General features: G+C 44.5%; 2 protein-coding genes across 4 annotated transcripts; one reads left to right on the top strand and one right to left on the bottom strand.

The window, feature by feature from the left end:
• Positions 1-926: 926 nt before the first annotated feature.
• On the bottom strand, positions 927-25529 carry sntg1 (syntrophin, gamma 1; the record flags this gene model as incomplete). Of its 3 annotated transcripts, none has more annotated exons than XM_083653892.1 (17): positions 927-1565; positions 1696-1844; positions 3976-4072; positions 4232-4384; positions 5644-5715; positions 6328-6444; positions 7766-7804; positions 14672-14801; positions 17673-17803; positions 19252-19334; positions 20712-20814; positions 21164-21205; positions 21589-21632; positions 21730-21787; positions 22014-22070; positions 23181-23315; positions 25503-25529. In XM_083653892.1, 17 exons carry the CDS (start codon positions 25527-25529, stop codon positions 1383-1385), a joined length of 1620 nt encoding a protein of 539 aa, XP_083510018.1. In that variant the 3' UTR covers positions 927-1382. The 3 variants fall into 3 exon arrangements, with proteins under 3 accessions (XP_083510018.1, XP_083510019.1, XP_083510020.1); XM_083653893.1 differs by having other exon boundaries at positions 1696-1806; positions 3980-4072; XM_083653894.1 differs by lacking the exon at positions 1696-1844 and having other exon boundaries at positions 3980-4072.
• A 15266-nt stretch (positions 25530-40795) lies between these two features.
• snai2 (snail family zinc finger 2) lies at positions 40796-43101 on the top strand. The gene is made up of 3 exons (XM_083653581.1): positions 40796-40993; positions 41262-41789; positions 42259-43101. The coding sequence occupies exons 1-3, from the start codon at positions 40915-40917 to the stop codon at positions 42438-42440; spliced, it is 789 nt and encodes a 262-aa protein (XP_083509707.1). The 5' UTR covers positions 40796-40914; the 3' UTR covers positions 42441-43101.
• Positions 43102-60948: the final 17847 nt, after the last annotated feature.

The raw sequence follows: 60948 nt of genomic DNA, 5'->3' as shown, positions 1-60948 counted from the left end.
ACTTCAAAGGGGCATCTCGAACCTTTGGAGGCTATGATGCTACACATTTCTGTTTTCTTTGCAGTGTGGTTCCTCACTGTCATGTGGACATGCCAATGTTTGTTTTTTTACCCTATTTCACTATTTACAAGCTTAATTCAAAACAATAAATATATTAAGGAAAAAAAATACACCATAGCTCATTTTATTCTTCCTAATTGGTCCATAGAGTAAATGACGATGAGAGCAAGAGGATATGAGCCATCTATTGTCTGGTGCACATCAAATTAACATATGCCATAATCCCAACAAGTAAGCCCTCAAGTAAACAAGTAATCGCCATAATCCAGTTCTTTTGAGTGCATTTGAATGTCAGTGTTTATTTACATAATCAATATTTTGGAAGGTAATGATAAGAAAAATGACAGAAAGTGTTTTTTTTCTTCCTAATCATGTTTAGAGCATGTAAGATTATGGGGGACCTGATTAAACACACCTTTCTCATCAAAGTGTCACTCTTCACCCATACCAATAACCACTACATTGACACACAGCATCTGGCCTATTATATTCAATGACACAGCATGAGGTTACTCCTTATACCCGCATAGGCGCATACACAGCTCAACCATTCATTCATCCACTATGGCTGCCAGCAAACTTCTAATTAATGTTGGGCAGAATGAAAGGAAATGTTGTTGCATTCCAAAATGAGATTGTTAGAGATTGATGTTGCCATTTAGCCTTGAAAGTGGAGCTGAATTATGTCTCATTGACAAATAATTTGTGACTCTTAATTGAAGGATAGGCTATGTGTAGGAAAGTTTTCACCTCGGCTACAGAAACATGTAAAGACAAAGACAAAGCGTGATCATACTTGCATTTGCAATATCATCAACATTAATATTCACTTAAATCTTTATGTGGAAAGAAATGGTGTCCAGAAATATTCTTTTCTTAGGGAGGTTCAAGTGACATACTGACTGATAAGGGGGGACTCTGTTTTGAGGACTCCCCCGAAGCTTTGTGATGTGTTGGTTATAAGGACGTCTCTGAGGATCATTAGAAGGAGAAATTTGATTAAAAAAAATAGAATCACACACACTTTGTGTCCGTGGGTACTGGAACATTTCAGTTGGCTACAAAGTTATTCAAAGTACAGTTTGAGGTTTACGTCCACATACTCCGGAAATCCCAGGAATAATGTCGTTAATGTGAAAATATCAAATCGTACTTCTCCAGAAGAGGTCTTCTGATGAAAACAGTTCCACTGCTGTATACAGTACAGTCGTCCTTCAGAATTTCAACTCACGTTTCACTCCAGTTCTCCTGTCCGCGATTTTAGGCCACGGTCGTGACTAAGTACAGTGTCTAGGAAGGGGGTCAGGAGGGAGCAGTACCTGTCAAGTGGCATATTTGAGTTTTGATGTCTGTGAATTACATGAGATACTGGTCAGAGACGGGATCCCAGTGGTCGACGCGCTGCCCTGGCTCTCCACAAACATCGGGTCCAGGCAAGCAACTTTGGCAGCAAAGAAAGCATGGATGCAATGGAGCACGGCGAAGAGATTCGAGAACTCCAGCTCCTGCAACAGCAAATCAATATTGATGTCGTAAGTAAGTAATTCAGTTACCTTAACCTTGTTGTTTTGAGAACCATGTTGACTAGCATTTTCCTTGGACCTACAGCATGATACATCTCTGTAAGTTGGTTACCTTGGCTTCAATAGCTTTCGAGTCTTGGTTTTGGAATAAAAATTTGATCTTGGATTTCCCGTCATCAGATGATCCTTTCAGTTGGGAGAACTTGTATCTCCATAGTACTCCCTGTGTTGCAGAGGGGTAGACATGAGGATGATTAGATCAGGGGTTCTCAACTTTATGTAACTTACTGTAAGGCCCACTTCTGGCCCAAATAAATGAGAGTGAAGCCTAGTTAAGCCGGACCCAGACTGCTGTCCACTGTTGTGCAAGTTCACACTTCCAGGTGTGAATGTGTGTGTGTGTGTGTGTGTGTGTGTGTGTGTGTGTGTGTGAATGTATGTGTGTGTGTGTGTGTGTGTGTGTGTGTGTGTGTGTGTGAGAGTGTGAGCAGGGTGCTCCTGAACAAGCGTAAAACATTTAGACCACAGCGCTTTTTCCCCCTCGCTCCCCCCCAAACACCACCCATATGCCCCTAGTCTCTAACCCTACCCACCCCTGGAATCCCAGCTCTCCATCACCTTCCTATCGCTAATACCAGCTTTAACTTACAAATATTTTCAAAGGCAAAGACCTTTCTCATTCAGATATCTTGAGGTGTGGTCAAGGGACCCCTTTGAAAATGGCCATGCCAATTTCTTCCCCTCGCCAAATTGAGCCTTGTTGGTACCAATCGATTCCTTAGGTAGTTTCATATGGTATAAGAAGCATCACGCTAGCTTTAAGCCCGCCCCGCCACAGCCTGCCAAATACTAGCCTGGCTCCAGACCTTCGAAGCCACGCCCACTCCACAGTTGTGGATTTGGCTGTTCTAGAAGAGGAAATTAGTTTACGAGTTGACAATTCAGTCTGAATATCAGGCTACTGAAATACAGTCATATTTAGCCGCTTTTTGTGTGTGTGTCAAATCCATGGCGGGCCAAAACAAATGGGAGGTGGGCCAAACTCGGTCCGCGGGCCCCAAATTGGTCAGCCATGGATTTCTCTTTCAGACTTTGAAACAACTGAATATACTGCATATCTTTCCATATTTCACTGTAATTCATGAATTTCCACTCTACAACCCTATGAATAATCCATGTTAAAATGCAGATTGTGCAAACGAGAAATGCAGATCAAGCACATACAGCTTTGCGAGACATAAACCTGTTCTATTCTATATATCTCTATATCTCAGCATCACTACTACTGCAATAATGACTGTGACACCACTCCCATTAAAGCTGCCATAATATGTCATAAATAAGACATTTGAATTGTCTTGAAGCAGAACAGCCATTCATTATAGGTTACGAGAGAGTTTTGCCACCGCTTTGCATTCACACAAAAATATTCTCCTCGACTCTCCGTTAGAGATGGGGTAATATCCCCATATCCTTCACGTCAATCACACTCACACAGCAGAGGCACTTCATATCGCGTCTGTGTGTTTGCAGGCTTCAGATGGAGCAGGGCGAGGGGGGTTGGGGGGATGCGCTTGTGCCTGTTTTGAAGTCTAACATTGTATTTGAAACTTGCCAATACAGTAGCAGCTTTACATTATCGAGTAAATGCAAGCATGTCTATTGTTTGTGATTGCAGTTTACATACAGTATATGGATTGTGTGTGTTTTTTGACTCATCTCTGTAATACACTGGCAGCATTGTCACACAGTCCATGGGGGACATTGTGGCTTCCTATTACTGGAATTAGGGGCAACATCCCAGAGAACAATATGACAGTGCTTCATCACATAATGTGTACCAGTGGAGTCGTCTGGATGGCTCTTAGACTTAGAGGAAGCCAGAAATGGACTGCAGGCAGGAGGGAGCGGTTTGAGCTGGAGGGAACCAGCCGTCAAAACAAATGTGCTCATACTTCCCATAAATGCACACAGTGCAGAAGAATAGGTTGGTACCAAAAAATAAAATAAAAATAAAATGCATGATTAGTTTAATCAGATTAGGTACAAGACTGTTTTCATGGTAGGAACGCGTTATCCCTTGAAAACAATGAGAATAACTCCCAAAGACTGTCTTGCTTACTGCTACGATTTATTAATATGACATTTCGGTCTGTCTGACCTTCATCTAGTTAGTATATGGGCAGCATCACAACATTTCCATATACACTCATTGGAGCTGCCTCCATCAACCAATCATCCAATCAGAGGGCCGCAATGTTTTTATGGATATGTTTTCCACCGACGCACCTGTCACACAGTCAGGTGTGCAGAGATTTTTTTTTTCATGAACTTCCTCTCTGAAAGGATCCATATTTTCCATATTTTGATTGACAATAAACAAGTGCTCCACTCACCTTTGAGGCAGCATCAAAGCACACAAATCCCGTGTTGAAGTCAATGGTAATTCCCATAAGGTGGCTCTCCATAATACAGGCATATGTTTTACACTGTAGGGTCGGAAAACAAGATGTTACCCCACCAGAGGAACATGGACAGAAGGCCTCTTACGCTCTACTGAACATGTCACATGAGCAAAATCAATCTCCGCACTAAAACCACCGGGCTGGAACCGCATGTCAGATTAAAAGCCTCCACAAGGTACCGACCTGTATCCTCTCCACCTCCAGGAAAGTGGCCATCTGAAAAGCCTTTTCCCAGGTCAGCAGCTCGCAGTCCAGCTCCACGCCGAAGAATATGTCCTCCCCGATCTCCGTCTGGACGCTGAAGCAGTGCTTCCTCTTGTCCAGAAGGTCATTATCCTGAGATAGTAACATAGTAAGGCTGCCATTGCTGATCAAGCACAGATGAGCAGACCCACTCAGAGATAAGGCAAAGTGACAGCAATGCAGTTTGTTACGCTCAGAGTTCAGAAGAAGCCTGCAGGCTTAGGGATGCACAATATGGGCACGTAGCGGCGTCTGGGTAGTGTGGAGGTCAAAGCATTCATTCACCTTCCATCACGGAGACCTGAAAAACATGAGCGGTACTTCCAGATGTTCCTACAGACACAATTGGCCATGTCTGCCGGTGGCAAACTGGTGGGATATGAGTCTAGTGCCTGCTCTGGTCGATCGGGGCGCCTGTTCGGGGGGGTGGGAGGGGAACTGGGGCGAATAGCGTGATCCTCCCGCGCGCTACGTCCTGCCGGTGAAACCCCTCACTGTCAGGTGAAAAGAAGCGGCTGGCGACTGCACATGTATCGGAGGAAGCGTGTGCTAGTCTACAACTCTCCCCAGATCGACAGAGGGGGTTGTGCCACGACCGGGACAGCAGGGGGAATTGGCCGAGTACAATTGGGGAGAAAATGCGAGGAAAACCGAGAAAAGTAAATAAACAAGCGCGAATTTGCAATATCTGCAACTCCATTGTGATGTCATCATCCACTCCATTGTGATGTCATCCACATCAATGCTATTGATTTTGTGAATCAACCAACATTTCTGCCAATGCGCACATATATCGGTGTCGGCAATTGGCCAAAAGAGTTGGAAAATATCAGCATATCGGATATCAGCAAAAAAAATCAAATTATTGTGCATCCCTACAGCAGACTAAAGCGTCAACATTTCAACACACTTATTTGTATACTTGTATTATGCTCAACACTTGTATGAACATAATGCATATACTGTATGCAGAACCAGACAATCTTTTTTACTCTAGCTATACTGTGGCTTTGAATCCAAATGGCACAGTATAAAAGGCACGGCTCTCTAAGGTCAACTTGTATCTGATTTACAGTCTGAATCTATATGAATGAAATTTGCCATAAGGGGACTTTGGGATAATAAATTGCAGTGAAATTCACTTTGCACAATCAAATTCAAAATGACCTAGAACTTGCAAAGAATGTAGAATACAATCTTCTCTGCAGGATTGGAGAGGAATGCATAAAGATGTGAGCTCTTCAAATTCGGTTTCTATTTGACAGTATATCATTCTCTAAAGACACCCAGACAGAGTTTCTCCCCTTAATAAATTTAAAAATATGCCTCAAGCAAAAAAGGGCTGGCCTTACCTTTAAAACCTTGGACATTATCTCATACACTGTAAAACTTTTCTCTGCTCTGGTCCAGTCCCATGTTGTCACCTGAAAAATGTTGGTGTGTGATTGAATACATTTGGTAAATATAATATAATAATACTATAATATATAAGATCATATATTGCTGAATAGCTTTGTTTTGTTACTACAAAGGAAATAAAGCAGCAGAGCTGGTACTGGCCTGAAACTATTTGGGCTTTTGGAAATATTATTTTTCAAACAAATAATTATTGATGAATGGTTGTTGAATTGCCTTAACTTTCATCCCCACACTGTAGCCAAAGCAACGTCTCATATTTCTATATCCACATTCAAGCTTTAAGTTGCACAGACAATCTCACTTGCCAATCAATCATTCCCCATCTCTAATTCAGGAACATTGATAGCTTAACCCTCTTGTCACAATCACTTCAACGGCTGGCAAAATGTAAACAGATTTAATGATCACCATCAATCAAGAGACAGATCAATGCAGCACAAATGGTTTTGTCTGAACCGCATCCATTCGCTAGCTGGAAAACATTTTGTCCATCAACAATATGGGAACACCAGTTGTGGGAGAAAACCCCTGCGGGGCCGGGCAGCAGTATCAATTCAAACAGAACTTTTGTGATTAAAAGTTGGTGTGAAACCAATAAAGATCAAATGAAAACCTACGGGAGGCGCCGAGAACTTGAAGAGAGAAGAACCCCTCAAAGCGAGGAACTTTGGTGAATACATTCGGTCCTGAACGGAGTCCTGCTCCTTCTCCTCGACCCAGCCCATGTAGATAATCTGTCAAATGGGGAAAAAAGAACGATGGGAACATAAGAGAGATGTGGCATGTAATAAGAAGGAGGTAAGAAGGTAGAAAGTTTATGTGTCCATAACTAATATTCCAGGCATCAATCATGTCACACAATCGCTACTTGTTACAGTCAGGGCGATCGCCTCGCGAGCAAAGCCTTTGCTTACTTCCCTTTGTGGACATTTTGATGGATGACAAAGCCGCTGAGTGAGAGATTCAGGGCAAGCAGTCAGTTCTAATGCAGTTTAATTGCTCACATGAAATGTCAAGAGAATTCACACCCTTGTCATGCAGCAGAAAGCAGCGGTTGAATTCATTTAAAAAAAACACCAAATTGGCGCTCCGTGTCTCGACTGTGGGATGATTTTGCCAGTTAACAATGCAGTTAACGGACTGAAGGTGCTTAAGTTGCTCTCTGATGATTTCTCAGCGGGTGGACTTCCATGATGCAAACAGTCTCCCGCTTTTGCAATAGGTGCAAGTAGAGGTGTGCCATATCCTATTGTCATCGATATATCTTTACAGTTCATATATATAATAATATTGTGGTAATTGGCAATATTCCAACTTGTTGACGTAATGACGTCACACCGTTAGGCTGCATAACCGTGTGATATATTTGCAGGCATATTTGAATATTTGAAGGCAACCTGTTACATTTATGCCGACATATAAAACGATAACACTTATTTTGTTGGAGTTGTATGTTCTTGAAATTAATAATAAAATATTTTTCAGCATTTTGTCATATTGCCAAGATTATCGTTATCACAGAAATACCCTAACATTTTGTGATAGTATTTTAGGGCCATATCGACCGACTCTAGTTGCAAGATGCAGTCCTTTTCTTTGACTGATTGACACCGTTAGTAGACTGACGTTTCATGGCATCTCAAAGTGGCGTCCGGCGACCCCCCCAGGGGTCCTTGAGGGCATTCCGGGGGGTCCCCAGCAAAATTTATTTTCACCATAATTCCATCCCTAAGTTACACAATATGACTACAGAATGTACAGTGTGACTATTTTGGTCATGGGTTTCATGCACTTTCTGTAATAAAACATCTAAAAGCTCAAATCTTATCAGATGGGGGACCCTGGGACAAAAGCCTATCAAATGGGGGGTCCGTGGTCTAAGTTGTGTCAGTGTAGGGGTCCTTGAAGTAAAAAAAAAAAAAAGTGTGAGAAGCACTGTTTTAGGGAATGCACTCATGGAAGACAGCGCAGCTTTTACACAAGCAGCATCCAACTGAAAATGAAAAAGCAAAAGAAGCAGCAGGAGCTCAGGTATTTGCTGAAACAACAACGTACCTGCTGGTTAACTGGAAAATTTCGATTTATCTTCTTCACCTGTTAAATGTAACAAGAAACATCAATAACACATTAAAATATAGCCCAGTGACAAATAGGCACAAATTACTGGCGCAGTTTAGTCGTGGGGACCCATTAGGGACACACAATCAGGCCGACGATGCTTCTAAGGACAAATAAACGACGCGACACTGCCCATCCAACAAGTCCGCGTTCCCCCACAGTGCTGAAGGAATACTGCTAAAACCACTTCATTTATTCAATGTATGCAAATGACAAAACGGGATAGAGTCATTTCCACAAGGACCTGAGGCTCCTTCCTAAAAAAAGAAAAAATCCATTTCTCTCTGTGGTAATAAACGCAAGGAAACTACTGAGGGAGCAGCCAGGCTTTAAATTAAAACATTCTGCTCTGATCACAGAGGTATCAGTCCCACCTAATCCACACCACACAATCAATATAACTCCAGAGGTATCAGTCCCACCTAATCCACACCACACAATCAATATAACTCCAGAGGTATCAGTCCGTCCTAATCCACACCACAACATCAATGGAACTCTCTTTCTAAGGGAACAGCACACCAAATGAGTTCCTGTCCTCCTATAGAAGCAAGAACCATTCACGGCGCCTTATTTTCAAATGTGACTGTGGGCCTCGGGAGGAAACAAGATGCTTTTCAGTGGGGTGCCTGAAAACGAAATAGACTGACTACTGGCAGGATATGAGGCGGATCGGGAGAATCACTGCACAGATGAGAGCGCATTTGTACAGTTTCAGCTATAGGTTGTTGTGAGCAGTCACACTGAGTTCAAGTCTGGCTGGTGTGACTGGCTGTCTACCACATATATATATATATACTATATATATATATATACCATATATATATATATATATATTCGCCCTTGTATGTATATATATATATACATATATATATACATATATATATATATATATATAATTTGCCTGTGTTCCTGTTTAAAGCTGCAATAAGTGAACTTTTCTGACCACTAGAGGGTGGCGGAAACTGCAACACATTTGTAAATAAAGCACAGCAAAGCCACTGCACGACAGAGGCCTGCTATGGACAAACACTACAAAGCACCGTGCCATAAATGCTAATAGCTAAGCTAAGGGTACAGAGAAGGCTCGCCGGTTACCAGTCTCACACAATGACAATTGAAGAGGTCGGTAGTAAGTTTATTAGTTACCTCCCCAACAGAGTTGGCCAGGCCAACGGAGATGACCGGTTATGTTTTCGACCCCGTTTGTCTGTAGGATATATCAAACAGTTATGAATGGATTGACACAAAACTTGCACAAAACCACTCGCCAAAAGGGGGCGTAGCAATGGGCGTGCCTAATCACAACAAGGCGGCTAACTTCCAAACGGATTCACGTAACACCATGAAACTGTAGAACGCTTAGTCATGGGCCAAGGACGAACTGATTAACTTTCCATGCCTACTAGCCAAAAGGGGGTGTGGCAATGGCCGTGTCCAATCACAAAAATGTGCCTAACTTCCACGGATTAACGGATTCAACCAACACCACAAAACATTGTGAAAAGGTTGGTCATGGGCCAAGGAGAATTGATGAACTTTCCACGCCCACTGGCTGAACGGTAATGGCAATCTAATGTAGGTAATGGCTGTGGCCAATCACAAACTTACTCATTTGGATTCCTAACAGCACAAAACATTGTAGAAACGCTGGTGGATTTGCCAACAAGCTTTAGAAAAGAGGTGAAAACAGCAACACAGCCGGCTGCTTTGTGGATATTGGTTTATATCAGGGGTCACAAAGGCCGTGCTGGTAGATCACGTGCCATTCATAACAATATTTTTTCCCCCGCCACATTTTGTCCGTCCTCCCAAGGTCCCAAGTCTGACACTTGATTGACATACAGATCGATCAGTCTGCTGCTGTTGAGAGCTGTGTTACATTAGGTTACCATGACGACAACTAATACCGCTTTGCATCCTGGGGCCATAAACCGTGGGGGGGGGGGGGGGGGGGGGAAGGCTGAAAAAGCAGTCAGGAGTCATTCATTCAATGCACCAACGTAGTGAAAGAATGACATTATAATGAGCGCGGGGCGGGGCCAAGTAAGAAGCCGAAAACTTTGTTTGTTTGATCTGCCATCGTTATCCTGAAGAAAGGAAATGTGGAGAGGCACTTTCGTAGTCTTCACTGTTAACATGAACACTGTTACCAATGAAAGAACACACTCGGGGTGAGGACATTTTTCAGACGTTCAAAGAAATTGACTGACAAAACGCATCTCCCAATGTCTAAGTGTTAATCACCACCGATGCTGTGCCTGCAATAGTTTCATTGCCAAATGCAACGAGGACGACGCATTTCCCCGACTTCCTTAACTATCACTGAATAATAATAATGTAGGAACCCTAACAACCATAAAACAGCCTGAGATCTATTTCAAATGTATTGTCCTGTGGAGGCGGCTCCATGCAGTAGTGTAAGCTACATTCTTTAAATGTATTTTCAGCATTTATTTTTTGTTTTTTTGGGCTGGTCATTTTAAAAGTAGGCAAAAGAGTGTGGGCACCCCTGGTTTATATCATTACATCACAATGAAATCTCCACATAGTACACATTCGTTTCAGGATTGATAAATTTATGAGGTCTGATATCGCTTATTGCAGGTCTAATAGATAAGATATTCATTGATGTTTCAACCATTTAAGAAGGCAGATTACCTGCAGTACTTTACGAAATATATCCTTTTCTTTAGAAATCGAGGGGCCCTATCTTGGTGCAGGCGCTATCCCCTATTTGCTCTTGCGCACCTGTTTGCGTGCCTCAACGCCTGCTTTATGCTATCGTCCCTGCAGAGACGATAACAGTCCGTCATGCGCAAGTGTGCAGGTGTTATGCCGAGTTTCGCACCCCTGCCTGGCTGCTGCTAAACGCATCCCCACCTCATGGGAGCATATTCTTAATGATTTATACAGAAACGTAACTGTTTAAAAATGATATAATTGTCTGGGTAGATGTGACCTCCCTGTTTTTTAAGTTAAAACAGCCCCGAAATATGGTGGGGATGCAATTCTCGGCGGGGGTGCTGAATTGTTCACGGCACTTGCCGCACACGCAAATTGGAGGCGTGCCAGGTCATCTGTGTCCCCAAAATGCCAGCGCAAATGGGATTTGGGCGGTCTTGAGCACCAGAATTATTCACAGGTGTGGCCAGGCAATGCCTGGGCATTACATCAATCAAACCAATCAGATTCCTGTCTCGAAATCGCTGTAATACAGTTTGCGTGAGGCATGCAATATGCTGTAATTCCCTCCATGCGTAATTTGGATAGGCCTTTCTCACAATAACATCACATCATATACCTGTTAAAAACATCTGTGATTTGATGCAATTCGGGTTCTTTTGTTGACTGGAAATAACGTGTTTGCAGCAGGGAAACGGGAAGGGGGGGGGGACAAAAGAGAATATGGGAGGATTTAGAGTGGACTCAATTAAAACTCTGTGAAACAGTGAGCTGCCAAGGACAGAGAGAGATGGAGAGCTTGTCAACAGATCGTCTGTGGTGCCAACGACCCTCCGGGCTATGGGATAGGTGAAGGTGCATTGCAAGTAGGAGGATACAATGTCCAAGTTTCCTCAATTAATTTGCCATTAACCCCTCTTTGCAATGTGAATTATAGTTGATTGCCTCACTGAATAATCTGCTGGTTACCCAATTTTAGCAGCAGAATTTGATGTCGTCCGTGCGTATTGACTTATCCAAAAGGAATTCCTCTGCACTGCTCTGCGCAGCGCGGAGATTATGGTGCGCTCAAGCACAGCGGGGTATTTTTGCTTAAGAGGTGCTTTTCAAAGCTCTTAGTGCAAAGTAATTGCGCGCATGGTGACGAGAGGAGAATGCCATCTGTCCCCACATTTTGCACGGAAACGCCTGGTTTGGCATGTGGCAGGCCTACCCCATGCATGTCCATTACAATTATAGCAAGCATGCGCTTGTGCACGCCCCCAATTTGCATTGTGCGTGGCGTTAAACGAGCACAAAACAAGTGCAAACGGAAAATTACCGCTTTTGCTACGATAGGGCCCCAGATATCATAATTCCATCTAGATCTCAAGGTCGGTCACACACGTCTATAACATCTGAATTGTTCAGTCGTCCGTGTTCTGTTTAGTATGTCCCTTACTTTGCCACTCGAATTAGCCATGGCTCCATTACCCAGTGGAGACTCTCTCTCACACAGCCATCTCCCATGGCCGGATTATAATTGCAACTCCCTGTTTCTAACTGACTCTCTCTCACACACACACACACACACACACACACACACACACACACACACACACACACACACACACACACACACACACACACACACACACACACACACACACACACACACACACACACACACACACACACACACACACACACACACACACACACACACAGCCATCTCCCATGGACGGATTATAATTACAACTCCCTGTTTCTAACTGACTCTCTCTCACACACAGCCATCTCCCATGGCCGGATTATAATTACAACTCCCTGTTTCTAACTGACTCTCTCTCACACACAGCCATCTCCCATGGCCGGATTATAATTACAACTCCCTGTTTCTAACTGACTCTCTCTCACACAGCCATCTCACATGGCCGGATTATAATTACAACCCCATGTTTCTAACTGACTCTCTCACACACAGCCATCTCCCATGGCCGGATTATAATTACAACTCCCTGTTTCTAACTGACTCTCTCTCACACAGCCATCTCACATGGCCGGATTATAATTACAACTCCCTGTTTCTAACTGACTCTCTCTCACACAGCCATCTCCCATGGCCGGATTATAATTACAACTCCCTGTTTCTAACTGACTCTCTCTCACACAGCCATCTCCCATGGCCGGATTATAATTACAACTCCCTGTTTCTAACTGACTCTCTCTCACACACAGCCATCTCCCATGGCCGGATTATAATTACAACTCCCTGTTTCTAACTGACTCTCTCACACACAGCCATCTCCCATGGCCGGATTATAATTACAACTCCCTGTTTCTAACTGACTCTCTCACACACAGCCATCTCCCATGGCCGGATTATAATTACAACCCCATGTTTCTAACTGACTCTCTCTCTCACAGCCATCTCACATGGCCGGATTATAATTACAACTCCCTGTTTCTAACTGACTCTCTCACACACAGCCATCTCCCATGGCCGGATTATAATTACAACCCCATGTTTCTAACTGACTCTCTCTCTCACAGCCATCTCCCATGGCCGGATTATAATTGCAACTCCATGTTTCTAACTGACTCTCTCGCTCACAGCCATCTCACATGGCCGGATTATAATTACAACTCCCTGTTTCTAACTGACTCTCTCACACACAGCCATCTCCCATGGCCGGATTATAATTACAACCCCATGTTTCTAACTGACTCTCTCGCTCACAGCCATCTCCCATGGCCGGATTATAATTGCAACTCCATGTTTCTAACTGCTGTCTCCCATGGCCGGATTATAATTACAACTCCCTGTTTCTAACTGACACACTCACACACAGCCATCTCACATGGCCGGATTATAATTACAACTCCCTGTTTCTAACTGACTCTCTCACACACAGCCATCTCCCATGGCCGGATTATAATTACAACCCCATGTTTCTAACTGACTCTCTCGCTCACAGCCATCTCCCATGGCCGGATTATAATTGCAACTCCATGTTTCTAACTGCTGTCTCCCATGGCCGGATTATAATTACAACTCCCTGTTTCTAACTGACACACTCACACACAGCCATCTCACATGGCCGGATTATAATTACAACTCCCTGTTTCTAACTGACTCTCTCACACACAGCCATCTCCCATGGCCGGATTATAATTACAACCCCATGTTTCTAACTGACTCTCTCGCTCACAGCCATCTCCCATGGCCGGATTATAATTGCAACTCCATGTTTCTAACTGCTGTCTCCCATGGCCGGATTATAATTACAACTCCCTGTTTCTAACTGACACACTCACACACAGCCATCTCACATGGCCGGATTATAATTACAACTCCCTGTTTCTAACTGACACACTCACACACAGCCATCTCACATGGCCGGATTATAATTGCAACTCCCTGTTTCTAACTGCTGGTGGCCCTGCACCATATTCATGTCATATATGTGTATATATGTCATGAGTACGGAGGGTGGCAACAGAATTAGCTTTCTTAAAACGATATCTATATCTTATAGTGACATAAAGGTAGTATAGGAAAGGAAAGCAACACCCCCACACACGGCAATAAATATGGCCAAATGTGCCGATTTTCTCGAGTATCCTATGAGCCACTAAACAGCCGTTTGTAAGCAATCTTTGCATTTGGGCCCCACGTTGTGCACCACCACGTTGTGCACCACCACGTTGTGCACCACCCTGTGCACCACCCATCTGGAAACAAGAACAACCTGTGCTCCAGAAACTCTGGTAATTCACCAAGAGAAAATGAATGTACAATTTCTACCATGCACTCTCTCTCTCTCTCTCTCTCTCTCTCTCTCTCTCTCTCTCTCTTTGTTTGCCTGCTGCCTCTTGGCATCATCATTATATAATATATTAAGATGAATTATAGATAATACAAGTGTATGGGCTTAGCTTGAGGGAGTAAAATGTAGTCCAGCTCAAGTGCGAACACTGCTATTGCAAATGCAAGCCCAGGCTCTTTAGAAGTGTGTGAAAAGACCTTCATTTGCATGGGCTTAAAGTCGTGACATTTGCAATGGTATAGCTAGACGATGCGTACATTGAAATTCTATCCGAGCTCATTAGTTCACACGTGCGTCTACAAGCAGCAGGAGACCTAAGAGGTCAGGTGTTCCTCTGGCTCATACTTACATTGTGCTTGGTGAGGCCGGAGATGTTGTTCACTATTGCTTGAAGCCAGTCCAAGCAGTCTTCAGCGGTGAGGCATTGAATGACCCCGCTGCAAACCCCGTCCACAGCTATGACTTGAAACGCATTTTTCCTAAAAGAATCAGGACGAATCAAACGATTAGGAAAAGTGTTTCAAAAAGGTAATCCACAAGTCAGTCTCTCTCTCTCTCTCTCTCTCTCTCTCTCTCTCTCGCTCTCTCTCTCTCGGTGACATCTTATAGTGCCAAGTGGTATTTTCTTCACCCGTCACTCAAACAGTGTGTCCAGTTCTGTGACGTCTTTATACTTATATATAAGTATATTGATTATATAATTATAACAGTTGCGTGACGTCTTTATAATTGGATTTTCTCTTTTCTGAAGTCGGGAGTTTCTTTGTCTGTTCGGCCACGGTGGCTATCGCTTCTCATGCATGCTAACTGCCCACTTCTTCTTCGATTTCATCCAAACAAAGCCCCGTTGCGAGTGCTGATAATACATAATAATGAGTATTTCTCCCAGCCGTTGTGGTAAAATGTGTATACCTTAAGGAAATGAATAAATAAATAAAAAGACAAGTCGACTAACGTATAGCCTGACGACTTTCTTTACACAATCAATGGCCTCTCGTGCTTTGAGATAATGAGATCACAAACAAGTGTGAGCTCCGTTCATTGTGAGACTAGTTGGCAGGTTACTTGGTACGCTAGGGTCATCCTTTATAATTCAGTGAAATGTTTTTAACAGCTTTGTACTGCTGTTTGAAAAACCAGCAATAGGTTAACAATGTATACATCACAAAGAAACACATTTTAACGGTGCAAACCCACTGGAAACGGAAGCGACAGGGAAGCGAGGCAAAGCGTCTGGAAGAGCAGGCAGTTTCATCTCGGCGCCTTTGTTAACAGATTAGGCCCGGTCACACCGGCCGCGGCGCGGGCGGCTCCCTGGCCTGCAGCAGCGATAGTTTCCACGTCTGGTCTATTTTTGATGCGAGTTGCGAGCGATTGTGTGCTGCCAGGCAGGAAGTCAGTACAAGTTGTGACCGGCGCGGAGCAAAACACTGCGCTTCTGGTGTGAATAGCCAGGCTCCTCTTGCGCGAGCTGAATTTACACACGGCACTGCTTCCGTTTCCAGTGTGTTTGCGCCATTAGGAGAAAAACACCTTTTGGTATAACACCAAGACACAGTTACTGTACATGACACCGGGTTGAAGAAAGTAGCCCGCATGACACAGGAGAGCCTGCTCGCATGCAAAAGAAGAAGAAGAAAAAAAGTGGGAATATATATTTCCATAGTGCCCAACAAAAATGGTATAGGTATTGATTGCATTGCGGAATGTAAATAAATATGCTTGATTTTTCACATCTCACTCTTGTGCATGTCAGTATGTGGGCTTCCAATTATCATTTGCTTGTCCTACCTGACTTATAGTTTTGGTAAGCCTTTGTAAGATTTCAGTTTTGTTCTCTTGGGTGACACCTATGGGATGAGTGGTAATTGCAGGTGAGATCCAAACAGTGTTGCATAATGTGACATTAGTCATTTTGTTCGGCCATAGTAACCACCCGTAATGCTAGCAGAGACAGGAGAAAAGTAGCTTGTTATCCTACTTCACACAAGAGTTGTCGGGAACCTACAGTAACCTACTAGGTGAGTCTATTGTGTTAGCTCCGCCCACCCTGTGTCACCACAGACACCAAGTTCATAAATGCTGCAATACTGAAAATGCAAAGGCCATAGCTCAATCACCATTGTATTAACTCACTATCAGATAGATAGTGACTTAACAGACATTTACTTACATGAAAATGTATCACTTTAAGAGCGCAAACACTTCCAGTTGACTTGTGACACTCACTCACTCACCCACTCATTCACTCACACACACTTACTTAATTCAATCAATCAATCAAATCAATCAATCACAGACACTGTATTAGTGGACCCATGGGAGTTGGACCTCCCCCTGGTCTGGAACACAGTGGTCTCCAAAGCCTCCTGCTTTATTTACTAGGCATCGATTCCCAAGCTGGCCCGCTGCACGGGCTCGCTAGGCCTCGCCCGCCCTGCAGCTCGCCGAGCTGGTCCTGCAGCTCGGGGCCGTGCGGCCTCGCCCGCAGCTCGGGGCCGTGCGGCCTCGCCCGCAGCTCGGCTGCTGCGTGGCCTCGCCTGCTCTACTGGCATGTGCAGTGCACAATTGCCAACTTTGCATCACTAATGACATCACTCACTGATGACATCACAATGATGTCACAATGTCTATGACATCATCAGTGATGTCACAATTTCTCGAGTATTCACCTTATCATTTGCCCATATCAGAACGCTTCTGCATTACGTCATTTTGTAATCGTTCCGTTTTAGGCCCGGAAGTAGATTACGCCTACCTTAATCATTTTTAGACTTGCCAAAAAGCTGTTTTCAAGCAAAAAATCTGTTATAAAGTTTTAGTATTTTTTCAGATGAGAACGTAACATTCCAAATATGTGACCAGTTTATCAGAATAACGCCTATTTGGAAATATTTAACGAGCAGCGAGGACTGAGAGCGCTGGCTGTGTGATGGGTCGGACTAGCTAGTATCTGTCAACCTCTGCTGTACTGGCAGTGAGAAAACACTGTCGACGTGCTTTTGTAACTAATGTTAAATGCCGACTGGGTACAGCCATCGGCTCCTTGCAGCAGTAACGCTATGAGAGCATGTAACTGAAGTTGGCCGCAGTGTAGCTGCTGAATGTTGCCAAACTTCATTTATAGTTTACAGTTTACAATGCAACCGGCCGGCTGGCCAACGCTGAACCGGAGGAACAAATACAATTGCGTCTAACACGGAAGAGAAAAAGAGGGCGTGGCAAAAGGTGAATATATATTTCGCTCTTATGACATCACTGATGATGTCACAATGCCTATGACATACATCAACTCTGCCCAGACAATGGTTTTGAGAAAGCCGAGGCGTCCACCCCCCCGGCCGGCTCACCTGCACACGTCAGAGCCCGGGACGTGCTGCGACAGGTGCGAGTGGAGCAGAGGTATCAGACGCAGGTCCACCCATCTCTTCTCCCAGCGGAGGCCCGGGGACGCGGGCCACGACGAGCACGACAGCGTGTCCTGGAGGAGAGCAGAGAGGCAGTTTAGCAGACGAGCTCATCTGACATGTCGGGAGCTGAGTCCTGTTGCTGCAGGTGCACCGGCAGGCAGGCAGAGACGCTGATTCACCCTCCTCAAAGATAAAGATAGATTGAGCATCCTCGGCTATCAGCGCGCGCTGGCAGTCGCATACTGTAGAGACAACATCCTGCCTGGCGTCACTCGGGGATGCTGCTGCATATTTACAGCCAGGACAGTTATAGAGTCAGTCAGTGGAGAGCAGCCTGAAGGCTTTTACACACCAAGAGCGATGCCAATAAACAGCACCAAATTTGCGAGGCGGATTGTGACCCGGCCGACGGTCGGTCTGTGCACACCAGCGCGACGATGTTCGCTTGTATTCGCGTCGCTGGTCGCTTGGTGCTGCAGCTTGATTGGCTGTCTTTCGGTCTGTCTGTTTTGAATTGGTCGATTTCAAATTGGCCCCTCGTCTCGTCGCTGTTGTCCTCCGCCAGGTATCCCAGCATGCTGAGAGACAGCAGCACGTGCCCCCCGGGCAAGACGAGAGTGTGACCCACACGTCCGTTCTCCGAGGGTGGGGTGAATCTCTCCCAGGCTCCGCTGGTACAAAAATGCAATTTTTCTCAGCTTTCTGGAGACAGACGGGCGTTTTCGGTGAAAACTACCTCATTTAAGTGTCGGTTAACTAAAGAACGGATGAAGGTAGAAACAAACCTTTTTCCCTATAAAAGTAGAGGCACTCTTCTGTCTTTTGAGATATTTGGTGTTTACATAGTCATAGAAGAAAATATTCTGTGGGTCTTGGAAGATTAGTGAAAATGGTCAGAAACCCCTAGCGAGGAAAGTGTTAAAAGCCTGTAGGTTATTTTCTAACTTGAATTGAGTTTCTCTCTTGTGTTTCTGTGTTTGTACTTGAGAGATCTGCTATTTTACTGTTTCCTCCTGATCGCTTTCAGTCGTATATCGGAGCCATTCCCTGCTGTTGCTTCATATCAAAAGGCAAGCTTTCCATTGACACTCTTTATTGTGAAGAACTTACAGATACAGCTGCGACTTCAGAGAGAAAGAATTCTTGATGCTTTGGCAATATTGTTTCTGATGCATTCAGACCAATAAAGCAATTTGAATTTAAGGGAGAGAGAGAGAGAGAGAGAGAGAGAGAGAGAGAAGAAGAGACGAAACAGTGAATCATACAAAGCAGAGGCTCTGTGTATGTACAGTGTATGTGTGTGTGTGTGTGTGTGTGTGTGTGCATACGTCTACGTGATTGGTCAGTGTGACATCGGGTTGCATTCCTCGAAAGTAGGATCGCCCTGAACTTTCTTGCCGTACGATTCGCCGTCTACCCCCATTGACAATGAATGGAGCGCAGGGGGGACGGGGGGTTCAATGCCGAGGGACGTAGCGTGTGTGAATCCAGCCTAATGCATGGAGCACAGAGAGCCTACCGTGTTGTTGGGATGGTAGTTCAAGTGCAGGCCGCTATCACACAGAGGAGAGGACGTCCCACTGCTCTGATCACTGGGAATGCCTGAAAGCAGGGACACACAAAAAGCTACATCTCCAATAAAACATCAGAACCCCAGCGCATCTTCTCCCTCAATCTATTCCACGACGAGTAATTGTGATGAATTACAGTTATCAACCAAACTGTGTTACTCTGATCTGCTACATTGTATTTCTCTATTTGAATGCAGTTGACTGTAGTTGGCCTATATGCAAAGGCTTTTATGTCTAATGAGGAGCTGATGACCTCACAGGCAAGTCTAATCAATTGCAGCACAATGCAGCATGTCTGTTTTGTCCGGTTTAGTCTCCGTTTCCAGATAGTGCCTTTTGTGAAGCTGAATATAGATGTCTGTTTCTCTCAGTGTGGCTGTGCAGGGTGCAGTTTATGGTCACCACGACAACCAAACTTTGATAGCTAATAATAGACATTATAAAAACGCTGTGTTTATTCTTATTATGAATTATTTGTCACAGCAATAATGATGAATGACACAGGTCTTAAGGTCATCAAGTCCTTGGTAAGAGTTTATTTGGATAGTCCGCCTACACACAGAGTCTACATACAGTTGCCTGGGTCCAGACCTTGGAATCCGCCCACTCAGCTGAGTTGAGTGTAACGAGTTGACAGTTCAGTCTGATATCAGGCTAAGTCTACTTTGTAACATTTCAATAGCTTATTAGTTGACGTTCAACAAATCAGATGTTTCACTTTTGTCTGTAGATGTGTAACAGATTATCTATAGAGTATTATATTGTATGAAATACCTACATATTCCTAAATTTAGTTGCTCCAGGTGAGGAGAATCAGGTGCGTTGGGCGCCCGGGTAGTGCAGCCAACACTAGGGTCACAGGTGTGAGCCCCCGTGTTACCTCTGGCTTGGCCGGGCGTCCATACAGGCACAATTGGCCGTGTCTGCGGGTGGGAAGCCGGATTAAGGGTGTGTGTCCTGGTCGTTGAACTAGTCGTACATCCTCTGGTCAGTCGAGGCGCCTGTTCAAGGGGGAGGAGAACTTGGGGAATAGCGCGATCCTGCCACGCGCTACGTCCTGCCGGTGAAACCCCTCGCTGTCAGGTGAAAAGATACGGCTGGTGACTGACTGCACATGTATCGGAGGAAGCATGTGCTAGTCTATGGCTCTCCCCAGATCGTCAGAGGGGGTGGAGCCACGACCGGGACAGCAGGGAGAATTGGCCAAGTACAATTGGGAAGAGAAACAGGGGACACATGCGAAGAAAAAAAAGTTTAACATCTACAGTCAAAAGCGAAACAGTTGAATTGTTGAATCTCAACTAATAAGCTGTTGAAATGTTACAAAGTAGACTCTCTGTAGGCGGACTGTCCAAATAAAGTGTTACCAACTCCTTTAACACTGGAGTCAGTGCCGGTGGTTTCTTACATGTGCAATCCTCGGAGAGGGGCAATTTAAGAAAGGCTGGAGTCTTCTTTAGGAAAGAAACAGTAAGTGTCACTTCTTCACCAGCATTTCTCAAAACCTGGACCTGGAATCGAAAAACATATTTGCAGTTTAAAACGGCAAGAATCTGTGCTGATTGTTTGCTGTGATGTATTGGATGAGACATGGTGTGCCAGTTCCTAGCTAAGAATGGAAACCCCAGATAAGGGATTTACAGAGAATTAGAGTTAGCTCCTTACACATTGACAGAGACTTGGAGTTATGGTCCTTACACATTTTCTGTTGTTGGAACGGTTTCATTTATAAATGTAATAAAAACAGAAAATATTGGTTTCACATGTCCAAAAGATAGGAATCGGAAAGCGAGTCAAGATAAGCTGTTGGGAGAGCTCTTGCAGCCTAAGTAAAATATGAGATATCAGATGACAGCTTACCACTTCCTCGTGGCGATAGCTTCTCACATTTATTCCATTTATCTAGAAACAACAGTAATGGGGTTACTCAGAATAATAGCGTTGGCATGGCATCATAGTGTTAGATCCTCAGAATGATAATTAATGAGGCAAGCACAATAGCTGTTATGTTATCTGCACTAAAACAACAACTGTTTCTCTGTCTAACGCTAGCTTGTAAATGTTTCAGACTGCAGCGGTGCACTGCACGGCTGAGTGAGATGAGGAGTTTTTTCTGCAAGACGTATGCAACAAATAAAGGACTCGACAGTTACCTATAGAGTTAGTTTTAGCAATACAATTCTGCTGATTTATGTTGCTGGAAATATTACCTATCACATGTCAGAGGATGATGAGATGTGCAAACAAGCAGTGAAGCGACTTTTTGGTATTTTTAATCGGTTTACCTGAAGGATGCCATCGCCAATGAAAAGCAGCCCAGAGAGTTCAGCTGGCGAGAGAAAATCAATTTGGTAAAAGGGAAAAAACACACAAAGGCGTAGAAGGGGAAAGAAAAGCCTTTTATAAAAAAAAAGATGTGAGTCTACCTTTTTGCTCTTTTGATATTTTTGATATCACCACGGGGATTTTATGCTCCGCTCCACCCTGGGAGAGAAATGAAATTGAGGTAGAAACAAGAAATCACAAACACAGAGAGAAAGAATGATACTGGAGCACAGGTCTATTTTCACTGAATCTCCCCCCAAGCTATTGCTATTATTGCAGTTGGACAGACCCAAAAAGGAGCAAAGAATCAATAATCTTATAGGTGACTGTGAACTTAACGAGAAAAGTCATGACGAGCAGACTAATCAGTGGGGATCTAAATTACCTTGATGCTCAGGCCAAACCCTCCGATCGTCTGCCGTCTGATCGTTACAGTTCTCTCCTGTAAGAGGGTCAGGTAGAAGAACAAAGGAGGTTCAGGTACAGTAGAAGAACAAAAGAGCTTCAGGTAGAAGAACAAAGCAATGAGCTCAAGGTAACGCTCAAACTAAGGGCATTTTGTCGAACATATTCAACTTGAAATGAGCTGTGTTTTCTGCACACCGTCTTTGAGGAAGATTTCCAAAATAACGTCTTCTCTCAATAGCACTACTATCACAAATATTCCAATTACCCGTGACTCTTCCAACAAGCAAATTTGACCTTAGTTGTACACAGAAATGTGATCAATGAAAGGTGACACACCCTTTGTTTCTGTAAGCACATTTGAAAAGAATCATTACAGAGCCGTCTATGTTGCTGATAACAGCTATTCATCAACACTATCAAGCACTAAATGGTAACAAAGCATCACCGCAGACTATTCTTCTCATCCGCCAGTCGCCAGACAAAAAGCACTTTCAAAGGAAGACGACATTTTGCCCATGTTTTAAATAACCAGCAGTGGCGAGTAAAAGCAGGTTAAACATGGTCTCTGAAATTGATATTTTTTTTGGTGTGCCCAGAATGTACAAGGACATAATCCCGTGCTAAGGTTGTATGAGCATGTCTTCGGCCTTTACGTTAATTGCCAATTCTGTTTGAGCGGACACGAGGGGCCACCGTCGCCACTTGTCTTTGGAGACGCCCCCCCCCCCCCCCACCCCACCCCCCGTGACGTGATGAATATGACCACTTTGGGGAAGGTCAAAGGTCATGCAGCACTGAGAAAAACTTCGCTAGGGTTCATCTGAGAAACAGGCTGTTTATTTCATGTGAAGGAAAAAGTGCCGTCAGTAGTGAGACTCAAGCATCGCAAAGTACAGTATCTGTCACGTTCCAGAAAGCCAAGCGCTATTTAATAACTACGACTGAATCACAAGCTATAGATTGTCTGGAGGAGGTTTGTCACGCACACAAAGACACCATCAATATCTTTGCATAGTGTGATATCGATTTCAGTGTGTGTGTGTGTGTGTGTGTGTGTGTGTGAGAGAGAGAGAGAGAGAGAGAGAGACAGAGAGAGTATATGACATCAGCCTTGAGTACTTATCAGGCAGATTGGGTCACTCACACTGGAATAAAAAGGCTCTCCGGACACACAGATGACATCTTGCTCTTGAATGGTCAGAATGTCTCTGGCCAAGTGCAGTCGAATATTGAACGGCTCCTCATGACCTTCTTGCAGCAAATAAATCCCAGTCTTTGTCTGCGAGTAAATCAAGGAGATCAAATCATTCATCACTCCATCACGACTCGAACTAACTGGCCATGAAATGAGATGCCACGGAAAAGACGTGTTGCGTGATGAACACAGAAATTACAATACAGACTTGGGTGATGTTATTGTTAATGTTGAACAAACACTCCCATTCACGGCTCTGAGTACTACACGCACAAAGGCTGGCAAATGAATGATTTATGCGTTCAAATGAGGCCTAATCGCTCTCAAACAAGCGGTTATCTATGTTTATAGTGCGAACGTTTGTGCCCAAGGTGCGCTTCACATTTATCCAGCCTATAGAGCACCACACTGAGGGAAAAAGAATTAACGATATTGATTGCTCAAATTATATCACCTCATTTATTTCAAAGTGGACATCTGAGAATGATGCCAAATGAAGAACCTGTGGAACGACGTGATTTATATTGTGTACACTCTGTATTTGACTTTCCCAGCGTCAAGCCAGCAAGTGTGACAAATGTATGTTTCCCATGATTTATTTAAAACATGATAATCCGCAGACATTTACATTCTGCGTAGCCTTTTCTTCCCCCGGCTAATTGCAATGCCTGTCCTGCCCTTGACTCAGAAAGGTCTAAATAAAAGAACCACCTTCACCTGACAAGACTACTAATAGAAAGAAGGACCAATGTCAGCAGCCTTGTCACCTACCTAAGACACATTAGTCATCAATTAACAAGACAGGTGCACTGTTGCTATTCTTAGAAAGAGTACCTCACTGTTGCTATTCTTAGAAACATTATCTCACTGTTGCTATTCTTAGAAAGAGTATCTCACTGTTGCTATTCTTAGAAAGAGTATCTCACTGTTGCTATTCTTAGAAAGAGTATCTCACTGTTGCTATTCTTAGAAAGATATCACTGTTGCTATTCTTAGAAAGAGTATCTCACTGTTGCTATTCGTAGAACGATTATCTCACTGTTGCTATTCTTAGAAAGATTATCTCACTGTTGCTATTCTTAGAAAGATTGTCTCACTGTTGATATTCTTAGAAAGATTGTCTCACTGTTGCTATTCTTAGAAAGATTATCTCACTGTTGATATTCTTAGAAAGATTGTCTCACTGTTGATATTCTTAGAAAGATTGTCTCACTGTTGCTATTCTTAGAAAGATTATCTCACTGTTGCTATTCTTAGAAAGATTATCTCACTGTTGCTATTCTTAGAAAGAGTATCTCACTGTTGCTATTCTTAGAAAGAGTATCTCACTGTTGCTATTCTTAGAAAGAGTATCTCATTGTTGCTATTCTTAGAAAGATTATCTCACTGTTGCTATTCTTAGAAAGAGTATCTCACTGTTGCTATTCTTAGAAAGATTATCTCACTGTTGCTATTCTTAGAAAGATTATCTCACTGTTGCTATTCTTAGAAAGAGTATCTCACTGTTGCTATTCTTAGAAAGAGTATCTCACTGTTGCTATTCTTAGAAAGAGTATCTCACTGTTGCTATTCTTAGAAAGATTATCTCACTGTTGCTATTCTTAGAAAGATGATCTCAAACTATATGTGAAACTTAAATCAAAGTCAGTGGGCTTAGAACACGTTATCGTTCACCCTTAGTGAGGAATGTGTGAAGGCACCTCACTCGGGTTAAAAGATTAGCCTAAAAAATGAGCCTACGCCTGCAGCCGTACCATGAGAAATGAAATAATAGCGACATTAATTCACATTATTTGAAGAAGTGTGTGCGTGTGTGTTCCTGCGTGTGTGTCTGTGAGAGAGAGGGGGGAGAGTGTGTGTGTGCATCTGAGAGTCATTAGCCAAGCAAAATCAGGGCAGTAGTGTGCCGTAACTGTACAATGTTGCTGGGTCAGACCACGTCTCATGGGGGTGAGCATGGCTTGACCCATTGTAGCGTGCACTGTACATAATTGGCCTTATGTCTGATCCCATTTTATGTTTTACTATGACTCTCCCCCCTAATCCCCCCATTATTATCTACATCATGAGCTCCAATCTGATAAAGCGTGCATGACATTTCACACTGCCGACAGCGCCGAATTTGCACCGACGACGACGACATCTCTTTCTTCAGATATCGAATCTCATTCGACGACACTTAACGCTGTCACAGACGCTCACGCATGCCGCCACACACTCAACATGACAATGTCATCGCCGTGGCGACGAGAGGAATCGATGGAATCCTACCTCTTCATTTGAAGTCTTGAAATCCATGTGCTACTATGCAGTGAGGGGAAACTGCCATGAGGGGAAAACAAAAGTTGAGTTAGCGATCAGTGACATGGCCCTGACTTTTTTGCAGCAAAAGTGGAGAAGTGATTCCCACTTTAGACAGCGCTGTTAGCAGTATGCCTATTTTCATTAGAGTAACCGCCTTCTTATAGGAACTTGAGAGAAGGCAGAGAAAGGAATATGCGTCTTCTTAACTCAACTCGCAAAACTTGAGGCCATTAAGTGGTAATGAATAATTCATTAGCGAAGGTGAGAACCCAGGTATCCTAATAAATCTTCCAATATTGAATCCATTGCTCTCAGAAAGGAACCGCGTTACCATATCTGATACCTTGTCTGGAAGCACATTAACACTCTCAGTCAAACAAGGCTGTGGAGAACAGCAAGCCATGGTGGAAGTGCAACAGGCCTGGTAGCATGGTTGTAAAACATTAGGGAGACTAGAGTGATAAGCACCCCACACACACACGCCCGCGCGCGCGCACACACACACTTCAAATCGTTTCAGTTACTCTTCACAGATGGCTAGTAGAGCTGCAACGATTCATCAATTAATTATCATTCAACTATTACATTAATCGCCAACTATTTTAATAATCGATTAATCAGTTTGAGTAATTTTATTTTAAGAAAAACAAGTCAAAACCTCTCTGATTCCAGCTTCTTAAATGTGAATATTTTCTCCGCTATGTGAGTAAACTGAATATCTTTGGGTTGTGGACAAAGCAAGACATTTGAGGACGTCATCTTGTGCTTTAGGAAACACTCATCGACATTTTTCACCATTTTATGACATTTTCTAGATCAAGAAACAGCAAATGTGGGCATCCGGGTAGTGGAGCAGTAGATAACCTGCCTACCAACATGAGGGTCGCAGGTTCGTGCCCCCGTGTTACTTCAGGCTTGGTCGGGTGTCCATACAGGCACGATTGGCTGTGTCTGTGGGTGGGAAGCTGAATTGAGGGTATGTGTCCTGGGCACTGCATTAGCACCTCCTCTGGTCGGTCGGGGCAGCAGGGGCAAAAATTGGCCATGTACAATTGGGGAGAAAATGGGGGTGGAAATCGAAAAAATTATAGAAAAAAGAAAAGGAAAAAAGAAACGGCGAACAGATTAATCGACAATGAAAATAATCGTTAGTTGCAGCCCTAATGGCTAGTGGCAAGCAATATTTTGAGGAGCCACACACCTAATAATAATAATAATAATAATAATAATAATTGATTGGATTTACATAAACCAGTTCCACTCACAGACATGACTGCGCCTTGAAGGAGAGGGAGTCTCTTACCTCAGTAGAAAAGCCCCCAGCTCTTCCGTTAGAGAGGTCTAGCCATCGAGCAGCGAGTTGATCTCTGATCCAACCCGCAGCAGAGGACCTTCCCAGATCATGGCTGTCAGATTGGGGGGGGGGGGGGGTGGGGGGCAGTGCTGTCACCTCTCCTGGCTGGCTGTGGCTGTTGCAGGGGTACGGGGCGAGGAGTATTCCCAGCGGAGCCCTCGCTGAAGAGCAGAATGAGGCTATCCTGTAGCGAGGTTTCACTCCCGACGCTCCCTGATCGGTGGCTGTGCTGCGGCAATATGAGGAGGATGCAGCGCAGGTATTATTCCAATCCTAAATGTGGTTAAGGGTGGGATCCATTAGCAGGAGAGGAGCAGCTGAGAGGCAGCAAGAGCTGGGAAACAAACAAACGACACATTTAAAGCCTTTCCGCTTGACCAAAATACAAAGTGTAAGAAGAACAGAGCATCGCCAGTAATATACTGATACTGCTGATTGAACGCTTCTGGTTATGATTCAAAAGATCTATCCTACACGACGAGTGCAAGAAAACCGCACCATCTGTGATGTCAACTTAACTATGACTCACAGCGATGTTGAATGAGAAGCAATTCAAAGCTTTCATTTCACAAATAACAACCTTGTGCAAAGAAAGGAGATTCAAAAGTGAATTCCATCGTTTAACCCATGATGAAGGATCCCGATGCTTCACTTCTAAATAAAAACGTGTGGTTCCTCGTCGTGTATGAATGCCAAAAGACAATTAACTTATATTCTTCCATTTGCCAGCCACAAATGATTTCCAAAGTGTACACCCTTGGGAAACTCTCCTCATTAGTATGCAGTGTTGGCTGAACGCCACCTTTTTGTTGAGCTGCAGTGGCATGCGTTTCCACTATGATCATTGTTCTAGCGGATTAAAAACTTATATATGCACTTGAAGCAAAAAATGTCATGCATAAATCATTGACTTCTGATTATACAGTAAGAGTCGCCCCTAATGAAATTTGCAAATGTATTTGCCACTAGGGAAGCATCCCATCTGGAGCCAGGGCAAGGAACCAGGGCAAGTGACTCACCAGGGCAAGGAGCCAGGGCAAGTGACTCACCAGGGCAAGGAGCCAGGGCAAGTGACTCACCAGGGCAAGTGACTCACCAGGGCAAGTGACTCACCAGGGCAAGGAGCCAGGGCAAGTGACTTACCAGGGCAAGGAGCCAGGGCAAGTGACTCACCAGGGCAAGGAGCCAGGGCAAGTGACTCACCAGGACAAGTGACTCACCAGGGCAAGGAGCCAGGGCAAGTGACTCACCAGGGCAAGGAGCCAGGGCAAGTGACTCACCAGGGCAAGGAGCCAGGGCAAGTGACTCACCAGGGCAAGTGACTCACCAGGGCAAGGAGCCAGGGCAAGTGACTCACCAGGGCAAGGAGCCAGGGCAAGTGACTCACCAGGGCAAGTGACTCACCAGGGCAAGGAGCCAGGGCAAGTGACTCACCAGGGCAAGTGACTCACCAGGGCAAGTGACTCACCAGGGCAAGGAGCCAGGGCAAGTGACTCACCAGGGCAAGGAGCCAGGGCAAGTGACTCACCAGGGCAAGGAGCCAGGGCAAGTGACTCACCAGGGCAAGTGACTCACCAGGGCAAGTGACTCACCAGGGCAAGGAGCCAGGGCAAGTGACTCACCAGGGCAAGGAGCCAGGGCAAGTGACTCACCAGGGCAAGTGACTCACCAGGGCAAGTGACTCACCAGGACAAGGAGCCAGGGCAAGTGACTCACCGCGTGTTCAAAAGCGCAAAAAAACTAGAGACCATCTTTGCGATGGGATCATCACACGCATGACTTAAAAGCAACGTGGGCCAGGGGTGTAAAGAGGGATGGAGATCGAGACCCGGTATCCATCGATACGATGAGGTCTGAGACTAGCGAGAGACGAGAGTCATGTCGTTTCAAATCACTGGTGCACAAACACATACATCGAATGAAGTTTTTGAATTCAATTGAATTGCCTGCCAACCGCCGTTAACTGAACAAAGAAGATTTGAATTGCAGAGGCAGGCGAGTCCAATTTCATTCGGTTGAGAAATTAAACAGTCACAGACTCGCAGTTAAGCAATACCAGTCCTGTTTAAAATTGATTGTCGTCTCATCTTTCCACCAAATAATAGAAAATGATCGATAGTGGTATCGATAAAGCATCACCAATATCACTCAAGACGAATGAGGTAATAGGTCCAGGTCTATTTACCTTAGTTAAAATACTCAAAAGTTTCAAGTCTTTGCCTAACCATTAGGAGTCCTTAGGTATAGTTAAAGTCGATGTTAAAAGTAAAAAAAGTCTTCTGGTTGTTACACCAATCACACATCATTAAACCGACTTCAGGACAGGAAATTGAGTTTGAATTGACTTTCAAATTCAGTTTGACGAGGAGACAATTTTCTCTTAATCATCTTTCTCACCCATACAGTGATGCTTAGGGGTGAGCCCTGTCGGAGACAAGCCGCCTCTCCTTGATGGATGGGAGAGTAATCTTCACGCCATTTTGCAGGACCCCATTTAAAAATGAATGTCTAACATGTGGTCAGCTGAAAAATGTGTCTGCAGCTGGAAGATGAGCGCTTTGTCCTAGCGGGTGACCTCGTACATCCTGACAAAATGCGAGCGGGCGGGCTCCCTTTTCTGCAAGAATCCAAGATTAACTAGGCTGCACCTTTTGTAGCTTTTAAGTGGAGTCAGCACAACACGGCGACGCCATCAGATATTCTCACTGCGACCGATTCGCCCGCCGATGTTTTCTTCAAATAACGTTCTTGTCTGTGACACAATAATGGCAGGGCAGTGAGAGAGAGTAGCGGCGTTAGATTGCAGGGATGATGTGTAAATTGTGATGGTTGACATCTCCATCTACCTGAGGACAGCTGTGGCCCATACCGGATGATGGATGGCCATTTTGCCTAGCAGGTGGAGCAGCTGCCCGCCTGTGTGCTGCGGCAAATGTAGTTTTACTACTGTAAAATTGAGATGGGTTTCACTTATGTGACATTTCTTCGGTGACCTGGAACATATGGTTCCTTGGAGTGTAGCTTTTAATTTGACGTGATGGTCGTTGATATTGTAATGTTAGTGCAGTGTTTAAATGTCCCTGCCTTCAAAAGGATTCATGGTCAATGTAAATTCCATTATGCTGAAGGAAATGTGTAGGCTCACATGCATGTGTGAGAACATAATGACCTCTAAAATGCTGTTGTTCACGTTTGGCGTCCTGGTAGCAGCGGTAGATTCCCTGCCTAGTACCAACATGAGGGTTGCGGGTTCGAGCTCCCGTGTTACCTCCGGCTTGGTCGGGCGTCCATACAGGCACAATTGGCCGTGTCCGTGGGTGGGAAGCTGGATTATGGTCGCTGCACTAGTGCCTCCTCTGGTCGGTCGGGGCGCCTGTTCGGAGGTGGAGGGGAACTGGGGGGGGAACGAGGTGATCCTCCCACACGTTAACGTCCTGCCGGTGAAACGCCTCGCTGTCAGGTGAAGAGAAGCGGCTGGCGACTCCACATGTATCATTTGAAGCATGTGCTAGTCTACAACCCAGATCAGCAGAGGCGGTGGAGCAACGACCGGGACAGCAGTGGGAATTGGCTAAGTGGAATTGGGAAGAAAATGGGAGAAGATAAGAAAAAAACGTGATTTAACAAAAGATTCATGTTCAAATTATAACCTCCATTAAGCGGACAGAGATTCACAGCCAAGGGATCTGCCAAATGCATGTGTGAGAACATAATGAACTGTAGAATTCTGTTGTTGAGGGCCTGACAACCTCCTTACTCCTCGTCACACGGCGTCCTTTTTGTAAAATAGCGTTTACACTTGTGTGACATGCTCGTTCTTTTTCATCTAGAAATGTGCATCATGACAGATGAACAAACTGACTTGATCTTCACGCTGCGTTGGACGAGCTCAAGAATGACTCAATTGGATGACTCAAGAATATCATGTGCTTTGGCCTCGTTCTTTTAAAGCATTTGTCAAAAGAAATCGTATAGAAGCCTTTTATGACCTCTCCGTCAATACCTGCGACCTAGTGACAGCCAGTGCTCTGTGTAGCAGATGGCTGGTGAGTGATAGGTGCAGGAGTAAATTAGTGACTGACACATTTATGGCGCAGCCCCCTGACCTTCCTGATTGTGATGTATGCTTTCTGGCAACAGAGTGCCACCAGATACCAGCCGGGTGCCAGCTTAAATCTGAGGGAATCATTTCACAAACTGTTTCCCTATCACCGGATCTCGAGTCACAGAGATCGGTGTAAGCGGTGTATTGTAGAGATACGCTATAAAGCTTTTACGATTCATTTAGGGGTCAGCTAACCTCACAGTGGGTTTTTTTCTCTCTCCTGGTGACAGGTTCCTTAATTGGATGCAATTAATTGTATTTCCTCAACATATGATATATTGGCGTTTAAGTTTTATGTTAATGGGTTGGGCAAGCGAAGCATGTTCCCTTACATGAGCGACTTAATTACGCTCCGTGAATGAACACACGCAGTCATTATTACATTACCTTGAGTAGCAATAGCCATTCTCCTAAGTGATCTTTACAGCAGAAAATAGCTGGACAGTAGCATGGAAGAAAATATTCCAGTCATATTTGCCAGATTGTTTTCTGATTAACGTTCTGTTTTCTTAAACACAATACAAAATAATATACATCACAACGTATACACACAAAGTAAACCTCTCACCCTAACCCCAACACCCCCCCCCCACCCACGCACGCACACACGCACGCACGCGCACGCGCACACACACACACACACACACACACACACACACACACACACACACACACACACACACACACACACACACACACACAACTCGTCTTCACCACACACACAATTGGACTTGGTTGTCCACATAAATGGTCCATCATAATAGTGGAATGGACACAGATACTTGAAACTAGACACACCTCAACAGACAATCTGTCACAAAACAAGGAAGTAGGCTACACAACAAATACATATTTTTGGCCCATGCATTGAGACACTAAACATGAAAAATGCGACTGCCCCCAGAATATGGCCCATGTCAGGAGCCCTCCAAGAAGGTTAAGTATTCGCCCCATTTTCTAATATATCTTCTAAAGCATTTATAGAGGACATCTTCTTAAATAGGCTGTATCAGGAAGAAGACGCCGGGGCCTGGAGATGGCACCATGCTGTGCATGGGAATCCATGAAAGGATTAAAAACCTCAGCATATGAATGGGAGGCTAGGCTAGATTGAACTGATGCTACACAGGGGACACCAATCTGTTCATCGACAAAATATAAAGTAGGGAAATAAGACAACTCTGGAAAATATCTTGCATGCTAAGACAAACTGTTTATGAATTCAAACTGCTTGACAAGAGACAAATTATTACCAAAGGGATACAGTAAATTCTGGAAAGTCCTGGCTTAAAACATGCAATTCAATTCAACGCAGCTATACAATATATGAATAACTAATGCGTTATAAATGCTTCCTAAGTGTTGACAATTTCACAAGAGAGACTGTTCTTAAGCAAACACTATGATGGTCATATACAGTTTGTCTCACCTTCATACGCAAGATTGGGAACTGGGTTAATTGCTGCTGGGAGCTATTTACAATACAGCCATTGCATGAATTGCAAATGTCGCAAAAGAAACACACAATATCGCAATTTACAGTGAATAAGACCGTCTGCCATCAAGGTTGAGCCAATTAATAGGCACAGCCACCGTACTGTAGTTGGTTGTCAAGGTAACGAATAAACACACTGTCCACATTAATCAAATGTGACCTAAAATTGTCCAGCCCGGCTGCTTAAGAGACTGTAAAGCCTGGGAGAAATACTGCCTTCCTTCCACTGGAAAATGCAGCGGTGGAGGGAGAAGCTCATCTTTAAATATGATACATACTGTAAACCACTAAGGTACCATTTAACCCCTTACTTCTTCTTCTCTGGTCAGCAATATAAGCGACGCGTGGCTCTACCACTGCCTGCGTCTGTGTGGCAGTGCTGACCCTCTACATCAGATGGGCTGCTATATGAGGGGCATATAAATGAGTGTCCTGGTGCCCCCTCCCCCCCCCCCCCCAACGTCCCCCGGTGTCGTCGTCCCCCCGTCCCCCGGTGCCCCCCCCCCCACGCCATGAGAGTTGCCGTGCACTTGCTTCATTAGCCATCAGCCTCCACTAAGCCAGACGACTAACTGCCTCCCCTCTGCATGACAGTCACTTTGTGTGGCAGAAGAGAAAAAAAGTCCACTTTGTTGCACGTTGACTGAAATATTGACAATCATTTCTACGTGTGGCAATTGTTGCTTAATTAAAACGGCGGCGAAAAACATATGGCGACCCCCCTCCCCTCCCCCCCCCCCCCCCCTCGATGAATTCCGTTCAACATCTGGAACAGCTTGCATGGATGATGGACCAAACCAATTCCACTCCCGCACTGCAATATGAGGTGCGATATGGCCGTCTCTCCTCCGCTGCCTGGCTGTGTGTGTGGGGCTGGAGTGTAATATGAAGATGTACTGTGTGTGTGGACAGTGTTACAGTGACAATATAGACTCTCTCTCTCCCAGCTGCCCTTTCGATGGAACAGTCGCTGGAGGAAAATGTTTTCCAGCTCTATTTCAGGGTGCTAACCGTTTGCCATTAAATATTCGGGAAAAAGCTCTCTCGGCATGCAGCGAGCGTGCACACAGAGTACACGTCTCCGGAACATTTTCAGAATATGATGTGTGTGTGAAGCTGCTTGCATCGCCCACCCCCCCCCCCCCCCCCGCGCGCGTTACTTTCTGCCTGCTCATTCCACTACTCCATGCTTTGCACACACCCTTGTTAAGGAATAGTTCTTCTGTGAGCGTCGCCTTGAGCGCAGCACTTCAAACCACGGCCCAAATAGGTCAGTGAATGCATCAGGCTGAATGTTTCAGATTGAAACACAAGTGTAAATCGCTGGATAATATTGGTGACAGCTATATACACTGTAGATCGAGCTGCTGGGTGATAGGCGAAACAGCACTTGCAACGTGTTAACATACATAATTAATGTAAATGTGTACATTCTCACCAGTTCTAAAGATGCCTTAGGGCGATTTCTACCAATTGGATATTTTAAGCTATTTTATCTGTCAGCATTTTTAAATCGTCCAATGGGATTCACTTGCAGCGGAAGCAGCAGATAAGTAATTGCCTATAGGGAAGGTAGAGTGGGGAAATGGTGTATTGTTGAATAGTGTAGATCGGTGGTTCTCAAAGTGGGGTCCGGGGACCCCCAGGGGTCCTTGAGGGGATGCCAGGGGGTCCCCAGCAAAAAGCGTAATCATTTATTGTCACTATAATTCCATCCGTAAGTAAGACACGACAATGATAGAATGTGTGACTAATTTTGGTCATGGGTTTCATACGCTTTCTGTAATAAAACATCTAAAAGCAAACATCTTATCAGATTGGGATCAGTGGTCTAATGTGTCAGTTTAGGGGGCCTTGATGTGACAACGTTTCAGAACCACTGGTGTAGATATGCCATGCTGTGTAGTCCTCTGGCAGCTGGGAATCGAACCAGGAACCTCTGTCATGGAAGGACACTCTAGCAAGGAGGCTAAAGCGCATGGGCTCTAGCGTCCGTCACATCTTGAGGCGTTGGGGAGTGAGGGTTACGCACGCACTGCACAGCACTACCTGCTGGCTATACCATTACATAGATACTGCTTATTGTCCTCACTATATATCTCAATAGATCAAGATCAAACTTGCTGACAGTTTCCTTCATGGCTGCCTCCAATATGAGCTGATCCAGATTGGGATCATTCTCTTTTTCGAGACAGCTTAACGATCGGAGTCTTTCTCGATATCGACGGTCACTATCGATATTTTTCTTTTATTTGTTCGAAAGACGAGAAGACAATATATTCTTAACAGAACTGGTATTGCTTTGATTGCTCAACGGTGGCTCTGTGACTATGATTTCTGAACAGAATACAATTTGCCTATTAGCCTGGTGAGGCAATTCAATTCTTCTTTGTTCAGTTGACGGCGGTTGGCAGGCAATTCAATTGAATTCAAAAACTTTAAATCGATGCATGTTTGTGCAGCAGAAGTGATTTGGGAGGCGGTATCGATAAGCTCAGGCCACATCGGGTTTAGAGAATTTATCGATCGACACCGGGTCTCGATCGATCCCCATCCCTAATCCAGATATTCAAGTTGGGAGTCCAACGAGTCACGCCTGGTTCCCTCCCCGCCTGCCTGACACACTGACACATTTCACTCGGCCACCACCATCTTTGTGACAAAGGACCTTTGTCACTTGGCCAAACTGCTCTTTGATTTAGGACATAAACTGAATGGGGGAAGGGTTGGGCGTCAGGGGCATAAATTTGTCAATGACATGTCAACGTCTTTCATTCTGTAGTAAGTGGAACCTCCAGTACATCACACAGATTGCTCCTGACCTATGGCCATTGAATGGACCGGCTCAGCTCAATATTCCTTGCACAGTATGAACACCACTTGCTATGCTGGAGCCCTGCTGAAGAAATACACCTGAAATGATGATGATGATGATGAAAGAACGAGGAGATATTAGGCACTGCCATGCAGTCAGTCTGACTCCTATTTCTCAGCATGCAGAGCACATTTCTTAAATACAAACGGCACTGATAGCCTTCACCTTCAACCCACGGTGAAAAGAAACATACTCTCCTCAACCCCAGTTTATAGTTACAGAAGCAACATCAATTTTGTGAAGCCCTTGGGGGATCCAGGAGCGTATAAAACACACTGGAACAGTGGGACGTGAAATACTCCTCAGGTTGCCATAGGATGGACGTTGCTATTATTCCAAGAAGCTGCAAAGGATCAAGAAAGGATAGCAGGCTATCAGCGGGGTGTGCCAGTTCACTAAGATTTTAAATAGCCCATGTATAAAGTGTGTTCAGGATTGGCAATGCAGCTATAGGCTACTTTAATGTTGCTGAATATCCCTATGGATGAAAAGAGGGCTGCCACAGCGCTGGCTGGAGGAACTGCGGGTAGCCTATACCTTCATTATCCCAGCACTGAGGCAATGAGGTTTCTGCAAGCACACATTTCATGCAAATCATACAATAATGAAAAGGTCTTTCCACACCAGGCCCATCATAAGTGAACTGTCCCCCACAGTGCGTTGCACAAACGTGATTATTAGGTTGTAAAAGGCTTTATCATTCAACGGATCACTGTAGGTTATTGGCACATAAATCTTGGTGCGCAGTAGCCATATGGATTCAAATTACATTGCCAAAAAAAGTAAATCGCAAATGCAATATTTCCGTTTTAGTAATGCCCATAATAATTAACCACCTACGTGCGACTGCACTGATATCAGTGTAGATGTAAGTGCGGAAAGGTCTGAAGCTTACCTGATTTAGTAACAGGTGGCGATGTGTTATTAGATCCCTTGGACTCGCAGCATCAATCCCTCAGGAGATGCTTTCTTAGTTAATTTATGCAACGGTTGCTAAAACATCTCTGTGAAATCACAATGCATCCCTTGTGGCAGCAGCGTCGCCCACACGGCATCCTGGTCCACTACCACTGTAGCAATGTGCAGAAAGCGACCAGCACCCGGCAGCACTTACATGGAAAACGAGATTTTTCCATATTTCCTCAGCAGCGACGATTCGAGCGGTTCCTCTCCGTCGACCTCTCCGGGCAGGGCAGGCAGGCACTGGCTCCAGTTTCACATCTCTCTCGCATCGTGCAGCTGCCAAAATGACCGAAGCTGCTGCCTGGAAATCACATGCGATTTGTTTCAACGCGCGTCATGCATTTTACTCAGGCTATAACGTTACCAGCGCAACTCTGTATAGTCCATAAATATGAGATGCATTTACTTTTTTATTGTATTTTTTAGCGACATCTGCAATGTCCTACATTATATCCGTGTGCTAAAACACGGAACGATACATTTGACAAAACGTGGTAAATTTGCGCGCACTGCGGTCCTATGAATTCATTTGGGAGTCCTCTGACAGCATGCAGCGCAAATGTGACAAAAGGTCACAAAGAAAAAGTGGGAAGAGGTTTTTCGCCTTTTCTCCCCTAAACGGAGATGTCAAAGATTTGCATAATAGAGCAGGTGGTTCTCAACGTGGGGTCCGGGGACCACCAGGGGTCCTTGAGAGGTGTCCAGGGGGTCCAGCAAATTAATGAATTACCATATTACACTTCACCGTTATTTCATTTACGATAAGATAACAGAATGAATGAAGAAGAAAGACTATCATGGAATTCCGGAGAAAATCATATCTAACAATAATATACTCATTATTTTGGTCCAAATCTCATCAAATGGGGGCTCCCGCCGGTCCGTGGCCCTAATCTGCACTACATTAGGGGTCCTTCCTTGATATGAAAAAGGTTGAGAATCACTATAAAGGACAAGGGCTCATATAGGCTTAACTTTGGCCTATATGTGGTAGGCTATTAAAGCTTATAAGGTTAATTTCCCCATTGTTGCACCGGCAGGCTAACATGACATGGGTTTGTGTGTACAGCACTGAACAGCACCACAGCTGATCCTCCACACATTCGGCTACAGATGCATTCGTATGGCGAGTCTTCCCTGAGGCCCTTCTGCGTGAGCAGCTGCGCAGGTGGAGCAGGTGCAGCTCATTCTCTATTCTGTTATCGCGCCAGCGAAGATTCTTCCCACCGTCTGGCTGCCCGTTGGATCTTCATCTGATATAGCTGCCTGAGATGAACGCCAGAGAAAGTCCTTGAGCCACAACAGCTCATTCAGACACCTATCTGGGATAAGTGAGAGGCACTTGCTCATCTCATCGGCTTATTCACAGTCTGGATGGGGAAAAACCACCCAGATCAACTCTGTTATTGTGAGAGGCTTCATAATAAGGGGCAAAAAACCAACAACTGAATCCTGATGTCCCAACAGCCTACAGCAGTTTTCGGGGCTATCTGCTCTCCCATAGGCAATAGGTCGCGTCGGATGGGCCATGCCAAGGGGAATGATGTGATTCTGAGATAATGGGCATGCTCAGTGACTTCACACATGGCTAAACTACAGTAATCCTTCTGTATTTCTTCTCAGTGCGAGGCTCCCCAGTCCTGTTTCAGTCCGTAATGTCGCTAACTGTGGTTATGGAACCATGGCTAATGTACGCCGGCCCCTGTAGTGGATCTAATATGGCTTTGAGGTGTTGTCTGGTCTCAGCAGAGGCTTCGTAACGCCTTCGTTACACACTTCAGTTCAGTCACAAGCCCACCACGGAGAACAAGTGGGACTTGACCTCATGAGCATCTACTGAGCAATCCTGTCTCCAACAAAACCTCTTCCTGGTTCTTAATGACAAGATTTGGAGTTTCAGGTGAATTTGTGTAGCTAAATGCTATCCGTGGAATACACTACTCTGTGTATACAGGGCTGAGGAGGCAAGGCCACCTCTGTGTTAAGGAAATATGGTCTTAATGAACTACCTGTGCTATTTAGAGTGATATGATTTGAGTCAGCACACCAAATTATTAGCCCACACAACAGAGATGCTCACAAGTCTTTTTTTCTGCGAGTACAAGTCAACTCTCAAGTCTTTGAGGGGCAAGTCAATGTCAAGTTTCAAGTCTCTTAAGGATGAGCATTCAATCATCTGTTGGATGCTATTCAGTCTGCTTAGAACACTAGCTAAAACTAAGCAATTCAAAGCAGGTACTGTATTATCCTCACTCCTTTATAGCATACCAGCATTGATTGGCTGACATTATTAGTAGACATTTCCTAATGCGCAAATGGATGAATAAATACATAAATAAATAGGCCTCAATAAAGATTATTCATGAGCCCCAAATCTCAAGTTCGAGTCGACTCTCAAGTCTTTTGAGGATGAGTCTCAAGTCACTGTGTGTGACTTAAGTGTGACTCGAGTCCAAGTCACAAGTCACAAGTCCCCATCTCTGCCATGCACACAATAAAGGCGTTTTAACTTTTTCTGCAAAGATGTGTGACTTTGATGATGATGTTTTTTGGGAGGATGAGCCGTCCCGACCACTAGAAATGAGCTATATCCCCTTCTCTGTCTACTGACACCAAATGATTGCCTTATTCATTATTGTCAGTCTCACAGCATGCTTGTGCTCTGAATGCAGAGTGCAGTATTGAATTCAGCGACACGCAAAGTGCAGAGAAGCCCGTTTCTACCTGGCCACGCCTCCTCTGCTTCGCTTTGATATGGTTTGCTGGCTACGCTACATTGATTACAAAGTAATATCTCATCTCAGCACAGGGCTTAGCGCTAGATCACCACAAAACACCCCCTATTGCACAATGCTCAGCCCAACCTCTTCGCCATGTTATGCCATGCACCAAGAGCGTTACTGTATGTGTGACTGTGACAGTAGGCAAGAGTTATTATGCAGAGATAACCTTCCCTTCCCTTTATAATCCAACGGGGCACAAAGGGAAACTATGCATGATCTGCAATTATGTTTTATAGATAAGATAAGCAGTTCACAATTAACTTAATGCGTGGCCCAGACATAAGGAGCTTTTCATATCTGCTGACCTAGCCAATCCAACTGCTCCAGGACCTGCTTTTCAATATTCCCAAAGCTAAGCCTTTCCTTTGTTTTGTTTTGTTTCCTTTCCTCTTTGCCTTGTTCATTTAGATATATAACCCACACCTCCCATTCAAGGGAGTTGGACACAAGGGGGCGTCGACTGCTAAGTTTGCCTCTCCCCGTCCTGCTCAGCAGCAGAGGTAAATGAGATTATGCTATCTGACCTTGAGACACTACACTTAAATTTACATCTCAAGGAGGGATGCCTTATTGCATTATTGGCAAGGAAAATGTGTGGTTTTTCCACCATACACTATTGCATTAGGAAAGCCCTTCTCTGGCAAACCGACAGAATAACAATGCGGCTGGCAGGATGCATTTCCATCCAATTCCTGGTTTGAGCATTGCACCATGTGAAGGCATAGATTTGTCTATTCAATGTATTTGGATAAACATAATATTAAAATATGTAGGCTCTAATAGCCTACATAGAAAATAAACTTTACTCATCTCTGCCAGTCATCATAATTACCATTTATTATTAGTGTTAGTGTGTTAGTTATTAGTGGTCTGATGTTTTTGTTTTGCTGTTCTCCAAGTTTAAAGTGCCACCCATAGGCTACACAAGTCTCCAGAGGTTTGCAACACAGCAATCATCAACAACAACTTGTACATTCCAGTGATTGCACTGGTGATGAAAGACCCCTCATCTCTCTCCTCAGCTATACTATTTCTGTTCTTGGAGCCGAACTCGTACATTATTATTCTGTGGCTGCAGGAAAATGTTAGGGCAACAGAGTGAGTGCAACACTGGTTGCTTGTCATTTTGGTGATCTAAGTATTTAAAGTCATCTTGCTGTGGCAGCACTCATTGTAAGGCCCCGTGGGTAAGAGCATCAGCTTAATGTATTTTTTATAATGTATCTGCAAAATGAATCAGTTCATTGCTGTAAATCCATGCAGCCCCTTCCATAAAAGTACACACACACACACACACACACACACACACACACACACACACACACACACACACACACACACACACACACACACACACACACACACACACACACACACACACACACACACACACACACACACACACACACACACACACGAACACACCCACCCACACACACACAGGTCCACCTCCACCACAAAGCACCTGTCTTACTAGAGGAGGTGGCTATAACCCCGCCCATTAGGGTTTTACGCGCACGTATAAAAGTCTATTCTACAAGCTTCTGTGGTCAAAGTGCGTTTTAATTGGTTTGACGTCCCCGTCTATGTAAATAGGGGGCAGCTGGCTCCTCCCATGCACCTGATAGGGGAGTATTTACAGCTCTTTACAGCTACCCACTGCACTGTCTCCAAGAGCGCAGCGCCGCACACCATGACACTCCACCGGACTATGCAGTAGGGATTTCTTGACACAGCAAACTGTCGCTCAGCGCTGTATCTTCCACACTAAAAGTTTTCCCAAGTCTCCCACTTGTTTTCCAAGATGCCACGCTCCTTTCTGGTCAAGAAACATACAAACTTCGCTAAGAAGCCCAATTATAGTGAGCTGGAAAGCCCCACAGGTAAAGTTTTCAAAGTTCATTGATTGAATCCGCAGCTCCAGTGTAACCTTGCAAACTTGTGCGAGTTGTTGTTTACATGCAGTCACGTCGATACATCGTGTTTCATTGTTTTGATTCTTCAGTTTGTTTTTATTTTTTTTACTTCGGCCAACTTTGAAATCTGTGCTTTGCAGTGAAGCGATGCAAGTCCTTCCATACAGGCGCAGGTTTACATCCAGACAAATGGACTACACGTCACTCATTTAATGTTTTGTCTTTATTTTTTCAGTCTTCATTTCACCGTATATCTACAAGGGCCTTCCCCTGCCTGTCATCCCACAACCGGAGGTCCTGAGCCCGGCAGCGTACAGCCCCATCACCGTATGGACTACCAGCAACCTCCCGCTGTCCCCGCTTCCCAGTGACCTGTCCCCGATCTCTGGATACCCCTCCTCGCTCTCCGACACCTCCTCCAAAGACCTCCACAGCGGCTCCGAGAGCCCGAGGAGCGACGAGGATGACCCGCTGCTGCTGGCCAAGCTGACAGACCCTCACGGAGTGGAGGCAGAGAAATTCCAGTGCGGTTTGTGCAGCAAGTCCTACTCCACGTACTCTGGACTGCTCAAGCACAAACAGCTGCACTGCGACGCCCAAACGAGGAAATCGTTCAGTTGCAAATACTGCGAAAAGGAGTATGTTAGCCTTGGGGCGCTCAAAATGCACATCAGGACTCACACCTTGCCCTGTGTTTGCAAGATATGCGGCAAAGCCTTCTCCAGACCCTGGCTGCTCCAAGGACATATCAGGACGCACACCGGTGAGTTCACCCACAGAGGCCTCCTGAGTGAAGGGGCAAGGCAGTGGAGCCTTATTGGCTTTTTCAATTATAGCCTCTTCGATTCAACCTGTTGCATTATTTACTAACCTTTACACCCCATCTCATTCAATTATACAGTGCAGACTGTTGCACTGCTTAGTGCATTTATTCTGTTGTCTGTCTCTAAGGCTGCATATAAAGTGAGGATTTCAACCCACACACACCATTATTCCCAAAGAGAAACTTTTGATGGTGGTGTTAAGAATAGAATAACATATTAGTTTTTTTCCTTTGAACTTAATGTCATGCATGACATTCAACACAGTGCTTTTCCTTGCCACATAATGCAGCCACCCAACAACATTCTAGGCCAAGATGTTTAACAGAAGTAACTGCTGCACACCGTTACATCTGTGTATGTATATCTGTGTATGATCCACTGACCATGTCCTTGTCTCTCTCTTGACAGGAGAGAAGCCATTTTCCTGTCCCCACTGCAATAGGGCTTTCGCGGACAGGTCCAACCTCAGGGCTCACCTACAGACCCATTCGGATGTGAAAAAATACCAATGCAAGAACTGTTCCAAAACCTTCTCCAGAATGTCTCTTCTGCACAAGCATGAGGAATCTGGTTGTTGTGTAGCACATTGAACTGAGATGCTGCTCCACCAGAAACCGGCCCAGGAGAACTGTCAGGGAATAACGTTGAGTGTTCGTTCCAAATATGCAGACTTTTGTACGACTGATGATCTCGATTCCATTTCGGAGTATAAATAGCTCTGCCATGTGCTTCTAGTTTCAAGCAGTGTTTCCGCGATTGCAATCAGTGTTGAGCTTTGTCATACCATGTACTCACCTACCTGTGCTATTCATGCACTTTTCTGCATGTTTAGAGATGTTTTATACGCATTCACAATGTTATCTTTTAATGTTTGTACCCGTTTGTGCCAATGTCTCTCAATGGCTGCCTTTGGTTAGAATGGAATCCTCTCAACTTTTTATATGAACCACACACGACAGTAAAAACATAAACACCATGGGATATTGAAGCCATCGTTATAGGGAACAAGTGCAAACTTATTTTTAAGAGTGAAATTATTACAACTTTTGCACAGTCGTTAGTCCGAAACTATTTGCCAGCACTCAAAATAGCAATACATTGTTTCAAGTGCCTCAGTTTTACTTGGCAATTGTGTATTTTTAAACAGTTTTGGTTTTATATTTTTATATATTGAATGTAAGTGTGACTGAGATGATTGTATATTAACAGTGAAAACTGTGACGCTGAATGAATGATTTTGATATTTTCATGATGCTTTGAAAAATAAAGTTTCATGACATTTTTGTATAAATCTGGAATTTGTAAATTGCTTTCTCAGCGAAGCCGTTAGCCTCTGTGTTTGATGTCGGAGCAGCTCTTTCAGATTCACGCAGATTCATTACTGTCACACAATTCAATGAATAATTTCCACCAAACCAAAAGATATTGAATCCAGCTAGAACTGTCTCATGTTACGGAGACGTGGAAATGAGGAGTAAAGATGACTCAGCCCTGAATCAAGACTCAACCTGTCCCTGTGAACCTGTCCAGACATCAAACAACCTTGAAATTTAACACATGCTAGCTATATTGATCTGCACTCACTTGTTACACTCTTTGAGTACCCATGCCCCTTTCTTTACCCGAGCAAGTGTAACTTTTCAATGGAAAAGTAGAAAGTTATCTATTGCAATCATAACGAAACTTGACAGAATCTCTTATAACCACCTGTTAACACTGTTATCAAAGTTAAACCCAACTTGAAACAAATGTTTTTTTTTCTATTTTACTACTCACTCAGCAATCAGTGCTAGGGCACAGATTCTAGTATGTTTTCACAAAAAAGCTCAAATTTGCATTTGCTTTGACAACCTCCTTGAATTCTTTCTGGGATGCTTGCCACCGGGGATTAAATAGACTTCCTCGGGCTACATTCTGTTGTCTTTTACCATATGTTGTCTACTTGCACCACATAGAAAGAACAAAAAAAAAGCGCACTTCCCCTTAAGGGATACAGTCAAAGTTGAACTCTTTCTTCTGACAAAGCCTCTGAGCGCATGTTCCCCTGCGTGCCCTAAAAGCTGCTGACCTGAAAGATGTGAACTGACAATTAGACACTTGTTTTGCTCGCCGCGAGGGGCTGAACACCCCGGTAGGTACGATCCTCCTCGCTGTGAGTCATCCTCAAGCTATTCCAGGTGCTCTCCGCGTTGGCCCAGGTGGCTCCAGGCTCTTCAACCTCACTGGAAAGCAGGTGCAGCCACCAGCGCCGACGCAAACCACCGCTAAAGGCCCCCTACTGCAGCAACCTCAACCGTGATTTAATGTGGAAACCTTACAAGCTGCAGGTCCTATTATTCAGATCCTTTACCTCGTAAAAGGCAAGTGCCATCAAGGGGGCACTCTGAATTGCTGTGGTTGGTGCAGTGTTGTTTTTCTCACCATTCTTCGGGGAAGCTAAAATACCTTTCATTGCATACAAGACATTATTATCCTGGTTAAAAACCAATAAGTAGCCTAATTTATGCACAATATAGCCCACTAATTAGCATCATGATCATCTTGCAAGATGATGACTTTTTTACAACAACAATTATCTACCTGGCTGATTTCTCAGATAACAACAACACGTTAAATGCTTTTGACTCAGATGGATATTTGATTTAGCAGTTGTGATGGGAGTGGGAGGAGGAGAAGCCGGGGTTCATTTGTATTATAGGATGTGTGAGATAAATATTTGTTATGGGTGGAAATGGTTCGTCACGCTATTGTGCATAATTTGGCAAATCTGCAATGCAGGTATTCAGTGGCTGTTTTGCAAATCAGGTCAAGATCTCTACAGTGAAATATTGTGAGGATAAAGTTTAATTTATTTTATTTATGGGACAATGCACATTCATGTAAATGTGTCGCAGTGTTAGCCAGATGGCTAATTTTCAACTGGAACTCCAGTTTGAGTGCCAGTGAGACCCACACACACACACACACACACACACACACACAGGGACCTTCTAGCTAAATGAATGAATCAGATGGTTACATCAATATACTGTATGCACAGTGGCTAGCACGCGTGCGCGTGCACACACACACACACACACACACACACACACACACACACACACACACACTTCATGATAAATTTGTCTTTGACCCCTCCTGGCTCGTCCTCCATGCGCCGGCCAGGAGCGGTGGGGAGCTGCTATGAGGCAACAATGCTAACCACTGAGCCACCATTTCATTCATTCCTAAGAGTCAACTGAAATTAAAATATGTGAAGGCTAACTTACGTCATTCCTAATTTTCAGCACAAATAAAACAAGCTATTTCACCACAATAAGTTCAGTTTAGTTGATTTGTCCCGTTTAATGACACTAATAAACTTTGAATTCATTACATTTTTATTAGCGTGGCGCATCACATGTGAAATGAACTCCTGACTCGACACAGATAAAGCACCTGGGGACACATACAATTTCAGACAACACTCCATGTAAAGCAGGGCGCATCTTTCAGAAAACCTGCTGACTTGATGGCAAATGGGGGCGTGTGAGTCCTTTATGACCATCAAGTGGAACAAATAAAGTTAAGGGCATCCTCTGAGGGCTGATTGGCCGAGGCAGAGCGTGATCTGCAGCCCTCCTCTCTAAACCCGTCACATCAGAAAGGAGATGATTGTCTATTCCGCCTTACTCCAATCGCCTGGAGGAAGGTTTGCCTGTTTAAGTGCAGCCTCCCGCATCTTGTTAAAGGCTATTCCCTTTCATTTCCGTTATCACGTCAAGTGACTCGCTCGCTATTTAGAATGGCCTTTCCTATTCTCCAGATAATACTGTTTGCCTCTAATTGTGTTATAGCCTCTATCGCATTGAGGCTGTACTTGTTGTCGAATTGAATTCGTGCAGCTAGCAAAATAATTTCAGCGGGCTGGGGTGGATGAATCCGTTTGAAGTTTCTCTGTGTGTTATGTTTTTTTTTTTATGTTTGTCTCATTAAAGTAAAAGGGGTACGGGGGCACAAACAGTTATTTTAATGGCTGAAACCGCCTCGACGTTCAAGCGGGGAACAAGGAGCAAGGAGATGATGGCCCATGTGACGTGTGGCAGGAGGAGATGGTCGTGTGCGTCTGAGAGATGGTAGCCCGACCCTCCATGTGGGTCAGGAATAATTTGCTCTGCAAGAGGAGAGTCGAGCGGAGACAGACGAGGCTGTGTTGGCTTAATCAATAGCTCTGTGGTCTTTTCTGGTTGCCTTCTTCTTCTTCTGGAGCAAAAGTCAGCTGTCAAAGGATCCTGTGATCATACTTACTTGATTGTATTTCCTCCTCCTTATTATGTGCGACTCACAGACCTCATGACCGCAGCCTCTCTGTAAACAACATGGCCTTTTGTAGCACGCAGATTATTTGGAGGCTCGCGCGACATGCCCTCATCAAGACACGGTTTCCATTACGACGATGGCAATCATTAGGGTTAACCTGTGAACATCGTGCGTTGTATTTAAATTGCATCTTCGACTGATGCTGTGTTAACGATCAGCCACATCTGCATATTATTTTTATACTCGGAACCAATTTGACCTCATCGGGCGCAGTTTGAACCTTACAGGCATCTTCTATCATTATTATTTCATTATTTCCCAGTTTGAGGTCCGCAGCATAACACTTTAAACTGTCCAATCAGTTTTTCCACAATTAAATATTGAGTACAGCCTCAAAATGCAGAACAGCTGATGAATACAGCTGCAATAGAGCTGTGCAGGTGTGGAAACTATGACAAGTGAACATTGCGACCACATGGTTTGTCACAGAGGAGACAGATGTCAGTTGATTTGGATTTCATCTCCTCGAGCACGCAGCAGCACCATCTCACAGGAGATGGAGACCATGCAGGAGAAAAATGCGTTTTGCAGGTTTATCTCATTCTCCCGCTGCATTTTTAGACAAGGTGGTGCTCGGAGTTTGATTGGCACGATTGATTGACTGGTTGTCAATTTCACAAGGTGGTGCTGGAAAATTCACAGAGTGTTCCAGCACTACTTGGGGACAGCCTTCTTTTAATAATGATGATAATGGTCTCCTTTTTAAGGAGGAGAGATTGCTGAGCTTTAAGCGGTTTAGACCTGAGCGCTGCCTTCGACACCGTTGATCAGCCAATTTTAATTGAATGCCCCGAGCAGTGCGTGGGCATCACCGGCCGTGCTCTGGGCTGGCTCATCTCCTTCCTCACTAATAGAAACTTCTCTGTCACCACTGGCAGCTCATCATCCCATTCAGCAAACATCATACGCGGGGTGCCGCAAGGCTCAGTTCTTGGTCCAATCCTTTTATTCCACTGTACATGCTTCCCCCATCGCCTTATAATCTGACAGCACAATATTCAATCTCAACTCACTGCTACGCCAACGAGACCGAGCAATAACTCCTGTTTTACCCTGACAATCCAAACAACCTCAAACAAGTGCTGAATGTCTCAGACCTTTTTTTAACTACTTAACTTATTTTCAACCCACTTTGTATCTTTACAATGTCAGTAATTATGAAGATGGGCAGCCTTTACCTTGTCTTCATGTTTTCCTTCTCTGAGTTTATTCGAGCACTTCCGCATCCAGAATGATGCAAAACACATCATTCTGTACAGGAAGTGAACAGATCTTGCTCGAGGGCGGCTTTGAAGGCAGCTGTTATTGTTTATTTTTATTTTCTCTGTATGCACATCCATGGAGAATGCATTGAGAGCCTTAACGAGCGTTAATGACCCATACCAGCTGGTGGGGGCGGAGTTTCTGCAGGCAGTCAAACATGGATTACTCGATGCAGAAAACATATACACAAGGTAAGCACTGTCCATCTGCTGTATATTGCTGAGATTATAATGATAAAAAAAATCGGCAAAGCCTTCCTTTAATTACATCAAATCTGAAACCATTTTATTTGATCCTTCCATCTCCTGAAGCATAATTCAGAATAAATTAACAAGTCTGTCTGGAAGCAAACCGATGGGCAGAAACTTGGAGGTGGTTTTTGACAGCGATTATTCATTTTGATTTGTGCCATTTCTTGTGTTTTTATATGAAGCAATTTCAACTCTGTTTTTAGATGCTTTAGAATCAGATCAAGAATATCAATGAGATGTATGAGATGTATTGAAATTCCTGTCATAAGCTACTTCAATATACACATGCATGCAAATGTGGATCTGGCAATCTGGACTGCTCTATACGATCTCATTTGCAATTAGATTAGCATCTAAATTGATATTTAGGCATCAAAAAATACAAATAGGCTCCAGAAATGACACAATACAATGTATTTTCGCTTTGCCACGAATGAAGAAAAAGATTCAAGATCTATCCTTTTTGCTATTCAAACTGTACATCCCCATTTCCTCAGTTTTGCTTAACTAAATAACACCTGTAAGGGTATTTCATGTAATATTCATGATAAGAAGACTTTTCGGATGGTAATTGTCAGCAATGATGCTTTCAAAATATTAAATGTTCATGTTTCCCTCGTTTATTAAAACGTCAACACAAAACTTGACATGCTTCTTTTGGGTAAAGTTTTTGACAGCCATCCCAAGTTACCAGTGATTTGATCCCACTGGAGTTGCCCACGGACTGTCTTGCTGAAAACAATTGCTCTCAATGCTTGTCATATTCTCTGACTTAATTATATGTATTTCTTCTGTCACGAGAAATTGTTAGAAGCGTACCAATCCATGACTGAGTTATGAGGGGAAACCTATGATGAAATACGGGAGAAATAGAAAGAACTCAGTGAAACGGCCCACAATATCTTCATAGAGACACCTCTAATTATGCTGAGTTGTTAAACATTTACCTTAATTACAGTGCACTTGGGTGTTTGTCCTCTGGGAGCGTTCAAGGGAACTCCGTGGAGCCTGCGCGCTGTAGACAAGACAACATCACTTTATCCACACACCGGATCTGCCGTTCTGGAGCCGAGCATTCAAAACACGCCGTTTCACAATCGCTTTACAGCGGAGCGGGTGAGTGGACCTAAGCCAATTCAGGAATCTGATGGCATATTTACCAGCTGTTGGGCCTATCACAACTGTGGACTCGCATCCAAAGTGGGAGGAGGAATTGCAAAAGAGAACGTATAGGGCCCTCTAAAGAGACTAATATACTGTATGTGATGGAAAAAAGCAATTGTATTCTAATTGCATACAGCTGCGTCGTAAAATATGTACTCAAATTAGTATTCTCTCTGTGGTTACCTCTTGTAGGAGACACTGAACGTACACAATGTAAGGGACATTTCATGTGCAAGTACACTGAGGTGAATCCAGGTAAAAGCCATAATCCCTTATTGATGTCCCCAAATCTATAGCAATCTATTAGCACTCTCAAGGGAGGAGGAGAGAAGCAATAGTCAGAGAGGGATGTCTTGACATCCGTGATGAGGATCGAGCCAAAGGATGCTATTTCCCCCTGTTCCCCTCCCCCAAGCAGGCTGACCAGAGGAGGCACTGGACCAGGGCACATGCCCCACCGGCTTCGCATGACACGGCATGACACGGCATGACACGGCCGATTGTGTCTGCAGGGGTGTCTCGCCAGGCCGGAGGTGCCGCTGTCGGGAATTGAGCCCGGCTCTCTGAAGATCTTTTTGAAAGCACTCTGACCAATGACAGCGGTGCAAAGTGCTGTAAGAGAGTGTGAGGTGATCCCTGGGAGGCCAGCAGACCGAGCCGGTGACCTAATTATGATGAATCAGGGCTGGGAGCCGTCTGGCCACAAGCCGTCCCTAAGTGGTTTTACACTCCGCAGCAACAGCATGAACAGCCTCAACAAAACAGCCAAACATATCAGCGATGCAGCCAGCACCTCTGTGGAGCCTGAGCCATCGATAACACTGTCTACTAACGACACTGTGTGGAGCTAAAACATGAAGCGACCGGACTATGTGGAGGTTTTACATGTATAACACTGTCTACTAACGACACTGTGTGAGCGAAAACATGAAGCGATACGACTATGTGGAGGTTTTAAAATGCAGCGTTTTTAGATTGTGAGCGATTGTTTACTCTTGATGTGAATTTCTGAATGACAGAAACGCCTTCATGGCTCCAGGCATCAAGGCTTTTTTTTTTAGTCCGCAAAAAGTAATTGGATCAAAACTGTGCCTGCGTCTCGGAGGAATATGCCGATGCCTTAGTGACAGGTCCCAGGTAGCGACTTCAAAGAGCAGCTGTTCAGGGGCACACATATTACTGCATGACCTCTCTTAACGTATGGGTAAATAGTGAAACAGAATACTCCGGGGGCTTGAGAATGGCCCGCCCTATAGTGCGGCATGACATGGGGGGGCCTCTGAATGGTATTAGGTGCCATCCACATCACATTAGGGCTTGAATATTAGGGGCATCCCCAAAAAATCGATTCATGTAAGAATCACGATTCTTATCTCCCACGATTCTAAATTCTGATTCACAACTCCCAAAAATCGATTCTTTTTTCTTTTTTTTGTATTACTTTAACTTATTTTTTCTTGAAGTCACTGAGAACTGAGAAATACTAAGACGTTTTTATTTGCGCAAGTTTCGCATGAATAAATGTTAGTTTTTGTCTTACTACGCAATCTTATACACTTTATTCTGCTTTCATGCCATAATTTGCTACACCGCCTTTCTTAGCACACAGTAGATCCTGAAATCCCCCATTGTACATTGTACTGAATCGAGAATCGCTGTTGAATCGGGGGATTCATTTTGAATCGAAAATCGATTTTGAATTGAATCGTGACTCCCAGGAATCGGAATCAAATCGAATTGTGAGATGGACTTCTTTGCCCAAAACCCTGACACACTATGACCAGTGTTGGGGGTAACTCATTACAAAAGTAACATATTACATGTAATATATTACTTTTAGCAGTGACTCAGTAATATAACTTATAACCAATAGGATTTCAGTAATATTATACCAGTTACTTTGTCAAGTAACACAAGTTAAAATTGAGCTACTTTTTTTAATTATCAAAGCACATTAAATTAGATACAATAATTTCCTAATCAAATTGTGTGTTTTTATGCAAACAACCACTATAGATGACAATAACAAAGGAAAAGGATAACATTTAGAATGTTTTGAAATTATTTTTCGGGATGGTTCTGAGGTGGCGATGTCATTCTGCTACTGATGTTATTTTGGTGAAAGTAATGCAAAATTAGTGTAATAAGTAACGAGTTACTCTCTACACAGACAGTAATATTTGTAAAGTAACCAGTAATATGTAGTATATTACAATTTGAAAGTAACTTGCCCAACGCTGACTATGACATCACCAAGAGACTGAAATCCATCCGGAGACATTGTGGCAGGCCATCCCTGGACATGCTTGGGATTTGTCCCCTTCTGTCTTGTGGTTATCTGAGCATCAGTGGAGGGAAAAGGTGAGTATGGAGTGCAAACAAAAGGCGCTTGAATAAACTAGCTGGCGGCCACATTATTCAGACTCTGGGCATTGTACTCAGTCGACAAGCCCCAACAGGACAGGAACCTCCGGAGGAGCTTCTGCGGGGATTGGTAGGACTCCTGTGCTCAGCAAGGATCTCATGGGAATGTAGAAATCTGTGTCTTTAGTGCTGCATAGTGGTGCATGCCCAAGGGAGGAAGGAACAAATGACAACTTTTCTTCTTAGTTCTAATGAGTATTGTGCGCTTCTACATGTTTGAGTATTTTCCCAGGTCACCAATTTAACTTCCACTTGTTTTGACTCAAGTACTTTTCAAATTACATTCATTACAGAATGCAAATTTGTTTAATCTGCATCAAATATGCTCAGTCATTTTCGAGTTATTGTTAGGCTACAACATCCAATGCTCAATGATCCATGATAGTAAACATGGGTAGCTAAAGGGAAGGAAAACACTGTGGCATCAATGTGGAGGGGCATTTTATTTTTTCCCCCACAGATCAATAACTGTCCAGAGCTCAAGCGCCACTAAGCTTAAGTCTATGTGTGCATCAACTCTGACAGTTTCAACCATGGATACGCAACCGAACCTCCTGCAAGATTATGAATATCTAAATCAAGGCATGAGAAGAGTCATTGCCATCATTAGGGTAAATGTATAAAAATAGTAAATGTATATACAGTACATTTAACGGGAAATGGGCTCACGGTGGCTCGACTCGCCAGCACCTGTATTTTGATATAAAACTTATTTTTTAAAGAACAATTTCAATTTACATAATTATGCAAAAATGCAAAATAGTGTAAATCGTTTTTGTAAGGCAGTGGTTCTCAAACCTTTTCACACCAAGGACCCCTAAACTGCCACAATTAACACGGACCTCCATTTGATCAGATTTTGCTTGCTTTTAGATGCTTTATTACAGAAAGTGTATGAAACCCATGACCAAAATAATCATACATCCTGTCATTGTGTTGGAATTGATGGGGACCCCTGGGAACCCCTCAAGGACCCCTGGGGTTTTATTATGTTTTTACCTGGTTAGGGCCCCTGGGCCATGTTACCAATATAGTCTTTCTGTGCTGTCTTTTTCAACATGTATCCATGTCCTGATTTTCCACCACACTGATGGAATGTTAACGCAGGTTATTTTATAGTTGTTTTATTAAAATAACCTCGTTTGAACTCTGTCCTCTCATTTTTTGCATTACAAGATATGTGACAATGTGATTATACGTGATGTTTTTTTTTACAGATTAGCTTTTAATTTGCGTACATTTAAATATATATTCTAGCTACTTTTTATTTATTTGCCTTGCGTGCTGTGACATCACTGATGTTACAATTTATGATGACATCATCACTGGGACTTTGTGTGTGTGTGTATGTGTGATATCACAATGCTTCTGACATAACTGATGATGTCATCAGTGGGACAGACAGACATACAGACATACAGAGCCCTAGCTCCCTTTTATATAGATAGATATGCACCATGAAATATAATCTGCATAATTAACCGAAATGGCATAAAGTGATCAGTCATGTTGAAACCAATTTCAGTTGAACCGGTGAAAACAAATGGATTTGTAGCTTGCAGCAGATTTCTCAGTCATTGGGATAAAAGAATACATAGGCTACAGCAGTCATTCTCAAACTTTTTCATATCAAAGACCCGAAATTAGTAAACATTACACGGACCCCCATTTCTCCTACCCAAATCTGTGAATATTTGTATTGTTAAATATGATTTTGTCCAGAATTCCTTTACTATCTGTACTGCAGAGAGATAAGAGCGAAACCATGACACAAATAATTATTCTTCTACATTCTCTAATCATGGTAACTTCTTGCAAATTAAATAATGCTGATGTTTTTCCATTCAGCAATTTGCTGGGGACCCCCTGGAACGCCCTCACGGACCCCTGGTGGTCCCCGGACCGCACGTTGAGAACCACTGGGCTACATCGGTGTTTATAACAGTACACAACAAAATGGTTCAGAGTGAAGTGAAAACTCCTGATTGTCTGATTTTTTCCAGTTTTTCAAGAAGAGTCGGAAGTATTTCAGCACTCTATTTCAAAGATAACCGGCCAAGTATCTGAATACCTCTGTTCTATGGGGTAATGTGTTGCAATTCCGATTCTTATAAACAGTGCATTAATATCACAATCCACCCCCTCTGAGAAACAGATTGTTTGTCTTTCCAGCTAGTAGTCAAAGTGTTCTCTGCCATAAATAACTTCTGTCATTGTTGCATTCCTCTGCCTCCACCACAGCCTTGGTCTCTGCACCAATGCTTTCATTCCAGTGGACTGATCACAGGAGACCTGATCCAGCTGTGTCACGAGCCGCAGAGAAAACCGCTGATAAGAGATTGGAGAAGACACTGACTGATGTGGGATAAGGCAAAGACTTTAAAGGCAACAAGCACCATTTGGATTGTATTAGGAGATAATGCTAACGACATTCAGATTAACACTAATTTAGGCCCTGTGTGATTGAAGCGGCAGTGACATGCCTCGGCTTAAGATGGCTGGAGATAGCATCGATATGAGACATGCCAGTCAGTCCCAGAACGGGATATCCACGAGGCCCGGTAGGAGTGGACGCGTCATCGTCCCACAACAGCGCCGTTACTTGCCACAGACAGCTGGAATGTTCCACTGGGATGACAGAGGGAGTGTCCGAACACAGGAGGGCAACCCAACCCCCCCCCCCCCACCCCCACCCTGTCCTTTCTCCCCATCCCAATCTACATGCCTCTTGGTTGACCCCCCCCCCCCATCCAACCCTAACCCCTTCCTCTAATCCTTGGTCCAAACTATCTGGTCAGCCGAGACAAATGGCGGGGGCTGGCTGGTGGCGCAGAAGCAGCAGGTGCTGTGCTGTCAAAAGGCACTTCACACCTCCGCTCTCTCACCCCAGCGCCGCTGTCGGCCCCCCGCGCGCCCCGACCGCCCTCTCCGCAGAAGGGGAGGAGAGGCTCTCCAGGGCCTGCTTTGTTATCAGCACGCTCCAGCTTTGAAGTGAGCTGGGCCAGAATCTGGACTGTGTTTACTCGAAGGCATCCCCCTTGTTGTGTGTCAGCCTGGGGTAATTACGGCAGGGTGAGTGGCCCTGACCGCGATGACATGGTGGGTAGGTGTGGAGGGAGCGGGCAGGGCCAGCAGCACATCAGCGTCTGGAGCTGCTCTTACTCACTAGGATGTGGTGCAGACAAGAGCGATCCCATAGGGGGGCTGCCTGCAGGGTTAAAAGGAGCCACAACCATGGCTAATAAAGTCCTATAATTGTATTGTTATCAAGTACAACAGGCCTCTTGTGCTGTTTTCCTCTCTACGGCAGATGGAACTACACTTTTGTTGTCAAGTGGCATAATTCAGAGGGACAATTAGTTGAAATTAGCATTTCATTTTGCTTTGTTAATGTATGGAAATGCATAGGCACAGATAGGCTGGGTAAGGCACAGAGGGAATCTTGGACGACCTAACAAAATGTACAGTATAACATAATGATGTTAATTAAAACTGACAATAACAATCTATAATCCCTGGGATGTTACAGGGTCACTGCATTTCTGGGGGCCCCTGAATCATTCATGGTATCTCCCATCTTATAGCGTCCTTGAATAATCAGTATTACTGTAGAACTAGCATATAGTAAGTGGAATATACAATTACCGGTATATTTTCTTTCTTTTATTTTTTCTCATTTTCCCCCCATTTTCTCCCCAGTTGTACTTGGCCAATTCCCCCTGCTTTCCCCAGTGCTGCTCCACCCTCTCCCAATCTGGGGAGAACCGTAGGCACACACCCCTCCGATACATGTGTAGTTGCCAGCCGCTTCTTTTCACCCGACAGCGGGGAGCTTCACCGGCAGAACGTAGCACATGGGAGGATCACGCTATTCCCACCAGTTCCCTTCAGCCCCGAACAGGTGCCCCGACCGACCAGAGGAGGTGCTAGTGCAGCGACCACAGAACACATACCCTCATTCCAGCTTCCCACCAGCAGACACAGCCAATCGTGCCTGTATGGACGCCCGACCAAGCCGGAGATAACACGGGAGCGCGAACCTGCGACCCTCGTATTGGTAGGCAGGGAATCTACCGCTACACTACCCGGACGCCCAACCGGTACATTTTCTACTCATTCTGGGTTTAATTATGAAATCTGCTACACAACCAGTGACTTGAGACAAGAAGTCAGTGTTTTGGCCAGGTCTCTCATGAAAATTAGATTTTGAATCTGGGACCCGATTTGACTGTTATCAGCCTATTGAATAGGCGTTATCAGCACACAGTCCCAAATATATGGGGTACAGTAGTAGGAAAATACTAAACTTACTAGTAGATTCAGGAGGCTGTTATCACTCATTTATTTCAGTGAGCCAATGTTGGTGGAGATCAGTTAGAAGCTGTTATCAGGCATGTGCTGTCACACGACTGTTTCTTTCAATGCACTGGGGGAAAAAGGCTGACAGCTTTTATTCTCAGTGGACAATATTCTAAGATAGTGTCGGCATTAAAATGTGTTTTGATAACATTTAGTGAGAGATGTACATTTTATTTTCATAATCTTCATTCAGTGAATGTAGGATGTTTAGTTTTATTTTATTTTCAGTTCATTTCAGAGGGGCTGTTGTGGGTGGACTTGGCTCTGAAATAAACCAACGTCTTTACTTTTTCTTAACACTAGCGCAGTGCCCATTCGCCCTGCTGCTGCACAGAGCACTGTTCACCCAGTATTTTGAATGTGTCACATGAGTCTTTAAGATCGCCACCTCGGAGGTAGTCTCACGTGGGAAGACCCCCGTAGCGGAGGGTCTGAATCACAAGTCAGCATTTCCAGGTTTTGCCATAGGAATTCCTGTGGCAAGCCTCTGATTGGCTGGACTGCTACGGAAGTCCGGCTCTCTGCGTGCATTGGTGCATGGTTCAAAATGCCCCATGAATTGCGTCATGCAAATAAGGAGGTCTGTGGTTGGTCAATTCATATGCATTTTGTTTTGGTCTCAGGGGGCAGTCCTGAACCACCAGACGTAGACATTTATCTACTGGCTACTGTGAGATGACCTCGGAGGAGGAGAGTAGGGACGTGGCCGGCTGACCAGCCTCGGGAGGAATGGGGCAGTTATGAGCAAGTAGTGTTACCACACAAATGTCGTGCAGAAGTGCTCCAGCAGTTTTACTGGCCCAGTCTAAGGAGTGATGTGAAGAAGTTCTGCCATACCTGTAGGGTGGTAGGAGGGCCAGGGAGGGCTCCTCCGATTGCCCCCCTGTGACCTTTGCCTATGTGAGCATTAAGCCGAAAGCTATTGCAAAGCATCTTTTGAAGTCCTTTGCTGGGGTTGGCTTGCTTCAGTCTATCCAGTCAGATAGGGGATCCGATTTTACATCAAACTTGTATCATCAAGTTATGTCAGAGCTGAAGACAGTCCCCAACTATTCATTCCCTTACCAGCCGCAGTCTCAAGGGGCTATTGAGCATTTCGATGGTCCCTTAAAAGGTATGATTCGTAAGTTTGTTGCTAGCCAGCCCAAGGAGTAAGATGAGTCTATTCCTTTCCTCATGTTTGCTATTCGTGACCCCCTGTGACTCTTTAGTTTCTTTCCAGCCCCTTCAAGCAAATTTTGAGGCATGAGCTGCGGGGAGCCCCTTAAGCTTTTAAAGGAACAGATGGTCCAGCCCACAGCCCCAGAGGATGTCTTGCAGTATGTCGCGTCATGCAGGGCTCGGTGGCAGGCAGCATGCGAGGTCATGGGTAAAAATCTGGCCGGGGCAAGGAGACGTAAGAGAAACAGGTATGACCCAGGTGATCAAGCGCTGGTGTTGGTGGCAGGGGGCAGCTAGGTCCGGTGTTTGTAGACCCATACAAGGTCCTTGAGAGGGTTGGGGACCAGAACTCCTGATCTAGGTGCTCAAAAACTTGCCTCTGTCATGTAAACTCACTGAAGGCTTATGAGAGGCAGAAACTGGAGGCGGTAGTCTGCTGTGTAGTTGATGAGAGGAATGAGGAAGAGAAGGTATACCTCCGGAGATTGTAAGTGCTAGGCTGCAGAACACCAATGCCCTTACAGCACTGGACGAGCAGTTTGATCACCTCACAGAGTCTCAGCATTTAATGTGCAGCAGCTGATGGACTCTTTTCCCCAGCTCTTCCGAGATGTTTCATGGTAGAACTAGGAGAGCTGAGCATGGCATAGATACTGGGATGTGGATGGCAGTTGCAGTAAAGCAACATCCGATATCCCCCTGCATAAGAAGAAAGCCATACAGGAAGAGGTGGAGTATATGCTGAGGATAGGAGTCACTGAGCCAGCTGAGAGTTCCCCTGCAGTATTGGCTGCCCAGGATGGCAAAGCGGATAGGTTCTGCAATCTGCATTCAGGAAGGTGAAAGGGGTGAAAGGAGTGTATCAACCATGTTGGGACATTGTTTGAGCGCTTTGCTGAGGCTGGGTTGGTAGTCAACCTTCTACAATGTGAGTTTGGCAAGGTTAAGGTAACTTGCCTGGGCCATCAGGTCGGGGGTGGGGTGGTACTGCGCAGGGCAGCCAAGGTGCAGACCATAGTCGACTTCCCCACTCTGCAAACAAGGACTCAGCTGATGTGGGTTCTAGGAATGTGTTTTCTACAGCCGTTTAGTGCCTAACTTTGCCGCTGTGACTGCGCCTCTGACCAACCTGCTCTGGAAGGAAGTGAAGTGGGATTCGTCAGATGAATGCAGGGAGGCCCTAGCTCAAGTAAATAACTTCCTCTCTAGTGCTCCAGTTCTGAAAGCTTCTGACTTCTCACAGCCATAGTAGGGGGGGCTGTCCTGTCACAGGCAGGGGCCGACGGTTGTGAGCGCCCTGTAGCCTACTTTCCGAAGAAGCTGAAGTCATGTTTTCATACTTTGAATAATATTTTTTTTAATTATCTTGTTAAAATCCTTAAGATGACTTCCCCTCCTTCTCCCCCATTTAAAAATCCAAAGCAACCAATCAGGGTTATCTAGAACCTAACTTAAGAGTTGGGAGTGAGAATGTGTTGAGCTTTAACTGCTGAATACTGGACAGGGATTGGCTCCAGTATTTGTGATGCTTGTTGAAAATGGCATTTTCAGTGAGCTCAGAGAAACTTTCCACTTTCAGCAGACGAGAAGGAAGGAACAAGAAGAAGAAAAACAGATTTTTGACTTTAGGGGGTCTTTAATGGTCAGAGAGCTTATTCGACGATTGAAAAGGAAGCCCTTGCTCTAGTTTTGGCGGCGAGGCACCGTGAAATGTATGTAGCAAGCAGATATCAGATGGTGAAGGTTTATTCTGATCATAACCCGCAGTCTTTTCTTGCTAGGTTCCGGAGCGCCAAAAGCTTGAGTGTTCCGTTGGAATCTCCTCTTACAGTCTAGTGATCAGGCACATTGCAGGCAAGGAGAATGTTATTGCCGATGCCCTGTCTAGAGGATGAAGTAGCACTGTGAGTGATTGCTTTACAGTTGCCAGGCTTGGTTAGTGAAGCCCTTGAAGACAAACTCTTTTGCCAAAGTTTGTGAAGGGTAAATCAAGAATGGTTGGAAGGCTGAATATTCTAAACCCCCCTTTTTTAAGGCAGAGTCTTTGTAAATAAAGGATACGTGTGAGCAATGAAAGTGGGGGAATAAGGTTAAGAAACAAATATAACTATACTGTAAATACAGAAAACCAGAAATAGAACTAGGTATTTGTCCAGTGTCTTTTTTGTTTTGCTTTTCCTTTTGCTATTGGGGGGGTCACGGTTCTGATGACGCCGTCTTTGTCATATGTTTGAGCGGATTGGCTGAGGCCTGCTTGAGGCGGGCTGACTGAGCCTAACGAATGAACTATTGACTGTGTAACCGTGAACTGAACCCCATAGCTATTCTTCAGTGTATGTTACGTGTGTTATGGTCTTTGCACACACCGTGCATTTATTTCGTATGTGTTTTTTTTATTCGTCATCCAAAAACACAGACAGGTCAAACAGCTCGCAAAAGGCTATCGACTGATGCGAAAAACGCAGAAAATCAAACCTGTTCTGAAAACTTTAATGACGGACTAAAGTTTCGGAGTCAGTGTGTAAATGTGAGTGACACAACATGGGGTCGTATTTATTCTAAAACGTGCTACAATTTCAAACGAAAAATGCAGACTTGATGTGCAAAAGCGTTTTATCGTCCATCAGGTTGGCTTTTGGTAACTGTCCTTTTTGCGTTGTGGAGTCTCACCCACAGCATTGACTGAGCTGTCACGGTCTTGGAGAGCTGTGCTGGGAGAGAGGCTTTCCTGCTTGCGCTGGCCCAGTAAACCAACCCTTGTCGAAGCCGACCACACCGCCTGGGGGAAAAACAAGGACTGGAATAGAAGTACGTGCCTTACCATCGCTAAGTCAGGGCTATGTATGCTAATGTTTGCTCAAACACATTGTTGTTAATTGTCCGGCTAACTGGCTAGTGGCTATTTGAGCCCTAGACAAACAACATTGAGTTAATCATAAGTTAACTGGCCACTATCTGGGGCACCGTGACAAATGCATTCCAATAGCCGGCATACAATTTTGCCATTTTACGTTTCAGCAAACCACGGATACGTTTGTGAAGCAGAAATACGTTGCATTGCGGTATCAACATTTCAATAAGTCCCCCAACCACAGGAGCGTAAATTTGAAAACGTCGCCACGTTTCCAACGTTGGCTTGAAAACGTTACGCAAATAAAACAACTTCGGTTATGGTTCAGCTAAAACAACTTGGTTAAGGTTAGGGTTAGGGTTTGGGTTAGTTAGGGTTAAATAACAATCGTGAATCGCTGCGACTAGATATGCGAATTTCCGAAATGCAGTGTGACATCATCTACTCCATTGTGATGTCATCCACTCCATTGTGAAATGTGCCCTCCCCCCACCACGCCCCTTTTAGCCAATTTACATGAACACACACCTTCAAACACACACACAGGCACACTTGACCACCATGCCAAATTTCTGCCTCGTAGGGCGAAAACTGTGCCCGCTAAAGCGTGGTGAACTTTTTGTGGACCGACCAACAAACCAAACAACCAAGCAACCAACAAACAGAGTGACTTTATAGAGCTGCTGGCCAGGCTGGTTGCAGCTAAAACATTCAATGTGACTTCAAATGTAGACTTTGGAAACACTGGGGATCAAACACCAGTCTCCGACGCTCAAACGCTTAAGTCCATAGAGACAGTCCGCATGTCTGGGAACGCCCATACAGGCTCTAGGAACGCCCACAATAGACGCTGGGTTAGCCTGGGGGCGGGGTCAGGGTGGGGTAAATTCCCCCGTTCTATCCATTCAGCAAAGTTAGAATTTAGCCGATAGCCCAGTCCAGGCAGACACGATTGGGGATTTAACCACCGCAGTAAACGCATATCTGAGCAGATGTCTTGTGTTCTGCTCTAGAACCCCCAAACCTGTAGTTTAGAGCCGCAGCACCGTCTTTTGGTGAGTCAGCCCATGAGATATATCGGCAGTTTTACCCCACTCGTGCGCCAGCCGTTTAACATTTTGTGGGCGTTCCCAGACATGTGGACTGTCTCTATTCTGCACCCGGGCCACAACTCCCTTACTTTCCACCATGCTATTTCAATAGCAGACTGTCATTATTTACATGGCCACTAGAGGTCTAGGCGTTGATATACACATCTAGAAATGT

Source organism: Poromitra crassiceps (assembly GCF_964638095.1).
Source record: "Poromitra crassiceps genome assembly, chromosome: 17".
NCBI classification, from domain to species: domain Eukaryota; kingdom Metazoa; phylum Chordata; class Actinopteri; order Beryciformes; family Melamphaidae; genus Poromitra; species Poromitra crassiceps.
Note: the sequence above shows the minus strand (reverse complement) of the source record. Positions and strands in the feature narration are given on the sequence as shown.

Coding starts and splice junctions, on each gene's coding strand:
- snai2 (XM_083653581.1), top strand. CDS start 40,915: ATGCCACGCTCCTTTCTGGTCAAGAAACATACAAACTTCGCTAAGAAG. Junction 40,994..41,261: donor TGAGCTGGAAAGCCCCACAG/GTAAAGTTTTCA, acceptor TTATTTTTTCAG/TCTTCATTTCACCGTATATC. Junction 41,790..42,258: donor ACATATCAGGACGCACACCG/GTGAGTTCACCC, acceptor CTCTCTTGACAG/GAGAGAAGCCATTTTCCTGT.